Source organism: Musca autumnalis, unplaced genomic scaffold (genome assembly GCF_047663935.1).
Source record: "Musca autumnalis isolate F117 unplaced genomic scaffold, ASM4766393v1 scaffold_1, whole genome shotgun sequence".
Taxonomy (NCBI): Eukaryota; Metazoa; Arthropoda; class Insecta; order Diptera; family Muscidae; genus Musca; species Musca autumnalis.
Window position 1 is genome coordinate 53,762,383 of NW_027411644.1, and position 72,089 is coordinate 53,834,471.

The following is a 72,089-nucleotide window of genomic DNA, read 5'->3' on the forward strand; positions in this document are numbered from 1 at the left end:
TATCTATTCCATGATTTTTTTTGTCATTTATAGCAAAGATTCTATAGTCTCTGAGATTAGCTTTTTTCTTATGTTTTTAAGATCTAGATTAAGCGTTCTATTCGTACAAAATTATGAAGGTTGATTGTGAATTTTTAGTTAATAAAGAAACAATGAATTTCGAGTAAACTTAACCACTTTATCTGTTTGTGCGCTCTTGTACGTAGACATGGGTAGGTTGTAGACAGATTTTGGGGTTGCAACACCATGATCTGCATAGTAACCGGAAACAAAATGTTGCAACCTAGGTTGGGTGGGCTTTTGGGGCAACAAACCATCTCGTTGCCTGGCATCATTTGGCTTCTTTCCTGTTTCTGCCGTCATGTTGTATATTTCTCTAGCAACTTGTTGGTGTATTTTCATTTTCCTCATATACTATCTTTACTCTTTGACTTCCGTTTCCTTTCGAAACTTGTATATCCTTAATTGGTTCAATTAAAAAAAATGCACAGAAATCATTTATATTCCCTAGTGGTCAGGTGGCAAGGGAGCCATGAAGTTATTCGAACCCCCCCTCCGACGAGCAACAAGGCCGAAATAAACAGTGCATTTTCTTCGTTAGTACTCCCAACAATATCAGCCACAGATTCTTATACGTTACATGCTACAGAATATAAATTGGCGCCCAACGTGGGGCCCGAACAGGACATTATCTCTATTTTTTTAACACCCCGGCTTTTTGCCATATTCGTTCGGGTTAACTACACCAAATTTTTAATCACTCTCCATTATTTCTATCTCTATTGTTTCCGAGTTTCTTTGAAAACTTTAGGGTATTACGGACTTAGTTGGAATACTTATTGGGTCAGTTAGTCATCCCATGAAGACCACTAGTTTTGGTACTCTCTCCTTTTGTCTTATTTTTATGAATTTAGTGGTTAGGAAGTTTTGATGGAATTCAGCTTCTGGATAGTTCGTCATGCTAGATCTGACCTCGAAAACTTCTGATCATTATCTCATAACTAAAGTCATACGTCTGGAAATATGACCAATGTTTTCCATACCAGAGTATGAAATCTTCTATTATCTATATATTTCTTTTCCCTACCAAATGATGTTTCTGTTAACTACCCTGTCTTACTATACATGAGCAAGCAAACAGATAAACCACATGCAAGAATTTTGGCAATCCGTTTTTCTTCATTATACATATATTCCTATATAAACCTTTTCCTCATAGTAGCACAAGTTTTGATATCTGATTAAAGTTTGAAACCCACTTCTATATAAAATTGTTTTCCAGTTGGTAATAAGTTATATATTTTAATTCACGGATCTCCCATGTGAAGGGGTATCATATGTTGAATTTTAGGGGTTGAAAATTCGAAATTACCTGTTTAATACTTTGTTTTTGGAAAGTATAGTTTATAGGGGGGTATATTTTTTCTCATTATTGCTAGTTGTTCTTACAATATCGTTTTGAGAGTGAACTATCTGATTGGCAAAAGGTTGAGTTACCACGAAGATGCATTGAGAACTTATTTGCTTTTGAAAATCTTTCCATTTATACAATCAATATTCTAATTTTAATTAGGGAGAAAAAAGTTACCTTGATATAGCAAATTAATTGTTTCTATGCCTCAGTTTTACCAATCATTCTTATTTCTTGTTTTCCGGTGTATACTAAAGCTCTTGTGTTGATGCTTTGATTGCGTGTTTACAATAATTATCTGTTTTTATATGCTCAGCATTTATATTGCATAACTGTTAGCGATTATCTGGGCTATCTCTCTTCGGGTGTTAGTTTTTCACCTTCTGAAATCTGATTTGGATTAGATTTGTTTACCAATAAATATATATTTTTGACCATTCCATATAGTAGATAGCCTTTCATATTAGTATTCAAGCGGTCCAGCAATTTTTTTGTCAGAATGGCGTTGGAAGCTAGTGATGCATATTTGTCGCATGTCGCTTCTGAGGAAGCTACCCCAGCATGTGGAGCGTGTGCTTCACTAATAACCATTAAAGCCCAACTTGTCAAAACAAATTGTGGGCATACATTCCATAGGAATTGTTTAGCTAAGGCCGAGAAAATGCGGCCATATTGCCCTCTTTGTAATTCAAGATTGCTAAGTGAGCCATCAACCCCTAGCTCAGCTGGTGTGACAACAAGGTCTCAAGCCAAAGGAACATCTGTTCCCAATGGAAACAATCCGCAAAATGAGGAGCAGTCTCTTGGGGCTACGGCTTCCTCTTCAATTGGTAATGCTGCTGTTAGCTCTATAGCTTCAAAGCCAAACGAGCTACAAGAACTGGTCACTTCAATAGTATCTGCGCAGCAAGCCCAGCTTATAGATAGATTGGATGAACGGATAGCCAGAATGGTCCAAAGTACTGTAGAGTCGAGACTTTCTAGACTTAATTTGAATGGACAGGCTCTACCTGCTGCTGCTGCACCATCTCGGAGCCTTCCAACTCCGCCAAGGCCAATGCCTACAATGCCACCTCTAGAGGAACAAACCCTACGGGACATGCTCGGAATCCCGCCTAACAATTCCGTAAACCATGGCCAATTGAATTTGAATCGGTCAGCACAGACTGCATTAAATAATTCCATATCTTCTGATTTATCCTCCAGACCAGATAAGGTCTTACATATCATGTCCAATTGGAGGATAAAGTTTAATGGTAGTTCCACTGGCCTTAGTGTAGAAAATTTTATTTATAGAGTTGAAGCCCTCACCTCGCAGACCCTCCAGGGTGACTTCGATCTCCTTTGTAGAAATGCTAGTTCCCTTTTCGAAGGGAAAGCCGCGGATTGGTATTGGCGATACCACCGATCTGTTGTTAGTGTTGTCTGGAACGATTTATGCAGGGCATTACGGCAGCATTATAGTGATTCGCGATCCGACGTAGATATACGAGAGCTAATCAGGGATCGAAAACAGAAGCCAGGGGAGAATTTCGATAGCTTTTATGACTCTGTAGTCGAGCTGACGGACAGACTTAGGGAACCGTTGTCAAATGAGATGTTGGTTGAGATCTTAAGGCGAAATTTATTGCCAGAGATACAACATGAAATTCTCAACTTGAGAATTTCATCAATTCAAGAGCTCCGTGATATATGTAGGAAAAGAGAGTTCTTCCTACAAGATATGCGGCGGAAGCATGGCACTGGGATTGCGAAACCAAGTTTTGTTGGGAAGAAAGTATATGGCTTGGATGAAGTACTTGTAGATGACGATGCAGACTCGGCATTTCTTGAAAACGAACAGGTTTCAGCGTTAACTCTAAATTGCTGGAATTGTCGTCAGATCGGACATCGTTATCAGGATTGTGTGGCGGATAGAACCGTTTTTTGTTACGGTTGCGGGGCTCCTGATATTTACAAGCCCACATGCAAGAAGTGCAACCCAAAAAACTGCCGGTTGGGTGCACAGGCGTGTGCACCAAAGCGGAATCCGGAGATGAATTAATATTGCTGAAGAGACCTGAAATTAAGCCCATACCCGAATGTGTCGATAATGTTAATGCCAATACAACCAAATGTGACCAACAGTATATAGATGTGCCGCCTTCGAGTGCATATCACTTCAAACCCTTGCACGTACGCCTTAAAGAATATTATGCCACTCGTGATAGAATTTTCAATGAAGTTTCGAAGCCCTCAAGATCAGCTAGAAGGATCCGAGATTTCTGGAGAAATGTTAGGGATTTTAAAAATAGATGTGTTTCTTCTGTCCTAGACAGGCCTAGTGACGTAAGACCGTATGCGGAGGTAATTCTTCTTGGTGATCGAATGTTGGGTCTGATGGACACCGGCGCCTCACTGAGCTGTATCGGCGGTAGAGCGGCTAGGAACTACTTAGATTCCGGAAAACCATATAAAAAGTTGAAGTCGGTTGTCAGAACGGCTGATGGCAAAGGTCAGGATGTAGTAGGGTTCATAGAAACTACAATTATGTTTAAAGGAGTTGAAAAGGATATCATGATTTTTATTATACCAAGCTTGGACAAAGATTTGTTCCTAGGAGTAGACTTCTGGAGCATGTTTGACCTCCTTCCTCCTGGGGTAGTTCATAACCAATATCTTTCTGATACTTTGTCCGCAATTTCCGAAATATCCCATCAAGTTCAACTATCTGAAGTGCAGAAGCAACAGCTGGAGAGAGTGGTGAATTTGTTCCCATCTTTCGCTAGCCAAGGCTTAGGAAAGACGCATGTTCTGCAGCATGTAATTGATACTGGTTCGGCGAAACCAATCAAACAAAGGCATTTTCCCGTCTCTCCTGCTGTTGAAAAATTGATTTACGCTGAACTTGATAGAATGCTTGCGCTTGGGGTCATAGAGGAGTCGAATAGTGCGTGGTCGTCTCCGGTAGTGCTACATAGAAAACCAGGGAAAAACAGGCTCTGCCTAGATAGCAGGAAGTTAAATTCCGTAACTGTGGGGGATGCATATCCTTTACCCCACATTGATGGTATTCTGAGTCGGCTACCGAAGGCAGAATTTATAACAGCGTTGGATCTGAAGGATGCCTTTTGGCAGATTCCGTTGGATCAGCAATCAAGAGAAAAAACAGCATTTACCGTTCCTGGGAGACCGCTGTACCATTACACGGTAATGCCCTTCGGCTTGTGTAATGCGCCGCAAACAATGTCCCGCCTAATGGACAAGGTCATTCCACCGGCTCTCAGGACGGAAGTGTTTGTTTACCTCGACGATTTGCTGATCGTTTCGGAGTCTTTCGAGAGGCATCTTGAAGTTCTGAGGATTGTTGCTGCCAAAATCAAGGAGTCTGGCCTAACCATCAACGTGGAAAAAAGCAATTTTTGTGTAGCTGAGGTAAAGTACCTCGGTCATCTGGTGGGTGGTGGTGTTATTAAAACAGACCCAGACAAGGTATCAGCGATAACGGATTTCCCTATACCACAGTCAGTCAAACAGGTTAGAAGGTTCCTGGGAATGACCGGTTGGTACAGGAAGTTCATTAGGGACTACGCCTCGATTGCCACACCACTAACGGATCTTACCAAGACTAAACGTAAATTTATATGGAGTGATGAAGCTCAAAGATCCTTTGAGGCTTTGAAGAACCATTTGAGTAGCGCTCCAGTTCTACATAGCCCCGATTTTTCACAGCCGTTTTACATACACTGTGATGCTAGTAGAACTGGTATAGGAGGAGTATTGGTCCAGAAAGATGCGGAGGGCGAAGAGTTTCCTATTGCCTTTATGTCAAAGAAACTCAACCAAGCCCAACGCAACTATTCAGTGACCGAACAGGAATGCTTGGCAGCAATGCTGAGCATTAAAAAATTCAGAGCGTATGTGGAAGGACATGAGTTCACTGTCATCACCGACCATGCGTCGTTGAAGTGGCTCATGTCCCAAACAGACCTCAGTTCGCGGCTAGCTCGATGGGCCTTGAAGCTTCAAGGGTATAAGTTCTCGATCCAACACAGGCGTGGTAGTCAAAATGTGGTCCCTGATGCCCTCTCCAGGACCAACACGGAGGATTTATCCGCCTTGGAGGTATCCGGTTTGTCTATTTTTGAGATTAACGAGACATCAAATACTCGGACTGGTTGTGGTTTGTATGTGGATCTGGACTCAGAACATTTTAAGTCCGAAAGTTACAAGCAGTTGTTAGCAAAAGTTGAGAGAACTCGAGATACAATGCCGGACTTAAAGATAGTGGACGGGTATTTATATAGGCGTATGGAACATGCCACGGGTGAACAGGTACAAGACGATATGGCATGGAAGTTGTGGATACCTCTGGAGCTAGTTCCTGAGGTATTAGAACGCGCTCATAATGACCCGTTGGCTTCTCATGGGGGAATTAACAAAACATTGCACGCTCTCAGAAAGTTTTACTTCTGGCCGAACATGGTGGTGAACGTTAAAGAGTATGTCAACAACTGCGAGACTTGTAAGACAACTAAACATCCCAACCAGCCCCTTAGACCGCCAATGGGCGCAACATCAGAAACCCAACGTTTCTTTCAAAAGATATATGTCGACTTCTTGGGACCGTATCCCAGGTCGAAAGCAGGCAATGTAGGGATTTTTGTCGTCTTAGATCACTATTCAAAATATCCATTCCTCAAGCCCGTGAAAAAGTTCTCTTCAGAAATAGTAGTGGATTATCTTGAAAACGAACTCTTTCATACATATGGGGTACCTGAAACTCTCATTTCAGATAACGGATCCCAATTCAGGTCTAACAATTTTAGTGCCTTCCTTAAGCGATACGGCGTTAAGCATTTTTTCACTGCTGTTCATTCACCCCAAGCCAATGCATCAGAACGGGTCAACCGATCGGTTCTGGCTGCGATCAAGTGTTATATTTCCCCCGACCAGAAAAATTGGGACTTACCGTTGAGTAGCATTGCTTGTGCCTTGAGATCCTCTTACCATTCCGCGATAGGAACATCACCATACTATCTCGTGTTTGGCCAGCACATGGTGACAAATGGTGCAACTTACCCCCTATTACGGCAACTAGGTATGTTGGAAGATAGAACCGTGCGATTTACGAAAAATGATTCTCTGGCCATAATGGGAAGTAGGGCAAAGGATTGTATGCAGAGGCAATTTGTAAGAAATCAGAGAGCCTACAATTTGCGAGCCAAAGAGGTAACATATAATGTCGGTCAGGAGGTGTATCGCCGTAACTTCACCCAAAGCAATTTTACCAAAGGTTACAATCAAAAATTAGCCCCTAACTTTCTGAAATCTCGGGTACGAAAGAAGCTAGGAAATGCCACTTACGAGTTAGAAGACCTGCAAGGCAATTATATTGGAGTGTATCACGCGAAGGATATACGACAATGACCACTGCAAGCGGTATCAGCTTTGGTGGTAAAGGTGGTTGACCCCCAAAGTCTGATTTCGGCGGGGGGTGCTGAAGTGGCGCTTGCATTGGCAAATTATGTTCACAAGATTTCACAATATTTTTATATTTTTTTCTCTTCTCAGATATTCAAATTCGAAATTGTAACCGACCTTAATTAAGCGACCTCTGCCGCCAAACTAGTTAATTGTAGGAAAATTTCCTTTTGGACCGTTGTCATTCTACCCTCATTTATCTTTGCGATTTTAGCAAATTTCATGGAAAGAAAATGTTAGCTATACGCCTTCATATGGCCTCGTTATACGTACGAGGAGAAAATCTCGTCCATTTGGCTACTTCAAGTTGAACATTAGACATCAAGAATTTTAAGGAAGAAATCCAACTTTTAATTTCCCAAAGTGAAAATAGCCTTTGGTTATAAATTATATCAAACTTATTCCAAAACTTAAATTGTTAGCAACCGTTTTGCCAATTGTAAGTAGAAACTCTTTCGACTCTTTTACTCGGAAAGGTGTATGCAATCTATCATATTTATTTCAATTTAGTTGCTTTGGAGATTTGTGAATATAATTGTTGAACGTGACCAGCCACCCTACAGGGGTTCTTCAAAAAATTTTTGATTTCCATTGCTTTATTGGAGAGACAAAATAGCGATATAATTTGCATTAGGTAAATGTTTATTCTTTGAATTACGATCAAAATTGTTCTCTCATTTAATTATTTATTAATTCTGTTAGGTCGAACAGCAATTGGTTTCTGTGAGAGCACGGCTTCTTGTGCATGATCGTAAGGCACCAAACCAAGGGCTGAACAATGCACAGAATTCAGTTGACTAATAACACTCTATCTGTCCGCTGAGTGACGTAAAACCGTTGACAATGTGATGGAAAGAAGAATATGTAATATCTGCTTGGTTCGAGAAGAAAAAATAACAACTTGCTAAATATCCACCTCGCTGGTTTAAATTATAATCTGTCCACATTGATCTTTTTGATGGTGCCCAAAATCATTTTCACCTAATGTGATCCATTGAGGTAACGTGCATATAAGTAATCGCAGAAATTGTGACTAGAACGGAGTGAACAAGCCAGAATTGATCGAAGAGTTAAACAAACCGACACCCAAATATATTATGTACAAGCCTGAAATCTATTACTGTCATAATTCTCAGTGAAATTAATTTGCTTGCAACTACTACGATAAGTTTTATAAGTTCCTCGTATTATGTATTTATAAGTCATTCACGTTTCGACCATAAATCATAATTTTGAGTGCCATTTTCATTTCGGTTCAACCTAATATTCCTTCTGGTATCATAAAATAACGTTTCAAAAAAAAAAAACCAGAAATCAGACGGAGAATTTGTCTTACGGTTCGTTCTCATTGTACATAGCGTGAAGATCACCGAACACACAATCAAACACACATACATGCAGTTTTTAAAACAATGTTACATACATTCAATGATCGGTTTTTAAGCATCCTGTTAAATTGTGTTTTCGGTCATGTTCCCGCTCAATGTTACTTAGCATATAAGTGCGAACAACATACATACGTGAATTTAAAATTTCAAATATGTTGCTAAAGTTTTGTTCTGGCAACATTTCTGTCTGCTAAATTGCTGTGCTAAACTCTCTCAACATTCCCAACAGGCTACCACAACAAATAACCTGTCATCATCATTGAGCATGAAATTACATGTATTGATCACACATCAGCATCTCTTAATCTCTACTTATTGACAGCACTGCCGACATCGCTTCGTGAAAGTACTTTCAGCGAGGGACTTCAGCAGCAACCGTAAGTCAACGACCTTATATTATTTACATTATTTTTTTTGATGAAAAGAAAGTACAAAAAGGTGATCATGAAACATATGTTCTGTTATAACATTGAAAGTAACTTAATTTTTATGAAGCTTATTGAATGATGCAACTTCACTATAAACATATGGTTCTTGTTCATTGTAAGAAATAAAAAAAAGGAAAAAAAAACAAATTTAATCGTCACCTCTTTGATAATGCATGCTTAAGGGAAATGTTGACATATGAAGAACAAAATATTTGTTACAAAGAGTTCAGCACCGCGTACAAATTATATTTAAACATTAACTTTAATCTATCGACAGTTTTTTTTTGGACCTAATAAGTCTAAAAATTTAATTTATCCGTATTCAAGCAGCTTGGGCACTTCATTTAACTTATTTATAGTTATCTGGGGTAATGCTCTAAATCGCTTTTCATTATCCAATCTTGTTCTTTCTTCTTTATTATAACTTTAACCGTTAACAAACTAAATTTACCATTGAAAACTACTATTAAGATATCAATGAAAATATCGCTAAAAACTAGTAACATCCATTAGCTTTAAGGCATGCTCATGAATACCTATTTATCTATTCCATGATTTTTTTTGTCATTTATAGCAAAGATTCTATAGTCTCTGAGATTAGCTTTTTTCTTATGTTTTTAAGATCTAGATTAAGCGTTCTATTCGTACAAAATTATGAAGGTTGATTGTGAATTTTTAGTTAATAAAGAAACAATGAATTTCGAGTAAACTTAACCACTTTATCTGTTTGTGCGCTCTTGTACGTAGACATGGGTAGGTTGTAGACAGATTTTGGGGTTGCAACACCATGATCTGCATAGTAACCGGAAACAAAATGTTGCAACCTAGGTTGGGTGGGCTTTTGGGGCAACAAACCATCTCGTTGCCTGGCATCATTTGGCTTCTTTCCTGTTTCTGCCGTCATGTTGTATATTTCTCTAGCAACTTGTTGGTGTATTTTCATTTTCCTCATATACTATCTTTACTCTTTGACTTCCGTTTCCTTTCGAAACTTGTATATCCTTAATTGGTTCAATTAAAAAAAATGCACAGAAATCATTTATATTCCCTAGTGGTCAGGTGGCAAGGGAGCCATGAAGTTATTCGAACCCCCCCTCCGACGAGCAACAAGGCCGAAATAAACAGTGCATTTTCTTCGTTAGTACTCCCAACAATATCAGCCACAGATTCTTATACGTTACATGCTACAAAAGGTTACTAAAGAGCGCCCTTTCTTAGAGAAATGTTACTAAAGATCACCCTTTTGTTGGAGAAAGGTTACTAAGGAGCACCCTTTTGTTAGAGAATGGTTACTAAGGAGCACCCTTTTGTTAGAGAAAGGTTACTAAGGCGCACCCTTTCTTGGAGAAAGGTTACTAAAGAGCACCCTTTCTTTTTGAAGTGTTACTAAAGATCGCCCTTTCTTCTTGAAAATTTACTTTAAAGCACCCTTTCTTTTTGAAGTGTTACTAAAGATCGCCCTTTCTTCTTGAAAATTTACTAAAAAGCACCCTTTCTTCTTGAAAATTTACTAAAAAGCACCCTTTCTTCTTGAAAATTTACTAAAAAGCACCCTTTCTTCTTGAAAATTTACTAATAAGCACCCTTTTTTCTTGAAAGGTTACTAAAGAGCACCCTTTCTTGGAGAAAGGTTACTAAAGAGCACCCTTTCTTGGAGAAAGGTTACTAAAGAGCACCCTTTCTTGGAGAAAGGTTACTAAAGAGCACCCTTTCTTGGAGAAAGGTTACTAAAGAGCACCCTTTCTTGGAGAAAGGTTACTAAAGAGCACCCTTTCGTGGAGAAATGTCACTAAAGAGCACCATTTGTTGGAGAAAGGTTACTAAAGAGCACCCCTTCTTGAAGAAAGGTTACGAAAGAGCTCCCGTTCTTAGAGAAAGGTTATTTAAGAGCACCCCTTCTTGTAGCAAGGTTACTAAAGAGCACCCTTTTTTGGAGAAAGGTTACTAAAGAACACTCTTTCTTGGAGAAATGTTACTGAAGAGCACCATTTCTTGGAGAAAGGTTACTAAAGAGCACCATTTCTGGAAGAAAGGTTACTAAAGAGCACCCTTTCTTGAAGAAAGGTTACTAAAGAGCACCCTTTCTTGAAGAAAGGTTACTAAAGAACACCATTTCTTGGAGAAAGGTTACTAAAGGGCACCCTTTCTTGGAAAAAGGTTACTAAAGAGCACCCATTCTTGAAGAAAGGTTACTAAAGATTACCCTTTTTTGGAGAAAGGTTACTAAAGAGCACCCTTTCTTGGAGAAAGTTTACTAAATAGTACCCTTTCTTGTCGAAAGGCTACTTAAGAGCACCCTTTCATGGCGAAAGGGTACACAATCTTTGGCTTTATTTGTTTTGATTTTCAATGAAGCGTCCATTAAACCACTTAACTTTAAATCGCTTTCTTTCACTCTTCAAACGTGAATACATCTCAAATTGCTGTATTTATCAATTTGTTTGTTTTGTTTATTTATCTCATTTCCAAGTCATTTATTTTGTTTCTGTTTTTTGCACAATGATTTTTTTACGAATTGCCCGAGAAGGAGGAAAAAGGCAGATAAAACACATAAAGACATCAAAATCTACACAATGTAAAGCGAATAATACAGTGATTTATTATCTTTTCGACATTTTGCATTTGTACAAAATACAAACATACATATATCTTATATAATTTGTTCGTGCGTACAACTGTAATCTATTTTTGGCTTAACAAATACAACAACAATAGAATAGTTGTCTAGTCTACCATACCTTCCCATCCAATACAAATTAGCCTTGCCTCCCAGATATTCAATAACAAAAGGCAACTAAACAAAATATTTGCTGTCATTTTTTATTTCTTGTGAACCCTTTTTCCAGATTTTTGTTTTTCTTTTTTATCCACTTTTAAATGGGGTAGGGAGATTTCGATGCGTCTCCCTTTTCCTACCTCATTCACCTACCCACTCGCTCGTTTCATAATAATAGTCTGCCAAAAAGGGGATTTTATTTCCTTTGCAACCATATTTCTTGATTGCGAAAAAGTGGGAGTTGGAATATTACCGGAAATTGAAAGCCCGGATACTGAATGTCGGTTGGGTGTTTGCGAGCGACACAAAAGAAAATGTTGTCGTTTATTATTGTTTGAGTTATTTTTTATTTGTTTGTCGAATATTATTTATTTGTTAAAAAAACAACATCAACTTAACAACAATCATTTATAACAATAAGGTATATGGGTTTTTTTGTGATGGAGTGAGAAAATATCCAAATGATATCAAATACTTATATGGATTTGGAACTAAGAATAAAGAGAATAACGTTTAGAAGTTTTTATTCTCTTATAATAAATCCTTTAGTAACAAGTAATAAAGTATCAGTCGGCTTTGCCGACAGAGATATAGCCTCAGCCTACGTGAATTAAAACTTTCAGATCGAAAGTATTTAGGGTGTTTTTTGTAGCTCTTTTTGAACATTTGAACTTGCAGACTAAAATGTGGATTAGGGTTAAAGTTCGAAAGTGTTGCGGAGGAGGTACTTAAAGGAATGGACCGACAAAGTCCATTATGGAAATGGATCTTATTTTGGGAGTCATATCTTTTCGATAGATATCGCACCCACTAGTCATTTCAGTGGGTCTTCATATTACTTTTGGACCACTATAGCAGGAAGCCTGGACTTGTCCACGGAAAACATAATACCGCTGTAAACAGGACAACAACGAACAGCATAGGTATACATTTCGAATGGATCTTCGAACAGATCCTAAACAGCACATAGACACAAAGGCTGAAAGTTTGTGGGGGAGGTATTCTAAGGAGAGGACCATTGTGGACCATTTTAGAAGTTTATCTAAATTTGGGCAAAATATTAGAAGATCCAAAGTTTGGACCAAATTGGTTGCTCTGTTCAAAAGATATCGTGCATACCATATTAGGACATTTTTTAAATTTTTTCGTACTAAAACTAAGTTTGGGCAAAATATGACGGAGGACAAATTTTAGACCATATCGGTCGTTCAGTTCGAGAGTTATCGTGCTCTCCAGCCCCCAACACATGGTGCCATAGCGGGTTTTTATACCTTTCGGGCTGTTTTCTCAAGAAGTATGGACTTGCCCCTCAAAAAACTTTTACCGTCGTAATTGAGGCAGCGAGTGCAAGTAGCTTCAAAAAATCAAAATGATTCGAGGGCAGGTCTTAAAGTGAACTTATCCGAAACTTTGTGTGGGGGTACCAAAAAAGAGTGGAAAAATATAGTATATATTCGAACCTGATCTATATCTGGTAGATATATTAGGATGTGTAAAATATGGACCAAATCGGTCACTCCCTTCAAGAGTTATCGTGCGCACAATTTTTTCGAACATTTTTGAACTTTTGTGGGGGAAGTACCTGAAGTAGGGGACCGATATGGCTTATCTTCTAACTTAATCTAAGTTTAAATAAAATATTACGAAGGCCATATTTTGGACCGAATCGGCAGATCCGTTCGAGAGTTATCTTGCGCTTCAACCACTACACACCGTGTCATAAGGTTTTTTTTTACAACTTTCAGGCTATTTTGTCAGGAAGTATGGGCTTGCTCCTGATGAAACTTGTACCGTCGTGTGGGGGACAGTAAATACAAGTTGTTACAACAAAAATCAAAGCAAATCGAGAGCTGGTCCAAAACTGAACTATTCCGAAATTTTGTGTGGGAGGTACCTGAAGGAGTGGACCGATATTAGAACCGCATCTAATTCTGGCAGAAGTTTCACGATGTACAAATCATGGACTAAATCGGTTACTTCCTTCAAGAGTTATCGTGCGCACAAATTTTCCGAACATTTTCGAACTTTTGTGGAGGAGATACCCAAAGGAGGGGACCGATATGGCCCATCTTCGAACTTAATCTAAGCTTAGGTAAAATATGACGATACCCAAAATTTGGTTCGAATCGGTTGATCGTGCGCACCAGCCAGCCAGACAGACAGACATACTTGGGGTCTAAAACCATTATTTCGATGAGGCACATTTTGTCCGTATAAAAGTGTATATACCATCGTTAGCATAAATGCTGAGGGTATAATCATAGTGAATTTTCTTTCTCTAACCCTCATATTTCAGATAATTTTTGTCCGATCGACTCGAATTTTTTTGGAGCATATTCTATTATAGCTGCATTTTAAAAAAGGGCCAATAAAAAAATTTTCGATTTTGAAAATTTTGTAAGTGACCATAACCCCTTATATTAAGGTACCGTTCTATGGGGGCTATATAAAGCCGTTGACCTATACCGCCAAATTTCATATGGAAAGTTTCATACTCCAAATGAAGACTAAACAACAAATTTCAGCCAATTCGGTGGAATATTGAGGCAACAACCTTCAAAACACCGAAAATCGGGAGGTACTTTCTATGTGGGCTATATGAAGACGTGGGCCTATACCGATAAATTTCATATGAAATCTGTAATACCCAAATGAAGACCAAGCTCCAAACTTCAGCCATTTCGGTGGATTATTGTGGCCACAACCTTCAAAATACCGGAAATAGGGAGGTACCGTTCTATGGGGGCTATATAAAGGCGTGGACCTATACCGACAAAATTTCATATGGAACTTTAATTACCCCAAATGAAGACTAAATACCAACTTTCAGCCATTTCGGTGGCATATTAAGGCCACAACCTTCAAAACACCAAAAATCGGGAGGTACCTTTCTACGGGTGCTATATAAAGGGGTGGACCTATACCGACAAATTTCATATGGAAAGTTTTATACTCCAAATGAAGACAAAATACCAACTTTCGGCCATTTCGGTGGAATATTAAGGCCACAACCTTCTAAATACCGGAAATACGGAGGTACCTTCTATGGAGGTACCTCCGTGGACCGACAAGTTTCTGGGGGTAAATTTTATACATCCAACTAAGACTAAATACCAAATTTTAGCCATTTCTGAGGAATATTGAGGCCACAACCTTCAAAACATCGAAAATCGGGAGGTACCTTCTATGGGGGCTATATGAAGACGACGATCGATGCCGATTAATTTCATATGCAACGTTTAGAACCCCAAATGAAGACCAAATAGCAAAAGTCAGCCATTTCGGTGGATTATTGTGTCCACAACCTTCAAAATACCGAAAATCTGGAGGTACCGTTCTATGGGGGCGTGGACCTATACCGACAAATTTCTGGGGAATGTTTTTTTATCGCCAGTGAAGAATAAGTACCAAATTTCGGGGTGATAATGAGGCTAAAACCTTCAACATACCGAAAATCGGGAGGTACCGTTCTATGGGGGCTATATGAAAATGTGGACCGATATAGCCCATTTGCAATAGCAAAAATCCTAGGAGTAATATAAACTACTATACCAAATTACAAAGCTCTATCTTAAAAATTGCGAGCTGTATTTTGATTTCCACAGACAGACGGACGGAGAGACGGACAGACGGACATGGTTATGATGACGTTTCAATATGGACTCAATCGGTGGACTCCTTCGGGTACCTCCCACACAAAATTTCGGAAAAGTTCATTTTAGCATCTGCTCTTGAATCGTTTGATTTTTGTTGTAGCAACTTGTATTCACTGCCCCTATACGACGGTATAAGTTTCATCAGGGGCAAGTCCATACCTCCTGAGAAAATTGCCTGAAATGTGAAAAAACACCTTTGACACCGTGTGTAGTGGAAGAAGCGCAATATAACTCTCGAACGGATCTGCCGATTTGGTCAAATATTTGGCTTCGTAATATTTTGTCCAAACTTAGTTTAAATTCAAAGATAAGCCATATCAGTCCACTCCTTCAGGTACCTCCCCCACAAAAGTTCAAAAATGTTCGGAAAAATTGTGAGCACGATAACACTCGAAGGGAGTGACGAACTTGGTCCATACTTCCATACTCCATCTACCAGATATAGATCAAGTTCGAATATGAACTATATTTGTTCACCCGAAGGAGTGAACACAATCTTTTGGATGAGTTCACATTAAGACCTGCTGCCGAATCGCTTTGATTTTTGTTAAAGCGACTTGTATTCGCTTCCTTCAATACGACGGTAAACGTTTTTTAGGGGCATGTCCATACTTCTTGAGAAAACAGCCCTAAAGGCGTAAAAAATCCCTATGTCACTATAGGTAGCGGCCGGAGAGCACCTTGAACTGTTCAACCGATTTTGTCCAAATTTGACCTTCGCCTTTTTATACCCTCAGCCTTTAGGCTAAAGAGGGTATTTACACTTTGATAGGACCAAAAATGTGCCTCATCGAAATAATGGTTTTAGACCCCAAGTATGTTTGTACGATATCCGTTTCAGACAATTTTGAGTAGATCTAGCAATGTCCGTCCGTCTGTCTGTCTGTCTGGCAGGCTGGTGCGCACGATAACTCTCGAACGGATCAATCGATTCGTTTCAAATTTTGGGTATCGAAATATTTTGTCCAGATTCGAATTAAGTTCGAAGATGGGCCATATAGTTCCACTCCTTCAGGTACCTCCCCCACAAATGTTCAAAAATTGTCACAAAAATTTTGCGCACGATAACTCTTGTAGGGAATAACCGATTTGGTCCATACTTTGCACATTTCTACCAAACTTAGATGAGGTTCCAATATGGACTCAATCGGTCCACTCCTTCGGGTACCTCCCACACAAAATTTCGGAAAAGTACTGTTTAGGACCTGGTCTCGAATCGCTTTGATTTTTGTTTACGCAAGTTGTATTCGCTGTCCTCTATACGACGCTGTAAGTCTCATTAGGGGCAAGTCCATACTTCCTGAGAAAATGGTCTGAAAGTTACAAAAAACCCTATGACACCGTGTGTAGTGGTTGGAGCGCAAGATAACTCTCGAACTGATCTGCCGATTCGGTCCAAAATTTGGCTTTCGTAATATTTTGTCCAAACTTAGTTCAAGTTCAAAGATGGATTATAGCGGTCCACTCCTTCCGGTACCTCCCCCACAAAAGTTCGAAAATGTTCGGAAAATTTTTGCGTACGATAACTCTTGAAGGGAGTAACAGATTTGTTCCATACTCTGCACCTTATGAAATTTCTACCAGACTTAGATGAGGTTCCAATAAGGACTCAATCGGTCCACTCCTTCGAGTACCTCCCACAAAAAATTTCGGAAAAGTTGAGTTTAGGACCTGCTCTCGAATCGCCTTGGTTTTTGTTGTAACATCTTGTATTCACTGTCCCCTATACGAAGGTACAAGTTTCCTCAGGGGCAAGTCCATAATTCCTGAAAAAATAGCCTGAAAATTGAAAAACAAACCCTATGACACCATGTTTATGGGTGGAAGCGCAAGATAATTCTCGAACGGAAATGCCGATTCGGTTCAAAATTTGGCTTTCGTAATATTTTGTCCAAACTTACTTCAAGTTCAAAGATGGATTATATCGGTCCACTCCTTCCGGTACCTCCCCCACAAAAGTTCAAAAATATTCGGAAAAATTGTGCGCACGATAACTCTTGATAGAAGTGACCGATTTGGTCCATACTTAACACATTCTCATAACATCTACCAGATATAGATCAGGTTCGAATATGGACATTATTTGTCCACTCCATTCCGTACCTCCCACACAAAATTTTGGATAAGTTCACTTTAAGACCTGCTATTGAATCACTTTGATTTTTGTTGAAGCAACTTACATTCGCTGCCTCAATTACGATGGTAAAAGTTGTTTCAGGGGCAAGTCCATACTTCTTGAGAAAACAGCCCGAAGGGTGTAAAAACCCCCCATGGTCGGTCCATTCCTTTAAGTATCTTTTCCGCAAAATTTTTGAACTTTAATCCTAATCAAAATTTTTGTCCGTTCATACGACCAACATTTTGAAACCCCCTAAATACTCGTACATAAGTTTTTTGTGAAAAAAGTGTTTCAATTTTCACAGGCTGAGGGTATATCTCTGTCGGCAAAGCCGACTGATACTTTTTTACTTGTTTTGTCCAGACTTGGTTTCAGTTAGAAGATGGGCAATACCGGTCCACAACTTTTGGTACTTCTCCCCAATATTTAAAAAAATTTCACTAAATTGTATGCACGATATCTCTTGAAGGGTGCAACCAATTTTGTACAAACTTTGTATACCCTAATATTTTGTCCAAATTTATGTTAACTTCTAAAATGGCCGATATCGGTCCTCTCCTCAGTGTACCTCCCCTACAAAATTTCAACATTTGTGTCCAAGTGCAGTTTAAGGTCTGTTCGAAGATACTTTAGAAATATATACCGACCCTGTTAGTTGTGGTCCTGTTTACAGCGATATTATGTTTTACGTGGACAAGTCCATTATATAAATTTATACGATAACCCACTGATATGACTCCCGATGATCGAAAAGATTCGATTCCCTAAATAAGATCCACTTTCATAATGGACTATGTCGGTCCATTCCTTCAATTACCTCCTCCGCAAAACTTTAATCCTAATCCACATTTTTGTCTGCAAGTTCAAATGTTAGCTTTGTTCCTTTACTTTTTTAATAAAAAAGTGGTAAAAGAGAAAACTGTTAAAATTGCTCAAAATTGCTCTCTCATGACCAGAAAAGTAAAGGAACGAAAAAATGGTAGATCTGTGTAAGCATTCTGTAACTTTTAGCGATACAAAAGTTGTTAAAATTTCTTTTGTTTTTGTAACAACTACAAAACAAACAAATGAAATTGTTGTAAAATAAACAATGAACAAGTAAAAAAGTGTCAGTCGGCTTTGCCCACAGATATATACCCTCAGCCAATGTGAAGCGAAACTGTCACTTCCGGACAGATCGAATGTATTTAAGGAACTTTGTGGCCCTTTTTGGACATTTGAACTTGCCGACAAAAATGTGGATTATGAATTAACTGCACTAAGACACAAATGTTGAACTTTTGTAGGGCAGGTACCCTTAGGGAGGACCGATATGGGCCATTTTAGAAGTTAAACTAAATTTTGATAAAATATTAGGAGATCCAAAGTTTGCACCAAATTGGTTGCCCCATTCAAGTGATATCGTCGTCCTAGCATTTTAGTGACATTTTTTTTAAATATTGGGGAGAAGTACCGAAAGTTGTGGACCGGTATTGCACATGAAACTAAGTTTGGATATAATATGACGAAGACCAAATGTTGGACCAAATCGGTTGAACAGTTCGAGAGTTATCGTGCTTTCCGACAGCCACGTATGGTGACAAAGGAGTTTTTTACACCTTTCGGGCTGTTTTCCCAAGAAATATGGACTTGCCCCGGAAAAAACTTTTACCATCGTAATGGAGGTAGCGAATGCAAATCGCTTCAACAAAAATCAAAGTGATTCGAGAGCAGGTCTTAAAGTGAACATATCCGAAATTTTGTGTGAGAGGTACCAGAAGGAGTAGACAAATATAGTCCATATTCGAACCTGATCTATATCTGGTAGATATATTAGGATGTGCAAAGTATGGATTACATCGGTCACTCCCTTCAAGAGTTAACGTGCGCAAAATTTTTCCGCACATTTTTGAAGTTTTGTGGGGGAGGTACCTGAAGAAGTAGACCGATATAGCCCATCTTCGAACTTAAACTATGTTTTGATAAAATATTATGAAGGCCACATTTTGGACCGAATCGACAGATCCGTTCGAGAGTTGTCTTGCGCTCCAACCACCACACAAGGTGTCATAGGGGCTTTTTGCAACTTTCCGGCCATTTTCTCAGGAAGAATGGACTTGCCACTGATGAAACTTGTACCGTCGTATGGGGGGAAGTGAATACAAGTTGTTGCAACAAAAATCAAAGCGATTGAAGAGCAGGTCCTAAACTGAACTTATCCGAAATTTTGTGTGGGTGCAAAGTGTTGACCAAATCGGTTGCTCCCGTCAAGAGTTATCGTGCCCATAAATTTAAGAACATTTTGGAACTTTTGTGGGGGAGGTACCGGAAGGAGTGGACCGATATAGCTCATCTTCTTACTTAAACTAAGTTTGGACAAAATATTACGAAAGCCAAAATTTGAACCGAATCGGTTCATCCGTTCGGGAGTTATCGTGCGCACCAGCCAGCCAGCCAGACAGACAGACGGGCGGACATTGCTAAATCAACTCCAAATTGTCTGAAACACATTTCGTCCAAACATACTTGGGGTCTAAAACCATTATTTCGATGAGGCACATTTTGGCCGTATGAAAGTGCATATACCCTTTCTAGCCTGAAGGCTGAGGGTATAATAAAGTTGTTAAAAATTGACAGAATGGGCCTGCTGGTAGCAATGTCAAAAAGAAACATAAAAATTCAATATTCTTCTTTTATTTCACAGTTTTTATACCCTACACCATTGTGTGGGAAGGGTATTATAAGTTGGTTTTGGCCAAAAAGTTTGTAACGCATCGAAATAATGGTCGTAGACCCATACTTACATATATGTACCAAAATGAATGTCTCGACGAGCTGAATCGATCTGGCTATGTGTGTCCGTCCGTCCGTCTGTCCATCGTCACGAAATGTTGGATGTTGATGGGGGTCCCGGAGGGGAAGAAGCCTATTGATTTTGGTGATGGTCGGATAGTATTTAGGGGTCGGAATGGGCAAAAAACTTATGTGGATAAAAAGACAACGTTCTTTCCAAAGCGAATATCTCAGCTCCTATAGGGGGTATACCAAAAGCAAAACAATGAAAGTAGAAAATATCACCTATCTATTGATGTAAAATAAGTTCTCGTAGGTGATCAAACAACGAAGATATCACAATAGTCGCAATAAAACCCAAATTTTCATTTTTGCGATTTTAATTATAATTACTAATATCACAGCTTTGGTTGGGGACTTTCCAAAAGCAAAGCCTTGCTATGAAAGTAGAAGATTCCATCTTTACAATGATGCAAACTAGGTCGGCGTAGGTGACCAAATAACGGAGATATCGCAATAGTCGATAATATTTTCCTTTCCATAATATTCATCCATTTTTTTTTGTAATCAGGCTACAGGTCGTAATTTTGATCGGATCGTTACGAAATTTTGAGGGTTAATGGGGGTCTCACAGAGGAAGAAGCCTATTGATTTTGGTGATGGTCGGATAATATTTAGGGGTCGGAATGAGCAAAAAATTTATTTGTAGAAAAAGTCAACATTTTATTCCAAAGCAAATATCTCAGCGCCTACAAGGGGTATACAAAAAGCAATGAAAGTAGAAAATATCACCTTTACAACGATGTAACGTAGGTTGTTGTAGGTGGTCAAACGTCAAAGATATCGCAATAGTCGCTAATTGAACCCAACTTTTAATTTTTGCGATTTAAATAATAATGACGGTTGGGGACCTTCTAAAAGCAAAGCCTGACTAAGAAAGTAGAAAATCCTATCTTTAAAATTAGTCAAAGTAGTTTGGCACACTACAGGTCGGAATTTTCATCGGATCATCACGAAATGTTCTCACAGAGATAGAAGCATATTGATGTTGGTGATGTCGATAGTAGTCAAATATAAAATTAAATATTAATTATTTTGGTTCAGTTCGCCTTAAGTCATTTGGTATATAAGTCAGATAGGTGAAAACGTTCGTATCTCCCTAAAAGAAATGTTTTCAAGTGAAAATATTATACACAGAGGGAGTGGTGTAGGGTATCACATAGTCGGCCCCGTACCGACTATAGCCTTTTCTCACTTGTTAATTTTGTTTTGTCAGCGTTCGACTTTTTCTTTTGATTTTGCTCATTTTTTCTTTATTGTCCAATAATCGTCAAACAAATGTCGAAAAATCAGTTCTTCCATTTTTTACCTAAAGAAATTTGTCTGGTAACCTGTGGCAGATGAGAAAGGCATTTTTGGTCAAGATTCTGAAAAGACCCTAGACATATGTATATCTCTGTCGGCAAAGCGGACTGATACTTTTTTACTTTTTTTTTTAAAGAAGAATACTTTTTCTATAGAAAAACTGGCAAACTAACAACGTGGATTTTTTTTAAAGAAAACATTTCAGACACAATAACGTGGATTTTTTATACAAAAAATTTGTACCAACAACTCCGATTTTTTTAAAGCAAAAAAATCAGAACAATAACGTGGATTTTTTAAAGAAAAAAAAAAACAGTTGTTGTTGCTCGCCTATTTTTTTTTTGTTTTATTTTAATAACAGTATTTATTCCTTTATTCTTAAATTGTTTCCCATTTTCTGCTCCAATTGCAAACAAAAGCACATAAGAAAAAGTCCACAGCATTAATTTAGATTCTTAACACAATTGTGTTTAATATGCGGAACACTATTGCGGAAAATAAGCTTAAGACGACGTCAAAACTCACAACAAAACGCAAGAAAAAAATTGCAACTAAATTAAATGACAATGTCTGTTGTCGTGGTTTTTAATATTTTTTTTCTTATTTCACAACAGAAGAAGAACAACTACAACAACAAGAACTTAGAAACAAAGCTAAGATATACGCTTGAAGTAGCAACTACAACAACATAGAGAGCACTGCATCCATCATCAACAACATCATCATTAAAAACATACCTGTGGTTGGTGGTGCATCAGACTCCACAGGATGAAATGTTTAACATAACTCCAGATATGCATTGCATATGAGGATAAGTTGGAACTAAAAAATGCAAAAAAAAAAATGCATAAAAGCGTTTATTTCTTTAAAGACATGGGCGTAGTTTAAATTTTCTTGATTGGAATGTAGTGGGGGGAAATGGTGTATTTGTTGTTGCCAATAAACAATTGCATAATATGTTTTTAAATCGAATGAGGAGATGATGAGATATGCAAAAGTATCTCTAAGCTGATGGACATAGAAATATTAGACACTACAATTATTTGATTAGATCTTAAATTGGAGTATCGTAGATGGTAGTTAAGAGGGAAGTGACTAGTGGGGGAAATATATACTCGGATTATAAATAACAAATTCTAACTTTTTTTAGATTTCTTATTATTATTCGTTGGATTTGTAAGTGCTACGCCACTGCACAGAACTTAAAAAAATAGTCTCACAGATAAAGTTGTCGTTATGAGGAAAAGGAAGTCAGCCCACAATGTTGACGTTGAAAGCCTCAAAAGTAGATGTAATATGAATAGTAGGTTTTGTTGTAAATTTACAAGAAAATTCAGCTAAATGTCTTTAGCTAGAGTTGAGTTTCATTTAATGAAAGAAATTTTAAATTCCTCAACGATTTTTAATTTAGAATATTATTCAAAAATATTCTTTACAAAATTGACGATTATTAAAAAAAACATTCTTTAAAAAATCAACGATTATAAAAAATATTCTTTAAAAAACCACGATTATACAAATTATTCTTTAAAAAATCCTCGATTATAAAAAAATTTTTTAAAAAGTCCACGATTATAAAAAATAGTCTTTAAAAATTCACGCTTATAAAAAAATACACGATTATAAAAAATAAAAAATCCACAATTAAAAAAATATTCTTTAAAAAAATGCACGATCATAAAAAAATTCTTTAAAAACCACGATTATAAAAAATATTCTATAAAAAGCCCAAGATTATAAAAAAATATTCTGTAAAAAATCACCGATTTAAAAAAAAATTCTTTAAAAAAATCACGATTATAAAAAATAGTCTTTAAAAAATTCACGATTATAAAAAAATCCACGATTATAGAAAAATATTCTTAAAAAAACTCCACGACTACAAACGGCCAATCTATCAAACTTCCGAAATGGAAGGCATTACAATTCATGAAGGAAAAACAACTTCGATTGTATATGAGAAGACAAGAGACACTAGGTTGACTTGATAGTATAAAGGCTTCAAAAAATACTTCACAACTGCAAATTTGCAATAAGTTTAGTATATATACAAGTTTTCAAACTCAGGCTTTGTCTAGCACCACATCTAAATATGCCTGATGAGCTGAACTAAACCACCAGCGAAACGATCGCAGCATAGTGGTTGGATGTGTTCAGACTTCGCTAGATATAACTTTTTCAATACAAACTCCGTAGATCATGATAGCTCAATTAACCCACATAAAGCCACTGGTCGTTTAAACCCAATGTGTTCTTCCTTGGCACGGCGGTGCCGAAGTTTTTCGGCAATTTACAATTTACACCCGAATGCATAGAAAGAGCGTAAGAAAGAGCGATAATTTTTTGATTTGTTTTTGTTTTGTAGCGTGCGTTCATTAAAACACACTAACACACAGTCATAAGTTGCCAATAGCTTGACTACATTCACATTTTGATCTGATCCCATCTTGGTCACCCATGGTTTAAACGCCATAAAAAATGGTTGAAAAAATTGACTTAAAAGTCAGATATTTTCGCAAATTTTTGTGGGTTTTTTACATGTCGTTGTATCATTGTCTGTTATCTGTCATTTCATGTTTATAAAGTTTCATTTAGTCCTTGCATTTCCACGCAAGCAATTCAGAAAAATCTACTTTTTTATAATTTTCCAATTTTGATGAAAAATTTAAATATGAGATAAAAATTGAATAATAAATGTAACATTCATAAAAAGTCAGGGATTTGTTAGGAATTACTATATTCCTAACAAATCCCTGAGTATTTTCTCAATCAAAAACCAAGGGATTGGTATGTAAGAATAGACCTACATATATTACCCTTCAATGTTTTCGGCACTTTTAAAAAATATATATGTGGGTGTTTCTGAGTGAAACTGGACACTTTTTTTGCTGTGGTGATGCTGTTCATGAGCAAAACATTTTAGTATGTTTTCAGAATATTTTTGTCTAACGGTTCCAGAGATATCGCGCCTCGAAAATGTAAAATTTTGTAAAAACTATGTACTTTTATTTGGGAATTTATCTTAAACATTTTAAAAACGTAGTCATTTTCCGATTTCGAAAATGGTTTAGCTGTTATTGTACCAGCCGGACAATAAACTAACTAAATTGATGATCAACCAGTCGACACTGCCGACAGAGATATACCCTCAGCCTGTGCGGATTGAAATACTTATTTTTTCCAAAAAAAAAAACTTACGTATTTTGGGGGGTTTTCAAAACAATATGGATAGGATTAAATCGCAAAAATTTGCGGGGATATCGATAGATAGGTCTTTTTTAAACTGAGTTTCGACAATATTTAGAGTACCATTTTAGCGAATATTTTCGAACTTTTGCGAAGGAGGTATCGGAAGGTCCACTTCTTCCACCTTCGAATTTCATCTAATATTCGAAGAAATATTACGATATCCAAAGTGTGGACGAACGCAGTATTCGGTTCGAGCTCTCCAGTCACTACATATGGTGCCATAGACGGTTTTTTCAACTTTCGGGCTTTTTTCTCAAGAAGTATGGACTAGCCCTTGAAAAACCTTTTACTGTTGCTTCAACAAAAATCAAAGTGATCCGGGAGCAGGTCTTAAAGTGAATTTATCCAAAAATGGAGTGGACAAATATAGTCCATATTTGAACCTGACCTATACCTGGTAGATATATTAGCATGTGTAAAGTGTGGACCAAATCTGTCACTCCCATCAAGAGTTATCGTACGCACAATTTTACTATCATTATTATTGCGAAATTCAACAGAAAAAGTTTAGAGTGTAGTGCCCTTATTGTTGCCAACAAACAATTGCGTCACATGTGTTTGAATCGAATGTCGATATGATGAGATATACGAGAGTATCTGTAAGTATCTTGAATATAAGTTGCTACAACAAAAATCAAAGCGATTCGAGAGCAGGTCCTAATCTGAACTTATCCGAAATTTTGTGTGGGAGGTACCCGGGGGGATGGCCCCCGGTGAAAATAGTATGCATATTTTCTTGAATTTTGAAGGGGGCATATTTAAAAAAACGCCTTCTGAATAATAACAAGTGAGCCAAGGCTATAGTCGGGTCGGGGCCGACTATGTGATACCCTACACCACTACCGCTGTTCATAAGCTTTTGACTAATAAAATCCAAAATATTAAAATTGGGATAGCTTAGCGCCTTTGCTCTGAATGTCTTCATTAACACAGGTCAATTTTTTTGAAACGCATTTAAGTGCATCGACATTACAACCCAAATAAAAAATGGAAAAGTGGGATATATGCCAACCATCAATAGGCTTCTTTCTCTGTTAGACCCCCATCAACCCCCAAAATTTCGTGAGGATCCAATCAAAATTTCGTAGTGTGATTGCACAGAAATGGAAAAAGGGATGCATTACCGACTATTGCGATATTTCTGTTGTTTGACCACCTACTTCACATCGTTGTAAAGGTGATATTTTCTACTTTCCTTGCCAGGTTTTGCTTTCGATATACCTCCTACAGAAGGGAGATTTTAAGTCCCAATTTACATTAGGCGAGTTTACTTGCGGCAATTGTCAGTTTGTAGGTGAGAGAGGGTGCTGAGAGGCAAAGGGTTACCATATGCCTCACCTCTCTGTCCTACAAAATGACAATTGTCGCAAGTAAACTCGCCTAATGTAAATTGGGACTAACTTTGAAATAAAACGTTGATAATTTTTCCAATTTTTTTCACATTCTGACCCCGAATATTATCCGAATTATCAAAAACCAAGAGGTTTTTCCCTCTGTGGGACCCCCAATAACACCCAAAATTTCGTGACGATCCAATTAAAATTGCGACCTGTAGCGTGATTTCCAAAAAAGTGGAAAAATGGGATGTATTACCGACTATTGCGATATCTCGGTTATTTGGTCACATACACCGACCTAGTTTACATCATTGTAAAGATGGGATCTTCTACTTTCATAGCCAGGCTTTGCTTTTGGAAAGTCCCCCACCAAAGCTGTGATATTGGTCATTATAATTAAAATCGCAAAAATGAAAATTTGGGTTTTATTTGCGACTATTGTGATATCTTCGTTGTTTGATCACCTACGAGAACCTACTTTACATCATTAGAAAGGTGATATTTTCTACTTTTATTGTCAGGTTTTGCTTTTGGTATACCCCGTTAAGAAGCTGAGATATTCGCTTTGGAAAAAACGTTGTCTTTTTATTCATATAAGTTTTTTGCCCATTTCGACCCCTAAATATTATCCGACCATCACCAAAATTAATAGGCTTCTTTCCCTCCGGGACCCTCATCAACATCCAAAATTTCGTGACGATGCGATCAAAATAGCGACCTGTAGCGTGATTACAAGGTTTAGATGGACAGACGGACAGACGGACAGACGGACGGACGGACGGACTGACGGACGGACACACATAGCCATATCGACTCAGCTCGTCGAGACATTCATTTTGGTATATATAAGTATGGGTCTACGACCATTATTTCGATGCGTTACAAACTTTTTGGCCAAAACCAACTTATAATACCCTCCCCACATAGTGGTGTAGGGTATAAAAATCAAATGCTGTCATAACAAAACTTAGGTTTTTATGAAAAGAAAAGTTTACCACGCCCACTTTTTCCAATTTTCAATTTAAATCTTTTCTGCTAAAACTACTGAAATTGTCAGGAAATGAACAGGGATGGCACCGAAAACGGGCTACATATTTTTTTGAATTCCATGTATCGGTTTATGCATGTATCGGTTTAAAAATGTACTGATTAATCTACAATCTAGGTACTTCTTTAGGCCTAAAACCTGACCACGCCAGTTTTTTTTAAATATGTGAGGTGGGGTACCTTCCTATGCCTTTCTTTTAAACGCTATATGTATAAGCCAAAGTTATGATTATATCGGTTTCAGCATACATTTTGGTAGGCAATAAAGTTGTCAGGAAATGTACATATTTGGAGCCAAAATACCGGACCACGCCCACTTTTTTAATATGTTATATCTTGAGAACTGCTGACCACGCCCACTCTTTTCAAAACATTATTTTTCCAAAACTACTAAACCTAATTTTCAGAAAATGTTCAGGAATGTCCCATGGTCCAAAATGCTATATATTTGTAGAAGAATTTCGGGGCCTATATCGCTATATTTGCTAAACCTATGAGTGCATCGGGTTGCAAGTTAATTTTTGAAACCACGGTGGTTGCGCCCCCGATCAAGAAAAACTATATATTCACAAATTTCCTTAAATGGTAAGAGAAACGAAAGGTTACAGACCAAATCTGTTGATAAATTTAAAATCCTCCTCGGTTTGACAATGGACCGAAGAAGTAAGGTAGAAAATACCTGTTTTTGAATTGTCAAGCATAAAATCTATAAAAAGTTGTCATTAAAACTGATTACGACGGGCCAGAAACTCGGACCTGGATTTGCTAGTAAAATAAAATAAATCCACGATTATAAAATGTATAAAATCCTTATAGAATCCACGATTATAAAATAAATAATACTCTTTAAAAATCTACGATTTAAAAGAAAAAATCTTTGAAAATTCCAAGATTATAAAATAAATAATATTTCTTAAGAAATCCACGATTTTAAAAAATATTCCTTAAAAAATTCACGATTTAAAAAAAAATATTCCTAAAAAAATTCACGATGATAAAAAATATTATTTAAAAATTCCACGTTTATAAAGAATATTCTTAAAAAATCAACGATTATAAAAAGACATCCTTGAAAAAAATCCAATAAAAAAATATTCTTTGAAAAATCCAAGTTTATACAAAACTAGCGGACCCGGCGAACTTCGTCTCGCTATTAAGGAATAAAATTTCATACAAACACTCAATTTTCGATTTTTCCAATTTTCCGACTTTTCCAGAGGGATTTTCCAAAATTTTCTTCCGTAAAGACCTTCTCCTCGAAAATGCGAATAACTGACAAAAAAATTTACAGAAATCGGCCTAGCCGTTCTCATTTTATGAATTACTATACATTTTTTACACCATTTTTATATATATAGACAAGTAAAAAAGTATCAGTCGGCTTTGCCGACAGAGATATACCCTCAGCCTGCGTATATTGAAACATTTTTTCCCAAAAATACGTATGTATTTAGGTGGTTTTAAAACTTTTGGGCGTTTGAACCGACAAAAATGTTGATTAGGATTAAAGATCAAAAGTTTTGCGGAGGATATACTAAAAGGAATGGATCGACATTGACCGTTATGGAAGTGGATCTCCAGCCACAACATATGGTGCCATAGGGGGTTTTTACACTATTCGGGCTGTTTGCTCAAGAAGTATGGACTTGCCCCTAAAAAAACTTTTACCACCGTAATTGAGGTAGCGAATGCAAGTTGCTTCAACAAAAATCAAAGTGATTAGAGAGCAGGTCTTAGAGCGAACTTATCCGAAATTTTGTGTGGGAGGTACCGGATGGAGTTGACAAATATAGTCCATATTTGAACCTGATCTATATCTGGTACATATATTAGGATGTGTAAAGTGTAAACCAATTCGGCCACTCCCTTCAAGAGTTACCGTACGAACAATTTTTCCGAACATTTTTGAACTTTTGTGGGGGAGGTACCTGAAGGAGTGGACCGATATGGCTTATCTTCAAACTTAAACTATATTTGGACAAAATATTACTAAGGCCATATTTTGGACCGAATCGGCAGATCCGTTCACGAGTTATCTTGCGCTCCAACCACCTTACACGGTGTCATAGGGGTTTTTTGCAACTTTCATGCTATTTCCTCAGGAAGTACGGACTTGCCCTTGATGAAATTTGTACCGTCGTATAGAGGACAGTGAATACAAGTTGTTAAAACAAAAATCAAAGCTATTCAAAAGATGGCCCTAAACTGAACTTCTCCGAAATTTTGTGTGGCAGGTACCCGACGGAGTGGAACTATTGAGACCATATTGGAACCTCATATTACTCTGGTAGAAAGTTTACGCTATACAAAGTATGGACCAAATCGGTCACTCCCTTCAAGAGTAATCGTGCGCACAAACTTTCCGAACATTTTCGAACTTTTGTGGGGGAGCTACCGGAAGGAGTGGACCGATGTAGCTCATATTCGAACTTAAACTAAGTTTTGGCAAAATATTACGAAAGCCAAAATTTGGACCGAATCGGTTCATCCGTTCGACAGTTATCGTGCGCTCCAGCCAGCAGGACAGACAGACAGACGGACGGACATGGCTAGATCGACTCCAAATTGTCTGAAACACATTTCGTCCAAACATACTTGGGGTCTAAAACCATTATTTAGCCTAAAGGCTGAGGGTATAAATATTCTTTAAAAATTCAGGATTATAAAAATATTCTAAAAAAAAATCTCGATAATAAAAAAGGATTTTTTAAAAATCCATGATTATAAAAAAATATTCTTAAAAAATCGACGATTATAAAAAAAAACTTTAAAAATTCAGAATTATAAAAAGAATATTCTTAAAAAAATCACGATTATAAAAAAATATTCTTTAAAAATTCAGAATTATAAAAAAAATATTCTTAAGAAAATCACGATTATAAAAAAATATTCTTTAAAAAATCCACGATTTAAAAAAAAAATATTCTTTAAAAATTTACGATTATTAAATAATATTCTTAAAAAAACACGATAATAAAAAAGTATTCTTTAAAAAATCCAAGTCTAACCTAGTATACCGTATAAATTGCAAGGGTGACAAGTCCAACATATGCCAGAAGGTATATGTTGGCACTACTAAAACGAAATTAAAGACAAGGATATCCGCACATAAATCTGACCATAAAGCACAGAATAAACCTATAGAGCAAAAGACGGCATTGGCTGCTCATTGTACATTGACGGGGCATACCCCTGATTTTAATGATGTCAAAGTTCTCACGCAAGAGAACAACTACCAAAAACGATTCACTCTTGAGATGCTACACATAATTAACACTCCTACCAATATAAGACTTAACTACAAAACTGATACTGACAACTGTGCTCATATTTACAGACACATAGTTAACAAATACAAATCTGACAAACATTAGTTAAAGTAAGTTCGCTGACAATTACACAACGTTAACTCTCTTTAAGTAAGTTTGCAATTGGTATTTTTTGTAAAACTCTTTGCTGATATATGTATACATTCGTAGTTCCCTGATGATGATTGGAGATTCCAATCGAAATATTGGAAATAAAAGAAATCATTAAAAATCACAACATCGATTTTTATTTATAAAAAGCCTATAGCCAAACGATAACAAAAGCATCAAAATCCACGATTATAAAAAAAACTTACAAAAAATCACGAATATAAAAAATATTCTTAAAAAAATTCACGATTATAAAAAAATATTCTTTAAAAAATCCACGATTATAAAAAAATATTCTTAAAAAATTCACGATTATAAAAAAACATTCTTTAAAAAATCCAATATTACAAGAAATATTTTTTTTAAAAAATCTACGACTATAAGTACTCTTTAAAATATTCTTAAAAAGATCCACGATTATAATAAATATTCTTTAAAAAATGCAGTTCTGCATATAAAACACACAGACATATCAAAGCTTCGTTTTTTTTTTCATTAAAATCTGATTTCAATTATCCATTATAAATTTCACATTATGTAATGACATAATTATATTGGTGTTGTTGTTTTAGTTTTCTTTGTTGCAATTTCATACATTTAATTATCTCTCCGACTAATTAATTATGTCAAACACCTTCCACAACTGTCACCTGGTTATAATACCGTGAAATAATAAAAATCTATACACAAACAGATTGTTCCTGACACACAAACACACATACAACTACTCACTTGTCAGTTATGGCCAGAACAACAAATGCATAACATGAATGTCCGTCATTTAATTAAAACCGTGTCACCATTGATTTCATGATGATGTTGATGAAGACAGTGATACAGGTGATGATGTGGTTACGACGAGAATTGTGCTTAAACGTCATCTGATATTGGCGGGCGGGCGATCAGGTGAATGGGATTAATCGGCAAATTGGTATTTGTGAGATGTGAAATAAGTACTCAATTACAATTGATTGAATAATCTTTATTGAAGGAGAGCCAAGTTTAAATGGGGGATTTTAAAGTGATTTTCAGAATAAGCACAATAAGACCTATTTTCGAAGAGTATATTGACTTCTAAATGCATTCTACAGATACTGAGTTGATTGCGAACAAATTTAAATTCACCACAACATTAACAAATAAATAAATCATTTAACAACCAAACATGTGTATACCTTTTATATCCATAGCTTTGCACCCATACGCATCTCCCTAACCCTCCCCCTCTTTAACTTCAATGCCATTGTAATTTCTTTGCATTGCAGCAAATCTATTTGCCATCAATCTTTTCGATGTATGCTATGCATATACGTATATTAACAACCTTCGTTTGTGTACAAAGTCATTTTTAGGATAACCTGCTAAAAGGGAATAATAAATCCTTTCTCACCCTCCAACAAATGTTTGGATTGCGTATCTCTCGAAATTCGAGTGGTTGAGCTTTATCAAATTGACAAAGAGTTATTCATCAAAGTCAGTTGGGAGTTCGGAGCATTGGATGCAACTTGTGGTTGCTTGCATTGTCGAATTCCATTGAAATCCGTTTTCACAATTCAAAGTGCTTAAGAGATGGGCGAACAATCTCAATCTCAATCGTAAATAATTTAGGAAGCGTTTTCATGCGCTATTTGCAACCAAAGAGGGATAGAGAGATTGAAACATATTGCAATCGTTCAATACTTGCGGTTGGAATTTGAGACACAATGAGTACTTTTTGGGGCAGAAGTTTCGATGTTTTCTGTGATTTATTGCTGTTTACCCAAGAAGATAAATAAAGGATGATAAACTCTTCCGCGCTACTTGACATACATATGTAGATATGATGAAAGGTATACGTAGAGTGACATATGTAAATATTATTAATTAAAACAGGCAATATTTTTTTATTTAGGAATTTAAAGTTTAAAAAAATCAAGTATTATTAGAAAAATGTGTTTTTTAAACAAAATAAGAATTTTTGAAAAAGTTATCTTAACCCCAATTTTTGATTAAAAAAAATTAAAATACAAGATTTTTGGAAAAATAATTTAAAAAATACTTCAAGTTTTAAGTTAATATTCTGAAAATTACTTTAAAATTTTTGGAAAAATAATTTTTGGATTTTTTTAAAAATCCATTACTAAAAAAGGACATCATTTCAAAAAGCTGAAAAGCCAATTGATAACTCCCTTGGCCGGGATGAAATCATGATCTTGGTAGAGATCAGTGAAATTTTGCAACACTTTTTAAAAATCCACGATATGTATAAATATATATAATTTTTAAAAAATCCATGATTTGTATAAAAACATTTTGTAAGAAATTTAAGATTTGTATAAAAATATTTTTTTTTAAAAATCCACGTTTATTGAAAAAATATTTTTAAAAAATCCACGTTTATTGAAAAAATATTTTTAAAAAATCCACGTTTATTGAAAAAATATTTTTTAAAAAATCCACGTTTATTGAAAAAATATTTTTAAAAAATCCACGTTTATTGAAAAAATATTTTTAAAAAATCCACGTTTATTGAAAAAATATTTTTAAAAAATCCACGTTTATTGAAAAAATATTTTTAAAAAATCCACGTTTATTGAAAAAATATTTTTAAAAAATCCACGTTTATTGAAAAAATATTTTTAAAAAATCCACGTTTATTGAAAAAATATTTTTAAAAAATCCACGTTTATTGAAAAAATATTTCTAAAAAATCCACGTTTATTGAAAAAATATTTTTAAAAAATCCACGTTTATTGAAAAAATATTTTTAAAAAATCCACGTTTATTGAAAAAATATTTTTAAAAAATCCACGTTTATTGAAAAAATATTTTTAAAAAATCCACGTTTATTGAAAAAATATTTTTAAAAAATCCACGTTTATTGAAAAAATATTTTTAAAAAATCCACGTTTATTGAAAAAATATTTTTAAAAAAATCCACGTTTATTGAAAAAATATTTTTAAAAAAACCAAATTTTTTTAATCCACGATTTGTATGAAAATATTTTATAAAAAATTCACGATTTGTATAAAAAATATTTTAAAAAATTCACGATTTATATTAAAAAGTTCACGAATTCTATAAAAATATTTTTTAAAAAAATTCACGATTTGTATAAAATTATTTTTTAAAGTCACTATTTATATGAAAATATTTTATAAAAAATTCACGATTTGTATAAAAAAATATTTTAAAAAATTCACGATTAATATAAAAATTCTTGATAAAAATTCCCGAATATTCACAAATATTTTTTTTTAAATTCACGATTTGTATAAAAATAGTGTTTAAAAAAATCCAGGATTTGTATAAAAATATTTTTTTAAAAAATGCACGATTTGAATAAAAATATGTTTTAACAAATCCACGAATTGTATAAAAATACGTTTTAAAAAATTCACGATTTGTATAAAAATATTATATAAAAAATTCACGATTTGAATAAAAAATATTTTAAAAAATTCACGATTAATATACAAGTTCTTTTTAAAAAATTCACGAATTGTATAAAAATATTTTTTAAAAAATTCACGATTTGTATAAAATTAAAAATATTTGTTAAAAAATCAACGATTTGTATAAAAATAAAAATATTTGTCAAAAAATATTTTTGAATAAAAAAATATTTTTTTTTTTTAAATCCACGATTTGTGTATAAAAATATTTTTTAAGAAATTCACGATTTGTATAAAAATATTTTTTTTTAAAAAAAACACGATTATTGAAAAAATATTTTTAAAAAATCCAAAATTTTTTTTAATCCACGATTTTTGAAAAATTATTCTTTTAATAAATCCACAACTTTTGATTTTTTTTTAAATCCATTATTATTGAAATTATATTTAAAAAAAAAAAAAAAACACTATTATTGAGAAAATATTTTTTATACCCTCAGCATTTATGCTAACGAGGGTATATACACTTTCATACGGGCAAAATGTGCCTCATCGACATACTGGTTTTAGACCCCAAGTATGTTTGGACGAAATGTGTTTCAAACAATTTGGAGTTGATTGAGCAATGTCCGTCCGTCTGTCTGGCTGACTGGAGCGCACGATAACTCTCGAACGGATCCACCGATTCGGTCCAAAATTTATCTTTTGTAATATTTTGTCCAAACTTAGTTTAAGTTCGAAGATGGGTTATATCGGTCCACTCCTTCCGGTACCTCCCCCACAAAAGTTCAAAAATGTTCGGAAAATTTGTACGTACGATAATTCTTGAAGGAAGCAACCAATTTGGTCCATGATTTGCAGCTCGTGAAATGTCTACCAGTCTTAGATGAGGTTTCAATATGGACTCAATCGGTCCACTCCTTCGGGTACCTCCCACACAAAATTTCGGAACAGTTCAGTTTAGGACCATCTCTCGAATCGCTTTGATTTTTGTTTTAGCAACTTGTATTCACTGCCCTCCATACGATGGTACAAGTTTCATCAGGGGCAAGTCCATACTTCCTGAGAAAATAGCCTGAAAGGAGCAGAAAACTCCTATGACACCGTGTGTAGTGGTTGGAGCGTAAGATAACTCTCGAACGGATCTGCCAATTGGGTCCAAAATTTGGTCTTAGTAATATTTTGTCCAAACATAGTTTAAGTTCGAAGATAAGCCATATTGGTTCACTCCTTCAGATACCTCACCCACAAAATTTCAAAAATGTTCGGAAAAATTTTTCGTACGGTAACTTTTGAAGGAAGTGGCCGAATTTACACATCCTAATATATCTAGCAGATATAGATCAGGTTCAAATATGGACTATATTTGTCCACTTCATCCAGTACCTCCCAAACAAAATCGAATCAATTTGATTTTTGTTGAAGCAACTTGAATTCGCTGCCTCAATTACGAAGGTAAAGTTTTTTTTCAGGGGCATATCGACACTTCTTGAGCAAACAGCCCGAAGGGTGTAAAAACGCCATCTGGCACCATATGTAGTGGCTGGAGATCCACTTCCATAATGGTCAATGTCGATCCACTCCTTTAAGTATTTTCTCTTCAAAACGTTTGCTCTTTAATCCTAATCAACATTTTTGTCGTTTCATGCGCCCAAAATTTGTAAACCCCTCTACATACATACGTTTTTTGGAATAAAATTGTTTCAATATACACAGGCTGAGGGTATATCTCTGTCGGCCAAGCGACTGATACTTTTTTACTTCTTTAATCCAAGATTATTGAGAAAATATGTTTTTAAAAAAAATCCACCATTTGTTAAAAAAAATACTTTTTTAAAAATTGCGATTATTGAAAAAAGATTTTTAGAAATATACGATTAGTGGAAAATAATCTTAAAAAAATGCACGACGTAGTGAAAACATTTTTTTTTAATCCAGGATTTATAAAAAATGCACATTTTTTTGGAAAATATTTAAAAAAAATGCAGCATTTTTAAAAAATCATGATTTGTGGAAAAATATTTTTGAAGATATCCGCGATTTGCTAATTTTGTTTAATTAACTTTTTGTAAAAAATATTTTTTTAAGTCCACGTTATAAAAAATATTCATTAAAAATCCTATTTACAAATTTAACTCTCATTGTCTTAAAACAATTTTTGTCGATCTCCTTTGTTTCTTGAAAACAAAATACCCTCTTATATTTTTAGCCTCAAAAATACATGTGTATGTCCTTCGAATGAACGTTTTTTGCACTTTAGTTACATCTTCCTTCCTTTTGGCAAACATTTATCATGAATAATTAATGTAATCCGTTTTAAGACACAATAGCCCTTAATTTATGTATAGCTGGTTGGAATGGAAGTTGGTTGCATGGTTGCCTGTATGTCTATCCATTTATTCATCAAGAAGTCAATCGAAGTAATGTAAACGAAAAATAAATATTGAACAACGATTCTGCAGATAACGAAAACGACAGTCACACATGAAATGCTTTCGTTTGAACCTGTTCTCTTATGTGATAAGCCTCTGTAAAGTTTGTCTATGATATCTTTTACACACAAGAAATCCAATGGGCCAATGAGTCAGTGTACTGTAATTCTGATAAAACCAAATATCAATATTGACAACTGTTTTAACATAGTTAAGGGCGCAACAGCGCATCAAAGAGAAAATCGAAAAAGGAAATGGCATTTTGTTTGTGTGCTCAATTAATTGAACAGGGGGAATAATTGTTGAGATTAACTGAAACGGGTATTTGAAATATTTTTGGTAAGCGTTTATCCTTCATACCTCTTCCAACAATGTTTGAATACAAGCGTATATGAATATCCTTATATTTAATTTTCATTTAATTCGTAAATTTCTTAATAAATTAACAAAACAATGTATTTAAATTACTTTTGGAATCTTTACTATTTTCTCTCTCTTCCTTCCTTCCATGCTCCACTAAATTCACTGCTTAGAATAATGGGTATTGTGGCAGCGAATTCCCACAAAGCAAGGTAAAACAAACCCTTAAACACTATTTAGCAGCCATGATCTGGGAACAGGTAAAGCGCAGCCATGTTATGGCGTAGAGCATAAAATAAAGCGGAAAGTAAATTAAGAAAAAGTTCTTCATTGAAATTTATAGTTGATGATGTAGATGTTATAAAAACTTTAGTGGATTTACTTCGGCAAACTATTAAATTCATTAACAAACAAGTAAAAAACCGTTAAGTTCGGCCGGGCCGAACTTTATATACCCTCCACCATAAAATAGTCTTAATTAGAATGAAATAATTAGTTTCCTTTCACAATTTCAGCTGGAAAAATTGTTCGACCATGAATACCCCAAATGCCTAAATTATCTAATCTAAACAAGTAAAAAAGTATCAGTCGGCTTTGCCGACAGAGATATACCCTCAGCCTGTGTGGATTGAAATACTTTTTTTCCCAAAAAAGGTTTATGTATTTAGAGGGGTTTTCAAAAAATTTGCGGGGATATCGATAGATAGGGCTTTTTTTATCACACTAGCCTACGAAAAACATAATATCATTGTAAACAGGGCCACTAGGAAAACCTTCGGTAAAAATGTCCAAAGGATCCTCGAACCACACAAAAATGTTAAACATTTGTATGGGTGGTACCACAAGGATTGGACAGATAGGGCCCTAATTTGAACATAAACCAAGTTTCGACAATATTTAGAGATCCAAAGTTTCGACCAAATCGGTTGCTACGTCTATTGGAAATCGCGCGTACCATTTTAGCAAATATTTTCGGACTTTTGTGGGGGAGGTACCGGAAGGAGTGGACCTATAAGCACCCCTTTCGAATTTCATCTAATATTCGAAGAAATATTACAATATCCAAAGTGTGGACGAACACAGTATTCGGTTCGAGCTCTCCAGCCACTACTCGTACATATGGTGCCATAGGGGTTTTTTACAACTTTCGGGCTGTTTTCAGAAGAAGTATTGACTTCCCCCTGAAAAAACTTTTACTGCCGTAATTGAGGCAGCGAATGCAAGTTGCTTCAACAAAAATCAAAGTGATTCGAGAGCAGGTCTTAAAATGAATTTATCCAAAATTGTGTGTGAGAGGTACACGAAAGAGTGGACAAAAATAGTCCATATTCGAATCTGATCTATGTCTGGTAAATATATTAGGATGTGTAAAGTATGGACCAAATCGGTCACTCCCATCAAAAGTTATCATGCGCACAATTTTTCCGAACATTTTTGAAGTTTTGTGGGGGAGGTACCTGAAGGAGTGGACCGATATGGCTTATCTTCGAACTTAAACTATGTTTGCACAAAATATTACGAAGGCCACATTTTGGACCGAATCGGCAGAACCGTTCGAGAGTTATCTGGCGCTCCAATCACTACACACGGTGTTATAGGTTTTTTTTACTTTTAGGCTATTTTCTCAGGTAGTATGGACTTGCCCCTGATGAAACTTATACCGTCGTATTGGACAGTGAATACAAGTTGCTACAGCAAAAATTAAACCGATTCGAGAGCAGGTCCTAAACTGAATTTTTCCGAAATTTTGTGTGGAAGGTACCCGAAGGAGCGGACCGATTGAGTCCATAGTAGAAGGTACCGCAAGGAGTGGACCGATATAATCCATCTTCGAACTTAAACTAAGTTTGACCGAATCAGTTGATCAGTTCGAAAGTTATCGTGCGCTCCAGCCAGCCAGACAGACAGAAGGACGGACATGGCTAAATGAACTCCATATTGTCTGAAACACATTTCGTCCAAACATACTTGGGGTCTAAAACCACTATTTTCCTCGTTAGCATAAATGCTGAGGGTATAAAAATGTGTTCGGACAGACGGAAGGACGGACATGGCTAAATGAACTCCATATTGTCTGAAACACATTTCGTCCAAACATACTTGGGGTCTTAAACCACTATTTTCCTCGTTAGCATAAATGCTGAGGGTATAAAAATGTGTTCAGCCAGGTGAAATGTACCGCCTAACTATCTTTACAATTTTTTGTGGAAAAGTTTTATAACTGCATTATAAAAAATACCGAAAATCGGGAGGTACCGTTATATGGGGGCTATACCAAAACATGGACCTCTGTTGACAATTTTTTGAGGAAATGTTTTGTGATCACTGGGAACCTGAACTGTCAAATTACAGTAGTTCGGTTAAAAATTTTAGCTAAAATCTTCAAAATGCCGAAAATTGGGAGGTACCGTTATATGGGGGCTATATGGACCTATGTTGACGGTTTTTAGTGGAGATGTTTTGTGACAACTGTGAACCTTAAATATTAAATTAGTGGTAGTTTGGTCAAAAATGTAGCCATAATCCTCAAAATACCGTAAATCGGGAGGTACCGTTATATGGCGGCTATTCCAAAACGTGGATCTATCTTAAAAATTTTGGTGTAAAAGTTTTATAAATGCAGTGAACCTCAAAAGTCAAATTACGGGTAGTTACTAAGCTAAGACCCCCAAAAAAACCGAAAATCGGGAGTTACTGAAATAGGGGGGCTACACCAAAACATGGACCTATGTTGACGATTTTTGGTGGAGAAGTTTCGTGGCCACTGAGAACCTTAAATGCCAAATTATTGATATTTTGGTTAAAAATTGTAGCTAAAATCCTCAAAATGCCGAAAATCGGGAGGTAAAGTTATATAGGGGCTATACCAAAACATGAACCTATGTTGACAATTTTTAGAGGAAATGTTTTGTGATCACTGGGAACCTGAATTGTCAAATTACAGGTAGTTCGGTTAAAAATTGTAGCTAAAATCCTCAAAATGCCGAAAATCGGGAGGTACCGTTATATGGGGCTATACCAAAACATGGACCTATGTTGACGGTTGTTGGTGGAGATGTTTTGTGACCACTGTGAACCTTAAGTAATAAATTACTGGTAGTTTGGTCAAAAAATGTAGCCAAAATCCTCAAAATACCGTAAATCGGGAGGTACCGTTTTATGGGGGCTATTCCTAAACATGGACCTACCTTAAACATTTTTGGTGGAAAAGTTTTCTAACTGCAGGGAACCTCAAAAGTCAAATTACGGGTAGTTACGTCAAAAATTGTAGTTAATATCCTTAAAATACCGATAATCGGGAGGTACAGTTATATGGGGTCTAGGTACAGTTATATGGGGGCTATACCAAAATAATCACGCTAGAGTGATTACAACAGACAGGCTGACATGGCTATCGTCTAAGAATTTTATCCTGATCAATAATATATATACTTTATATGGCCGAAAATGATTAGTTCGATTTGTACTTACTTACTTACTTAACTGGCCCATTACATAACATTTGTTCCATAGACCGAACTAAGAAAAGATCTCCAATTCTCTCTGTTTAGTGCTTCGCTTTCTGGAATACCGCGTCTTGTCATCTCTTCATCCACTTGTTAGCGCCATCTATTCTTTGGCCTGCCAATTCTGAGTGCACCGCCATGTGGTTCGAATTTATACGCCTTTTTAGCGGGTTCATCATCGCTCATTCTTATTATATGGCCTAGCCAACGCAATCGCTGCATCTCGATACGTTTAACTATATTGATGTCGTTGTATATCAGATAGAGCTCGTGGTTCATACGACGTCGATATTCACCGTCAACGCAGATTGGTCCGTAAATCTTTCGAAGAATTTTTCTCTTAAACACGCCAAGCACTGCCTTATCTGCTTGCGCAAGTACCCAGGCTTCGGAACCATATACAGCACGGGTAGTATCAGAGTTTTGTAAAGCGTTATTTTTGTTTGACGAGTTCTGACTTTGTTTTTAAAGTGCTTACTTAAGCCAAAGTAGCATCTGTTGGCCAATACAATTCTTCTTTTTATTTCACAACTGATGTCGTTTGTTGTGTTTACGGCGGTGCCGAAGTATACGAAGTCTTTTACTACCTCAAAATTGTAGGAACCAACTTCAACAGTTGGTCCGATCTCAAAGGACGCCTTGCGCGTCGACATCATCATCTTGGTCTTCTCGCCGTTTACCGCCAGACCCACTTTAGCAGATTCTCCTTCGACCTTCATAAAGGTATCGGTTACTTCTTTTACTGATCGTCCCATGATGTCTATATCATCAGCATAAGCAAGTAACATGTGGCTATTGGTGTAGATTGTGCCACCTTTTTTGACGTTTGTCTCTCGTATAACCTTTTCTCCTCTCTTCGGAGAGGTTCTACCCTATTTTAACTGAAGATCTTGTGTCAGTTAGAGTCATTTTACTAAGCCGAATTAGCTTTGCGGGGATACCAAATTCAAACATGGCTTGGAATACCTTTGAACGTAGCGGGCTGTCGAAGGCTGCTTTATAATCGACAAAAAGGTGGTAGGTGTCGATCTGCATCTCTTGGGTCGTCTCCAGGATTTGCCGCAGGGTAAATATCTGGTCAATGGTGGACCTGCCAGGTCTAAGGCCGCATTGGTATTGTCCAATTATTTCGTTGACCATGGGCTTATATCCCTGACACTATCATGTAGGCGATAGGGAGAAGACTTATGCCCCTATAGTTGGAGCATAAAGTCTTATCTCCTTTCTTCTGGACGGGACACAGAATGCTCAGGTTCCAATCGACGGGTACGCGTTCTTCCTGCCAGATGGTGCTAACTAGCTGATGAATACACTTTATCAGCGTGTCGCCTCCGGTTTTAAACAGCTCGACTGGTAGGCCAGTAGCTCCTGCTGCCTTATTATTCTTCAGCCGTTTTATTGCTGTCTTTACCCCATCTTGGCCGGGTGGTATACATTCAATACCATCTTCTGGGATTGGATCTGTGGTATCTTCGTCGACTTCGCTACTATTGATACCAACAGTTTGGTATCAGTTACCAAATTACCTTGCTGTTCTCTACAGGAGGACGTGCCAGTTCCAAAGCCATCAGTTTGATGTTTCACTCTTTGGTAGAGTTTTCGGACTTCATTCTATCTCCTGTACATCTCGATTTGTTCACACTCCCGCTTATTCATCTTTCTCTCTCTTTTTCCTGTGGAATAGACGTTTCTCCTCTCTCCGTTTCTCCCGATACCTCTCTCGTGCGCTACGCGTTGCTACTGATTGTAAAGTAGTCCTATATGCCGCATTTTTCTCTTCAGTAGCAGCACGACTCTCCTGGTCATACCATGGATACCTTGGTGGAGGTCTCTGGTATCCGAGTACTGATTTTGCGGCTGTTTGCATGGAGTGGGCAATGTTTTGCCATTGTCCTGATATGTTATCGGGACGAGAATTGCTTTGATTAAGCAATTGGGCTAGTTGAGTGGAATATGCTGTGGCTATTTGTTGTGATTGCAGCTTACCGATGTCCAACTTCCGTGTTGTGTCTGTTCGCACTTTGTTTGCTACGTTTAATCAGGTACGTAGCTTTGCTGCAACCGACACGCTCGATGCATGTCTTCCATCTGTCACAACGTGATCAATTTGATTTCTTGTTATTTTATCTGGCGACAGCCAGGTGCCCTTATGAATATCGAGATGCTTAAATCCGGTACTGCTAACCACCATTTTTTTGCAGCTGCAAAGTCTATCAGCCTCATACAATTGTCAGATGTTTCGCTGTGGAGACTGAATTTCCTGACTGTTGGGCCAAAGATATTCTCCTTTTCAATTTTGGCATTAAAATCGCCTAGAATAATTTTAATGTCATGGACAGGACAACGGTCATAAGTTTCTTCTAACCGCTCGTAAAATATATCTTTGGTTTGTTCGTCCTTGTCTTCAGTGGGAGCATGAGAGCAAATAAAGCTGATATTAAAGAATTTTGCTTTTAATCGAATTGCAGCGTGTCTTTCATTCACTGGGGTGAAGCTGGAGACCAGATGTTTTAACCTCCGACCAACTACAAATCCGCAACCCAACTCATGCTTTGTGTCATGGCATCTATAATACAGTGCGTCACTTTTAAGTGTAGTTATGACGCCTTTCCCGTTTCATCGTATTTCCATTATGGCAGTAATATCGGCCTTGTACTTTTCAAGTAAACTGCACCTTCTCTATAAAAAGTGCGAACATTCCAGGTGCAGATTCGCAGATCATGGTCCTTAAAACGTTTGCGGGGTTCGTCAACTTTAGAGGGTTTTGTTTTTTTTTCTTTCGCTTTGTGAAATATAAGCAACGTTGGTTCTCGTTTTGCTATAGCTCCATTATGAGGGGTCCCCCATTTTAGATGTTTTGAAGGTGTTAGGTAATTAGTTTAGTTTACTTGAAAATGTCTATTCGTTGAATAGAAAATGTCCTTATAAAACAATTTAAAGCATAGATCCTTTCTTTGCCCTAACCGCCCTTCCCCAAAACATCGACAAACATTAACAAATAAAAATCAAAAAAATATATTTTGAGATTTTTTATTTTTAGTATAGTGTCATTGATACAACATACATTTTACAAATTGAGAGTTTCTATTGAGGATATGTTTATCTTATCACACGATAAGAAAAATATCCTACCTCTCAGAAAATGTTCGATTTATTCTGCAACTCACTGAAACACATTTAAAAACCTCCAAAAAATAAAAATAAAAAATTTAGTAGACTTTTAAAAAAGCACATTTTTGGGAAACGAATTGCAAGAACTCTATAAACGCCAAATAATTCAAAAATTATCAAGAATTATAATAGCGACAAAAATCTATAATCAACTAACTTACCATTTGGTTGTATCACTCTATTGCTTATGCAAAACTAGAAGCAATTTTTTAAACAAATAAATATTGTAAAACATAAGTGCATTTCTATTTGCAAACTGAATATAAGGAATTATTCATGGGATACTTAGCAACGGAATTCAACAAGAATCTCATTAGTTCTATGTACTTTAATTTTTGAGTAAAGTTCCACTAAAGTTCCCATATTTCGCACTGTGCACCGGTGGAAAACAGACCTTTTTTCTTGGAGAAAAAAATTCTACGAAGTTGTTGTTAACAATGGTTAACAACATACAAACACATTTTATAATAAAAATTAAGCGAAAATACTCAAAAGTTTATTGTAAAGTTGTTTTACATCTAGTCTTGCATAAAGGTAAATCATTATTCCCGACCATACCTTACCATACCCGGCCTCTCTTACCCTTAACTGAAAACCCATTTTCCCTTTGCACATAGAAAGAAATTACTTGTAAAGTAGTTGTCGAATATTAATCGCTTTTATACACGTTCAGGTACATGTACAGCCCTTTTCTCCACAACACCATGACCCATTTCACAGTTGCTCCTATAATTTAGCTTACATTAAACTTCCAACTCCATTTTCATTGGCAGCAGGAAATGTTAAGTTATATAAGTGAAGGTGTTAACCATACATATGTATGTACATATGTACATAGTTTATGTAAAATTATAACGATAATACATATGCACGTTTATTGCGGTTTGGTGTTCCCCCGCATATAAAACTCTTTCGCACATAACTCTTTTCGTTAACTCTTTCCGGTAGTAAATATTTCATAACTTTGCACCTATTTTAAAGTTGAAAAAAAAACTTTGTTTGGAACATATTTACATGTGAACGTTTGAGAGTCATACCTCCAGAATTAAATGGGATGTAATTTTTATGGGAGATGAAAGATGGACGCAGGGGATAAATTTATGAAGCAAAGGTTCTGATCGGCTTTAACGTGAAAAAGGCTTATGTTAATGCATAAGCAACTGGGTGAACCCGGAATTGAGTACTTGACAAGCGTCTGCACCCATATTGTTCCGGGAGTCTGAAAAATGCCCAGGGTGTCACCGCTACTGAAGGCAGTCAAGGATGCCAGTTTCGGATTGACCCGAACCCATAGAGTTCCGGCCAGCGGTTGCCAACCCAGCATCAAACCTATGCTTCTACGTTTGTTTCATGCTGCTACAACAACAAAAACAAAGGATGCCAGTAGAGGCAAATCGTACAGGCCGATTTCTCTTCTGTAGGCAGTAGCGAATATTCTAGAGGCAAAACTTCTTCTTATGATGAGAAGCTACATATTTAGTAGATTAAAAATCTACATTCTAGATTGCTAACAGTCTGTTTCTGTATGTCGAAACGAAACTGTGTGCGAGTGAAACACGCCCAAACTTTTGCGTGTTTTTCAAAATTTGTTTTTGGTTTTGAAGCAAAAACAAAGGTAAAAACATACAGAAAACTAGAATTTGGGCGTGTTTCATTGGCATACATTTTCGTTTCGACATACAGAAATAGGCGGTTAGTATAGATCTTCCATCGGAGAAATATGAAAACGGACGGCGTAGATTCCGACCACCAATTATCCCAAGCTCGTTTAAGTCCACCGCGCAAGCTTCTACTATTTGCGATAACATTAGAAAGGGAAACAAGTTCCTTAGGTCGCTGGTCTGCAACACTTTTGGTGCTTACAAAGAAACTTTGTTGACATCTTATGATGCAGCTGGCTAGTTCGGTAAGCTATGGGGTGCCAATGTGGCATTCAAATATTAACGCAATTAAAGAATATAGAGAATGCCGTTCCGAAGACTGCAATTGCCTGTTGAATACCTATAAAGGTCTTTTTTGTCTACAGTGTCCTCAAGGACCCAAGGAGCCTTAGGCCACAAAACGTGGATTTTTAAAGAATATTTTTTCAATGACATTTAGGAAACAAAACGTGGATTTTTAAAGAATATTTTTTCAATGACATTTAGGCCACAAAACGTGGATTTTTAAAGAATATTTTTTCAATGACATTTAGGCCACAAAACATGGATTTTTAAAGAATATTTTTTCAATGACATTTAGGCCACAAAACATGGATTTTTAAAGAATATTTTTTCAATGACATTTAGGCCACAAAACGTGGATTTTTAAAGAATATTTTTATACCCTCAGCCTTTAGGCTAAAGAGGGTATTTACACTTTGATACGACCAAAAATGTGCCTCATCGAAATAATGGTTTTAGACCCCAAGTATGTTTGTACGATATCCGTTTCAGACAATTTTGAGTAGATCTAGCAATGTCCGTCCGTCTGTCTGTCTGTCCGTCTGTCTGTCTGTCTGGCTGGCTGGTGCGCACGATAACTCTCGAACGGATCAATCGATTCTGTTCAAATTTTGGGTATCGAAATATTTTGTTCAGATTCGATTTAAGTTCGAAGATGGGCCATATAGGTCCACTCCTTTAGGTACCTCCCCCACAAATGTTCAAAAATCGTCGCAAAACTTGTGCGCACGATAACTCTTGTAGGGAATAACCGATTTGGTCCATACTTTGCACATCGTGTAATTTCTACCAAACTTAGATGAGGTTCCAATATGGACTCAATCGGTCCACTCCTTCGGGTACCTCCCACACAAAATTTCAGAAAAGTTCAGTTTAGGACCTGGTCTCGAATAGCTTTGATTTTTGTTTACTCAAGTTGTATTCGCTGTCCTCTATACGACGCTGTAAGTTTCATTAGGGGCAAGTCCATACTTCCTCAGAAAATAGCCTGAAAGTTACAAAAAACCCTATGACACCGTGCGTAGTGGTTGGAGCGCATGATAACTCTCGAACGGACCTGCCGATTCGGTCCAAAATTTGGCTTTCGTAATATTTTGTCCAAACTTAGTTCAAGTTTAAAGATGGATTATATCGGTCCACTCCTTCCGGTACCTCCCCCACATAAGTTCGAAAATGTTCGGAAAATTTGTGCGTGCGATAACTCTTGAAGGACGTAACCGATTTGGTCCATACATTGCACATTATGAAATTTCTACCAGACTTAGATGAGGTTCCAATATGGACTCAAGCGGTAAACTCCTTCGAGTACCTCCCACACAAAATTTCGGAAAAGTTCAGTTTAGGACCTGCTCTCGAATCGCCTTGGTTTTTGTTGTAATATTTTGTATTCACTGTCCCCTATACGAAGGTACAAGTTTCTACAGGGGCAAGCCCATACTTCCTGAAAAAATAGCCTGAAAGTTGAAAAACAAACCCTATGACACCGTGTTTATGGGTGGAAGCGCAAGATAATTCTCGAACGAAAATGCCGATTCCGGCTAAAATTTGGCCTTCGTAATATTGTTTCCAAACTTAGTTTAAGTTCGTAGATAAGCCATATCGGTCCACTCCTTCAGGTACCTACCCCACAAAAGTTCAAAAATATTCGGAAAAATAACTCTTGATGGGAGTGACCGATTTGGTCCATACTTTACACATTCTCATAATATCTACCAGATATAGATCAGGTTCGAATATGGAGTGGACAAATATCCACTCCATCCCGTCCCTCCCACACAAAATTTTGGAAAAGTTCACTTTAAGACCTGCTATTAAACCACTTTGATTTTTGTTGAAGCAACTTATATTCGCTGCCTCAATTACGATGGTAAAAGTTGTTTCAGGGGCAAGTCCATACTTCTTGAGAAAACAGTCCAAAGGGTGTAAAAACCCCCTATGGCACCCCCATGGTCTATGTCGGTCCATTCCTTTAAGTACCTATTCCGCAAAATTTTTGAACTTTAATCCTAATCAACATTTTTTTCGGTTCATACGACCAAAATTTTGAAACCCCCTAAATACATAAGTTTTTTTTTGTGAAAAAAGTGTTTCAATTTGCACAGGCTGAGGGTATATCTCTGTCGGCAAAGCCGACTGATACTTTATAACTTGTTTCAAGGAGCCTTAGGCCAAAAAACGTGGATTTGTAAAGAATATTTTTTCAAGGAGCCTTAGGCCAAAAACGTGGATTTTTAAAGAATATTTTTTCAAGGAGCCTTAGGCCAAAAAACGTGGATTTTTAAAGAATATTTTTTCAAGGAGCCTTAGGCTACAAAACGTGGATTTTTAAAGAATATTTTTTCAGGGAGCCTTAGGCCACAAAACGTGGATTTTTAAAGAATATTTTTGCAAGGAGCCTTAGGCCACAAAACGTGGATTTTTAAAGAATATTTTTGCAAGGAGCATTAGGCCACAAAACGTGGATTTTTAAAGAATATTTTTTCAAGGAGCCTTAGGCCACAAAACGTGGATTTTTAAAGAATATTTTTTCAAGGAGCCTTAGGCCACAAAACGTGGATTTTTAAAGAATATTTTTTCAAGGAGCCTTAGGCCACAAAACGTGGATTTTTAAAGAATATTTTTTCAAGGAGCCTTAGGCCACAAAACGTGGATTTTTAAAGAATATTTTTTCAAGGAGCCTTAGGCCACAAAACGTGGATTTTTAAAGAATATTTTTTCAAGGAGCCTTAGGCCACAAAACGTGGATTTTTAAAGAATATTTTTTCAAGGAGCCTTAGGCCACAAAACGTGGATTTTTAAAGAATATTTTTTCAAGGAGCCTTAGGCCACAAAACGTGGATTTTTAAAGAATATTTTTTCAATGACCTTTAGGCCACAAAACCTGGATTTTTAAAGAATATTTTTTCAATCACCTTTAGGCCACAAAACGTGGATTTTTAAAGAATATTTTTTCAATCACCTTTAGGCCACAAAACGTGGATTTTTAAAGAATATTTTTTCAATCACCTTTAGGCCACAAAACGTGGATTTTTAAAGAATATTTTTTCAATCACCTTTAGGCCACAAAACGTGGATTTTTAAAGAATATTTTTTCAATCACCTTTAGGCCACAAAACGTGGATTTTTAAAGAATATTTTTTCAATCACCTTTAGGCCACAAAACGTGGATTTTTAAAGAATATTTTTTCAATCACCTTTAGGCCACAAAACGTGGATTTTTAAAGAATATTTTTTCAATCACCTTTAGGCCACAAAACGTGGATTTTTAAAGAATATTTTTTCAATCACCTTTAGGCCACAAAACGTATCTTAGGAAGATTTCAATAGGTCTTCTGTAGTCTAAGATAGACTTGAAAAAGTTTTCTGTTGCTTAGGAAAGACTTAAAGAGGTCTTCAGTTGTCTATAGATGGCCTCAAGAAGTCTCATGTTGTTTACAAAGACCTTAGTTAGTTTCTTTGAAGAAGTTAAAAGGTATTCTGTTGTCTATGGAAAACCCCAGAGGTTTTCTGTTGTCTAAGCAAAGACCTCAAAAGGTCTTCTGTTGTCTAAAAATAACCTCAAAAGAAACAAAACCGCAGGGGACTTTTGTTTCTTTGAAAAAGTTAAAAGGCATTCTGTTGCCCATGGAAAATTTCAGAGGTCTGCTGTTTTCTAAGGAAGGCCTCACAAGGTCTTCACTTATCAATGGAAGACTTCAAGAGGTCTTCTATGCCTATGGAAAACCTCAAGAGGTTTTCTGTCGTCTAAGGAAGGCCTCGAAAGGTCTTCTGTTTTCTTTAGGAAACCCCAATTGGTCTTCCTTTGTTAATGGAAAACCTTAAAAGGTCTCCTGCTGTCTATGGAAGAAGACAAGAAGTCTTCTGTTGCCTATGGTAGACCTCAAAATGTCTTCTGTTTTCTAAGGAAATATCTTCTTTTGTCTAAGGAAGGAAGGGGTTTACTGATGCCTTTATAAGACCTCTAGAGACATTCTGTCTGTTATATATAGAAGTGTTAAAGAGGTCCCTTATATATAGAAGACTTCAATAAGTCTTCTGTCTATATAGGACCTCCTGAGGTCTTTTGTTGTCAATGGAAGATCTCAAGAGAACTTCTGTTGTCTAGGCGCGATCTCAAGAGGTCCATTGCAGACTTCAAAAGATCATCTGTTGTTTATAAAAGACCTCAGGGGGTCTTCTGTTGCTTATGGAATACCTAAAGGAGACCTATGTTGTCAAGAGGTCTTCTGCTTATACAAGAATTCAAATGGTATGGTATAGCAGATATCTTGGTATAGGAGATATCTTAAGGTCTCAAGTGGTCGTCTTTCTACATACGAGCACAGGTGGTCTTCTGTCTCGTATTCTCTCACAAAATTTCAAAATTTTCGCTAAGGTGCAGTTTAAGGTGCATTCGAGTACCCTTTTGAAAGTGTTACTGAAGGTAGTCCTTTGGTTCCTGATATTATAACCCAAAAGCTTCATAAATATTCTACAAGACCAACAAAAATAACTTGGGGGTATTATAACTGGAGGCTGGAGGGTATAATATGTGTCAATAGACTCCCATGACAGACATGATTCCCAAACGTAGATTAATTTCTCAAAACGGACTAGGCCATTTACTTTAAGTATCTCATTAAAAAGAGATATCTCATTAAAAAGAGATCAACACATTGTTCAAATCCAGCTTAAGGCCTACACTCGAATCCTGTTGAACCTTTAGAGAAAAATTTCCTAATATTTTGGGTTACATCTTCATATTCCACCCATACAAAAGTAGAGTTTGGATGGTCTTAACTAACCTATCTCGAAATAGTCCCGATAGTTCCAAATAATCTCCAGATATTATTCTTGTATTATATGAAGGATTGTGAAATTTACTCGTGTATATTGTGTTGATGGGATCTATCAAAGACCATAAATTTATGCTGGAACGTGCAAAACATCTTTTGTCACCTACGAAGATTCAATTTATTAAGAAGGGATCTGTTCATGTGGATCCTCCTCTGTGCAGTCAAAGGCTGAGGGTTTATCCAAAAAACTTTTCACAAGACTAGAAATGCATATGCATAACCAGTGGGTCATCTTAGGATTGAGATATCATTTTACGCCTATTAAATTTTCGGAATTTTTATCCTGTACCTCATAGTGCTGACAACATTAAATTGGCACTGGTCCAATTTAACACCGCTACTTCTTAATTTATTTAAATTTATTTTCCGATTACCTATCACTTGTAGAACACATTGTAAATGTTTTTAATTGGATTGGCAAAGGCATACCTCTGTTCGCTCGCCATCCATCCACACGTTTGTACACAGTCGTCCTGTGTACTTACGTTTGTATGGACGTGCCGCTTTATAATGGAGTGAAATGTTGAACGAAGCAACAAACCTGAATGCATATCTGCTCTGGTTGCCTGTCAATGTTTAATGCCAAAATCCATGGCACAGTATAAGAAGAACGACCAACGAACGAACAATGAATGACTTGTGACTTGCGGCACCCAACCAAACTACAATTTCTGTGGAAATGCGCGAAAGTACATTTCAAAAGAAATTCATTGTTATGTGCGTGTGCAAACACCCACATACGTTCCCGTATGCCCACTCTCACTCCCTCTCTATTACTCGGTTACAACTTATAATACCGACAAGCAACACCAAATGCCTGTATTAATCGTGTACGTGATCCTCCGTTTATAAAGTTTTGGGGTTTTATCTCGAACGTCCTCGTCAAGGCTTTATTATTTTTGTCGGCGGCTCACAGCTGTATTCATGGTCTGATGCTACGTAAATTCACAACGACTATAAGGGGCGATAGCGAGAGAGGGGTGTTAAGTGATTTCGGTATATATGCACATATTGTTATTTGGGAATATGTGAATATGTTAGCAACACCATTAAACAAGGCAGTTTTAAAGTGTAAGTCAATAACACACTTTTTCAGTAATATAACATTTTAAGGATATTTAAAAAAAAAAAATCATATACAGTCGAACTTCTCTATATCGAAATTCCCTATAACAAATACTTCTCTATAAGGAAGTGTTTTTATTGCACAAGTGGCAATACTCACACAAAAGAACCCCCCTACAACGAACTTTTGTCAAACTTTATCTAATTGATGTTTACAGGATATAAATGAGAGACAAAACGCATTCCTAACGATCTTTTCATTGAAGTGCACACTAAAAAGAGAAGCAAAACTCCTTTATCAGAGCTTTTAGAATGAATATTGCTTCAAAATAAGTTCCTTTTTGATAGAGCTTGCGGTTTCCAAGCAAAATCGTGAAAACCCTAAAAAACCCTAAAAATGTGAAATTTGGTCGCGATTTACTTAAAAAGCGCTCCGGCGATTTTTTTGTTTTTTAATTTTTTCTCATCTATGAACATTGTAGTTTCAGAATTCGCAAAAACTTCATAGGTGTAAGCTCCTTTCATTTAAAGTTGGTTTAAGGGCACCGTGAGCTGCTGATATTGAAGAAAATAATATTTCTTAAATTAAAAACAAATGAAAATCACTTCTTATTTCACTTCTAAGTACAAATTCAATTTATGTTTATACATATACACACGTTGGTTTCGGTGCCTAGACAAAACTCCCACGGACATAACTCCCAAAATGATTTTGGGTAAAAATCGCTTAATTTTTTTCAAAAAACGAATATTCATTAAAAGGTTTTTTTCGATTTCCAACGATCTTAACGGCTACTAAAAACAAAAAATAGATACCCATCCGGAAGCCAATATTTTGCTGAAATGTTCAATATCACTTTAGTTCGATTTTCAAACAAAGCAGCTGTATCTCACCCTTACAAATCAACAGCGAGACCAACAGTGCAAGCCAATGCTCACCCTAATTTCAAAAAAATCAGATTCCAGCTCTGTCCCTACATCCAACAACAAATTGAGTACCAATAAGTAATTTTCGTATACTTATGGTACGTATTTCGACAACGACATATGTATCTCAACCCTATACTGATATTAATACAAAATGCCAAACTTACCCATAAGTACGAATTTTCAAACTTTCTCAAACGAACAGGCCTACAGTAATCTTAATTCCAAATTTCAGGATTCCTGCGCTATTCGTTCACCTGAATCTAAATTGCATCAAACTTAGTGCCATTTAGTACTTTCCAAATTGTACCAAACTTAGTACTTTCCGTACTCATAAGTATGCATTTTCAAAACTTCCTCAATCCTACACTCAAACAGTAATCTTAATTCACAATTTCAAAATTCCAGCTCTACCACTAAAATCTAAATTGTACAAATTTAGTACTTTCCTTACCCATACGTACGAATTTTTAAAACTTCAATCCTACACTCCAGCAAACAAAATTAATTCCACATTTCAGGATTGCAGCTCTATCCTTTCACCCAAATCCCAATTGTACCAACTTAAGTACCGTTTAGTACTTTTCGCACCCATAAGTGCGAATTTCCAAAAATTTTAGTACCATTTAGTACTTCCAGGTATATCTGTTCACCCAAATCTAAATTGAACCAAATTTAGTACCATTTAGTACTTTTCGTACACATATGTACGATTTTCCAAAACTACTCCCATATTTCAATCATACACTTCAACCGTAACACAGTGGATCCACTTGTATGGAGAAAGTGGCCAAAAATATTTAGAGTGTAAAAATCAAGCAAATGCGCCGGTTACAGCTTTGTGCTGCTGCGAAGAGTGTTTTACGAAACCACGAGCGTAACATTCTCCCCCCTTTCCGATCTGGAGGGGGTATACGGTAGGAATTGTTTTATGCTGTTAATACAAAATGACCTGAGCAAAGGTCCCGATTATCTTATGATGCAAAAATAGGCTTGGGGAAACAAAATAATCTCCAAAACAACATAAAATCCAACCAATTTAGCGGATTAAAAAAATCCAAATTTTTGTCTGAAAATTGGTAAAATTTTTAATATAGATCTTATAGCGTTCTTCCTGGAAGGCGCGTACGGCCAACGTAAGACAAATTTGGAAGAAGATTTCTTCATCTTGCCACTGATGCCAATTATGTTAATGTACGTGGTCAGATAACATAGTTATACGCTAATATATTCAAAGAAACCCTATTCTAGGGCAGCTTTAGTCAGCGGCCCACCATTTATAGTCTGGCACTAGATGGCAGCTGATTTTAATACTGAATAATCTTAAACCCATGACCTACTTTGGACAATTATTCCCGAGGTGGGCACTGGTGGGCATCATGACTAAAACCTTAGGTCAAATTTAATTATATGATCGAATTGGCATTACAAAATACACAAAGAAAATATGCAGCTTACTAGAATTCCACAACACGCTAAAACACTATTTTTTAATAAAAATTAAGCTAATATCTCCTTCTTCAAAATCCACTATAATATTTTGCTATACGTATTAGTTTCGCGATATTTTGAATATATTTACTTGCACTTAAAATATAGGTTATACTCACAACAAAAATAGTAGTCACATGTTCCTACTTTTGAAGCTATTCTTAAGAAGATCGCGTTCGAATGAAACAAAAACTAATATATATTTAAAAAGGTCCATGTCATAGCTGTCAGAGTTGCCAGATGTTGTACCAAAATTTTGACATTAATTTTTTTATTTTTGGCCAATGGGTGGATCCACTGTGCGTAATCTTAATTCAAAATTTCAAGTTTCCAGCTGCATTCGTTCACCCAAATCCAAATTTAGTACTATTTAGTACTTTTCGTACACATAAGTACGAATTTCCAAAACTACACCCATATATCAATCCTACACTTCAACAGTAATCTTGATTCCAAATATCAGGTTTCGAGCTCTATCCATTCACCCAAATCCAAATTGTACCAAATTTAGTACCGTTTACTACTTTTCGTACACATAAGTACGAATTTCCAAAGCAACCTCTGTCCTATACTTTTTCTTTTCTGTGTACTTTTCGTACACATAAGTACGAATTTCCAAAACCACCCTCATATCTCAATCCTACTCTTCAACAGTAATCTTAATTCCAAAATTCAAGTTTGCAGCTCTATCCATTCACCTAAATCCAAATTGTATCAAATTTAGTACCATTTAGTACTTTTCGTACACATGAGTACGAATTTCTTAAACCATTTCCTTTCATAAACACCAATTCCCAACATTGATTTCCATACCAAATTTCAAGATTCTAGCTATAGCCGTTCAAAGTATACAATTGGTACTGACTAATACAAAGGGTACCATATTTAGTACCTTTTAGTACTTTCGTACCCTTCCAGTTCGAATTTCCAAAAACTCAGCCTTATCTCACCCCTACACACTATCAGCAAACCACACTCAAAATTTCAACCTTCTAGCTTCAGCCGTTTCGTCTGGGCGATGATCTGACAATCAGTCTTATAAATATATTTCCACATCGTCGCGTATAATACAGCTATTTACGAAAAGCTGATATGTAGGAATAAGGTACTTAAGTTCCTGCCCAGCAGTACTAACGGTGCTAACAAAGACACGTTGTGACCACCTACAAAGCCAATCTGCGGAAAGCTATGCGGCGTATACAAATGTAAACGCTGCGCAGGGGAACACTGGGAATAGTAACATGTCATCAGTGAATTATCTACAGAAGGAGACGAAGATTCTTCCTGGACAGCAATTCAATGACAAGCTCTCGTTGCAGTTCTTGTTCGGGTGTTCCCGTGTGAATCGTTAGGGATGATTACTCTACAATGGTATGTCGGGAGAAATTTTCATGTTCTAGACAGAGAGGTCCAACGTTATAAGACAGAACCCCTAGATCAGCTACCCTACCAACATTCACACAGATGCAGTTGCAACCGACGTAACCAGAGGGGGGGGGGGAGGGGGGGCAGAGGCACCGTCCTCGCAGTTCATCGCAGGTAAAGAACGTTAGCTGCTACAATATAGTAGTAGCTTTGGATCAACTACATTCAACTATAGGACTCGCATGGACGATTAAGCCAGGAGGCATGCCCTTGCGCACGGAAAACCTTATATCGCTCTGAACAAGACCACAATGAGTGCCTTCGATGGAACAAAACAATCCTCGAACGGCTCTTAAATATCGCTGAAAACAGGACCACCGGGAGTACCTTCGGTAATAATTTCAAAGCAATAATTAAACTATCCTCAAACTGCACATATGGGAAATGTGAGGGAGGTATCCGAAGATGTTGTTCGATATAGACTATCTGGTAGGTTGAAGTACATTGGGAAGACATTTTTATAATTTTTTGTCCATTATCTCATGAATTATGAACTATAACGCGCACCTATTGTCGGGTGCGATACAGTCAATGCATTGTCCCAATTTGAACTTCTATATCTCAATAACGGTAAAATCTATGAAATTATCATGAAGGTCAATTTTCTAGAAATTTTCATAGCTACAACATTTCCTTTAGTCAGATTTCGATAGGACTTGCGGTTTCCAAGCAAAATTGTGAAAAAAACCCCTAAAAATGTCAACTTGAATCGCGATTTATTTAAAAAGCGCTCCGGCGATTTTTTTTTTGTTTTTTGATTTTTCTCAACTATGAACGTTGAAGTTTCAGAATCCGCAAAAACTTTCTAGGTGTAAGCACTTTCCATTTAAAGTCGCTTCAAGAGCACCAAGTGCACAACAATAAAAAAACCACTTATATGTCAGGCAGTAGTTCAGTTATTTAACCGCTATATTCATTTTGGTTTTCAAGTTTATTTTCGTAGATTGCCAAAATAGGTCTCCTAGAAATAAAATATAGACAAAAAATTGAATTTGAATATTTTTCCCACAAAAGTTCACCCGCTAAGAACTATCCGCTCATTATCCAAAATTGTTGGCATCTTCCTTGACCATAATTCTCATGCAAAAATTTGTCAGTATTAAACTATAACTGCGAACTGTAGCGTGGTTATGGTTACTGTACACACAATTAAAACTGTGGAATTTCTGTATATACTCTGTTATCTGAGCACGTACATCAACATCATAAGCATCTTTGGAAAATAACTCACGTGGGCGGAATTTGTCTACCAGGAATAAAGATATAAGATATATCGTCGGTGTCATGCTTAAATGTCCCATACGCGATTTTTGACATTTTGAGATAAAGGTAACTTACAAGGTTTTGAGACTTGCTCTTTCAGATTTTTAGTCGGTTTTTCTCTATCTCTTATAAATTCTGAGATATTCAGATGCCAATATGTTACATATCCGCCTTGCGACACCGAAAAATTTATCATTTTGTTCCACAAAACAGCTTTGAAATCTTTAGTTCCATATCCATGTCGTTTGGCGTATGGAACAAAAAGAGACAAAAACGAATTGTTCCGCACCAAAAACGATGGCGTTTTCAACAAAAAATTACCCAATTCTTTTAAGTTGCGAATAATGTGGCGTATGGAATAAATTGTTTTAAAGGACTTGGTTTAAAAACTGAAGAATAATATTTAATTTAAATTTAAATCTTAATATTTTTAAATATTGTACTGTTATATGAAACTACATTTACTACATCTACGCCTCCTCCTAACACAAAACATATAAGATAAACTAAACAAAAAATCGCGATTCTTCAAAGTGACAAGTGGCAACCCCTCAAATAAATTTAAAGGAAACATTTAAAAATGGTATATAATGCATTTCTTTCTCATACCACTGTTTTATTTAACCCTCTGAATTTCCGGTTCTCAGTAGGACTTTACGTAGGGGAGGTGGAACACAATTGACATGGCATATCAATAGATGACAATGGGGGTCGGGGTATAAACACATTGGACTGCCAGTCTGACCATTTAGCCATAGAAATGAAAATTCTTGGTGTAGAACCTGAGCGTCGAGAAAATAGAACCTTCTACGACTTCAGTAAGATAGATAAGCGAAGGCTTAACAGGATCCTGTCTGATGAATTACCATCATGTAGTCTCCCTATAGACCGAAATGTCTCTACATCTGAAATCCAGGCACATATGGCACTCTCAGGGCCGAGATAAATAACCTGGACATGGAGCCATTGCTCAACACGAGAGTGAGCAATGGAAACAATTCCTGAATAATATAGAGATTAATAGCCCCAGCTGCTGCGGGAATAAAACGCACGTCTATACCCGACCTAAAGGATGCAAATGGTACCCTTATATCCCTTGAGAATGATAAGGCAGACATTATTGCTGACACCATCCAAGGTAGGGAAATACCTTATGTACAAGACGATAATGTCATCAATAACATTGAGCTCGAGTACAATAATATGTCTCCGCTGGTTCAATTTTCTCCGAATTTTCCAGCGGATGGTACGAATGCGGGTCTATTGGAACAATTCAGACCTATATCTTATGAGGATATAGACTCTGCAGTTAAGAGAAGACCAAATCGCAAATCTAGCGGCCCTGATGGTGTCCCGGAGATTGTCTTAAGGGCCACTGATAGGTCGACCTGGAAGATTATTGCGGTTATTTTTAACCATTGCATTAATCTGGGATATTTTCCAAATGCTTGGAAAATTGCCAATACTGTCCCAGTATTAAAGCCTGGAAAGGATCCTACCCATAGGGATAGTTATAGGCCCACTAGCCTTCTTTCTGCCTTCGGAAAGCTCTTGGAATATTTCATCGTGAGAAATATTTCAAACTTGCTTGAGGATGGGGAGCTACTCTCTAATAGCCAGTTTGGTTTCAGGAGGGGCCTATCAACATCTCATGCGCACACCGTGCTTGGTGACCATGTAGCTAGGGCGCTTAACAACCGCCAGATTACTATCGGGGTCAGCCTGGACTTTTCCAAAGCTTTTGATAGTGTATGGCATAATGCCATCATTTGTAAAATGACTGAAATGAACTTCAGTCATAACATTTGCCGACTAGTGACAGACTTCCTCAGTTTAAGGAGATTTAGGGTTAAAATTGGGGACTCGTTTTCTACTGTTAGGAGTATTTATACAGGTGTCCCACAGGGTTCCCTTTTAGGGCCAGTATTATTTAATGTCTTCCCAGCAGATATCCCCCATCCCCCAGAGGTCGATTTACTCCTCATTTATGCTGATGACATCTTTGTCGCGGCATCCGGAGCTCATGCCATAAACGCAAACGCACGTTTGAATGAATACCTGGAGGTCCTCTCCAGGTATTTTGATAAGTGGAAAATGTGCCTTAACATCGGCAAGTGTGAAGGTATTGTTTTCCAAGGGCTGAAAAAATACTTATTCCCTAGCTCCAGGGGATTCGAAGCTAGCCCCCATATTGGGGGTCAGTTAATTAGCATGTCTGACAGACTTAAATACTTGGGAGTAGTTTTTTCTTCTAACTTTCAGTTTGTCAGGCATGTTGACTACATACTTGGTAAGGCCAAGAAAGTTTTCTGGGCCTACCAAAGGAAAATTTGCAGATCTGGCGGCTTAACCCTCCCGGTTAAGTTGTTGATCTATAAGCAAATTATTAGACCGACTTTAGCATATGCCTTTCCTGTATGGTTCGGAATCTCCTCCAGTCAAATGGAGAGAGTTCGTAGCTGGGAGAGGGGGGTTTTACGGTCTTGTTTAGATTTAAAGCTAGTGCAGGGTGACGATGGGATATGGCGATTACCGCCTAATTCTCAAGTCTACCATGATACTCCCTTTGATAGGATTGATCTATTTCTTATGAAGGGTGCTCTTGGCTTTATGGAAAAGTTTTCATTTTCTGAAAATGCCCTTGTCATTGACAGCTTAAATGAAGCATTCGACAACATAGACAGCCTTATGGAGGCCAATTATCATCCTCCAAACAGTCTTGTCATGCTTAATAGAGAAGGTCTCGTATACGATGATGACCTGCTGTTGTTCTATCACCGTCGGTATAGAACTTTCGACCTGCATAATACCCAGTAGCCGATGTAGCGTCCTTGTACATACATATGTATATAGTTTTTATTTAGTTTTTAAGTAGAATATAAGCAATATAATAAAAAATGAAGATAAAGGACTCCCTTTTTACGATTATTTTCGGGAGAATAAGAAACCTAGTTTCTTGTATAAAGATATTTAAAATAAATTTAAATTATTATAATTTAAATTTAAATAATAGTGAAATGTAGCTTACATGATGCAACTTATGTAAATATTACATGTATTATTTAGATAAACTTAGATACATAACTTATGCTAAGTAATTATAAGAGCTATTGTTAGACTTAAGTCTTATTTCAAATGTTTAAGGATGAAATCTAAATAAATTGAATTGAATTGAGCACAATTGACAAAAAGTTGGTTTGGTGAAATGTGACATAACGTGTGCCATGTGAAGCAAACAGCCAAAAACACGAAAAAAGAACCCATGGAACAAATCAGCAACTTCTTGCAATTGTAAAAATTGGCCATAACTTCTAGAGTGTAACAGATATCTGACTAAAATCAACTTCTGATATATTCTTTGAGTTTAGTTAATTAGAATTGTGCTTTTAAAGTATTGAATATTTGCACCACTTTTAGACTGTATAGACTCAAACATTAACTTGGGTTTTTCTCGTATTAGACACTTAAGCACGACACCGACGATATATTAATTTTTTTCCAATTTTTACACAAAAGTTTCGGTCCATTTCACCCGCTAAACACTATCTGATCATCATGTAAAATTGCAAGCTTATTTTCAGTCATAAGCTCACACCTTTTTTAAAATTTCGAGCTGATCGGACTATGATTGCGACCCACAGAGCAGATACAAATTCGGATAAAAATTTTATTTTTCGTTCATTTTGGTCCAATAGCTCTTCTGATGTGAATCTGACCTCCATACTAAATTTCGTGACGATCGGTCCATAATTGCGGCCTGGAGTTTGATTACAATTTATAATGGACAGACGGACACAAGGACGGACGGACACACATCGCTTTATCTCGTCAAGATATGTAAAATGTTATATAACATTGGTGGTCTACGACGAATATTTCGCGGTGTTACATGAATTTTTAGCAAAACAAACTTATAATACCCTTCCCACATTGTGGAGTACGGTATAAAAACCATAAAATATTAATTTAATTTTTAGAAATATTTTGCCACAACTAAAAATAGGAAATATGTATTAAAAACAATTTTTAAGTACATTACGAGCACAGAAAATTATTTCGGGGGCCACTAAACCATGCAAAATATTGGAAGCAAAATGTTTAAAAAATTCTCAGTTCGGTACGACCTTACTTTATTATTTATTATATCGTCTGCTCCGTCGGAAAAGGTCGTAAGTCCCTCTCAATAAATTTTTCAGGAGGAAGAAAAAACATTCCAGCGCTTTCTGTACTAAAGATTTTATTATGGTGGTAAAGGCAGTATTTTTCGGTTATTTATTCCGCTTCAATACCTGTACTTTGTTTCATAAAATTCCGTCGCGTCTGGGAGATAATTGGATGTCTTTGGACTTACGACCTTTTCCTTGTACAGTTTTGTATTTTTGTAGGGACTTACGACCTTTTCCTACAATTTACGGACGTTTTTAAAATAAAATATTTATACTTCACAAAACAATGTGGAAAGGGTATTATAAGTTTGTTTTGTCCGTGTAACATCGCGAAGTATTCGTCGTAGACCACCTCCCCTTGCCATTTTTTCATATCTTGACGAGATAAAGCGATCTAGCTATGTGTGTCTGTCCATCCATTAACAATTGTAATAAAACCACAGGCCTCAATTTTGGACCGATCGTCACGAAATTTTGTGGAGAGGTCGAGTTCCGACCAGAAGTGACCCCATTAGATGTTGGTTATGATCGAAAGATTTGAAATGGACCAAACCCCAACTTTGTAGCTGTCCTGTAGATTACAGTAATATTCCGATCGGAGCGAAATTTTAAGAATGATTTGAGTTTAAGACAAAGAATAAGCTTGCAATTTAACATGGTGATGAGATAATTATTAGCGGGTTTAATGGACCACATCTTTTGTGTGAAATCTTATATATAGAAGACAATGTTTGTATGTTCCGCATAGACTCAAAAACGGCTGAACCGATTTTTTTGAAAATTTCAGAGAATATACAAGGAACAACCGACGTGAAAATAGGCTTTATATTTTTTGAATTTCGGAGGGGGCGGGGGCTGGCCCTATTTTTTAAAAAACGCTTTTTTGCAAAAGTTATGGAAGTATCGGTCAGAAAATTAATTTGCGAGCAACGGTTGTAGAATCTCCGACCCTAACATGGGAATAAGTACCATGTAATTTTCAGATTATGCACAGTCCTTTGGTGGAAGTAGGCTATATATTTTGTTGAATTTCGGAGGAGCGGGTTACACCTGTGCCCTATTTTTTAAATGCGCTATATATAAAACTTACGAACGATTCCACTTCCCCAATCCTGGGTACATATTTTAGCAATAAGACCAGACCAGAATAAAATTCTAAGTAGGTATAAAAATGACCGTCTGTCCGTCTTTTGAAATTAAGATACAGCTCGCAATTTTTAAGATAGATCTTCGTGATTTGGTATAGAAGTTTCTATTACTTCTAGGATGTTTGGTATTGACGCCTTCATATAGCCCCCATAGAACGGTGCCTCCCGAATTTCAGTATTTTGAAGGTTAGCCACATTGTTTTACCGAAAATGCTGAAATTTGGTATTTAGTCTACTTCATAAACGAAAGGAAACTAATTGAAGTAAAATTCAATACAACTCATGGTGGAGGGTATGACAAGTTCGGCCTGGCCGAATTTAACGACGTTCTTACTTGTTATTGAGTTACAGAGAAATTTAATTGACATAAGAAAAGGTAACATAAACTGTTTCAAGGGCCAGCCACGTGGACCGGTTCGGCTAATATTTAATACAAAACTTGAAACGTACTTACGACCTTGTATTTTTGCCTTACGACCTTTTCCTTCAATTAAATTTCATGATTAATTCCGTTAATGTACGTGGTTTCTTAGCTACTTTGTATTCCCAAAGAGTGTCCTTTTATTCTTCCCAAGTATTTTTGCCTCAACTAACTGCATCTTTTGTTTTTGTCTGCAAACGATGTAGAATCTTCAGCATGTAATGACTTCCTGCGTCTAGAAAGTTTATCATCTGAGCTTTCAGAATCACCGTGAAAACCATAGGGAACTAGACCCATGACACCATCGTCTAATTCCATTCCAAATTCATACTGTTCTTTGTTAGCAAAAACCATGATGTCTTCTTAGTTTAATAACATTTCAATCAATTATTATTTTATAATCATTTAATAATATAAAGATTGCACTTACCCGTCCGTTAGAAGGTATTACTTTATTGAATTCAGAATACAAACTAATCTCGTTATGTGAATAAATGTCCCTAGAGAAACCACAAATTACCAGTTAATAAAGTTAAGTAAGATATACGACAGAAAAACAGTAAAAATTTTGATTTTTTACAAATTTTTCAATACATGAGGTATTTGAACACATACAGCATCCAAATTTGTATCAATGAAAAGGCCAGAAGTCCATCTTTCATAATCAGTTCGCTTATAAGGGAAAATAGATTTCAAATTTAAATTTTCGTTGCAATATAAAAATTATCACATTTTTGTTCAAAAGTTTGGTCCACAGGCTCCGCCAAATACCATACGATTATCATCCAAAGATGTAGGCTAGTTCTTTACATTGTTCCCCACCCATGGATGACGTTAAACATTATATCTGAACTACATTAGCTGTAGTATTATTTTAAAGTATTAATTTTCCTGTGGACTTACGACCTTTTCGTACTCAAATTTGTACGTTTTGTGGACTTACGACCTTTTCCGACAAGGGCTAAACGTATAGAAAAACGCGACATACTACCATTTTCTTCGTACCATTCGACGTGTTTTGACTTGTACTATCATTCTGTAACAAAAACGCGATTTCCAAAAAAAGTGGACTTACGACCTTTTCCGACGGAGCAGACGATATGTTATATGTATATTATTTATTATGATCTTACTTACTTGTGGCTTGTGATTTAAACTAATATGGATATTTTACAGCTTTTAACTATAAGGTTTACTATAACGTACATATATTATACAGATAAGTTATGTGACGTAGTGGTAAAAATTCTTAAAAGTATATTATTCAATATATGTATCTATTGTTTGTATCTCTGTTTTTGCATTTGTTATAATTTTTCAAGTTCAAGGGATTACGTAAACATTCCAAGTAGTTGCAAAACTCCAACGCACAGCAACTCCAACAAGAAAAATATGTTTAAAGTTCAAAACTATAAGCAGTGCAAAATGTGTAAAGCGCAGCATAGACAGAATGGCAGACAAAGTGGCCGCGAAAAGATTGAACGATTGAACGACCTTCTTTAAGAAGACCTGGAGGTCTTCTATAAGAAGTTCTGGAGGTCTTCTATAAGAAGACCTAGAGGTCTTCTATAAGAAGACCAGGAGGTCTTCTATAAGAAGATCTGGAGGTCTTCTATAAGAAGATCTGGAGGTCTTCTATAAGAAGATCTGGAGGTCTTCTATAAGAAGATCTGGAGGTCTTCTATAAGAAGGCCTGGAGGTCTTCTATAAGAAGATCTGGAGGTCTTCTATAAGAAGATCTGGAGGTCTTCTATAAGAAGACCTGGAGGTCTTCTATAAGAAGACCTGGAGGTCTGCTATAAGAAGACCTGGAGGTCTGCTATAAGAAGGCCTGGAGGTCTTCTATAAGAAGACCTGGAGGTCTTCTATAAGAAGACCTGGATGTCTTCTATAAGAAGACCTGGAGGTCTTCTATAAGAAGGCCTGGAGGTCTTCTATAAGAAGTTCTGGAGGTCTTCTATAAGAAGACCTGGAGGTCTTCTATAAGAGGGCCAGGAGGTCTTCTATAAGAGGGCCAGGAGGTCTTCTATAAGAAGATCTGGAGGTCTTCTATAAGAAGGCCTGGAGGTCTTCTATAAGAAGGCCTGGAGGTCTTCTATAAGAAGGCCTGGAGGTCTTCTATAAGGAGATCTGGAGGTCTTCTATAAGAAGACCTGGAGGTCTGCTATAAGAAGACCTGGAGGTCTTCTATAAGAAGACCTGGAGGTCTTCTATAAGAAGGCCTGGAAGTCTTATATAAGAAGACATGGAGGTCTTCTATAAGAAGGCCTTCAAGTCTTATATAAGAAGAGCTGGAGGTCTTCTATAAGAAGGCCTGGAAGTCTTATATAAGAAGATCTGGAGGACTTCTATAAGAAGGCCTGGAAGTCTTATATAAGAAAACATGGAGGTGTTCTATAAGAAGACATGGAGGTCTTCTATAAGAAGACCTGGAGGTCTTCTATAAGAAGACCTGGAGGTCTTCTATAAGAAGACCTGGAGGTCTTCTATAAGAAGACCTGGAGGTCTTCTATAAGAAGACCTGGAGGTCTTCTATAAGAAGACCTGGAGGTCTTCTATAAGAAGACCTGGAGGTCTTCTATAAGAAGACCTGGAGGTCTTCTATAAGAAGATCTGGAGGTCTTCTATAAGAATGCTTGGAAGTCTTATATAAGAAGATCTGGAGAACTTCTATAAGAAGGCCTGGAAGTCTTATATAAGAAGACATGGAGGTCTTCTATAAGAAGACCTGGAGGTCTTCTATAAGAAGACCTGGAGGTCTTCTATAAGAAGACCTGGAGGTCTTCTATAAGAAGGCCTGGAGGTCTTCTATAAGAAGATCTGGAGGTCTTCTATAAGAAGATCTGGAGGTCTTCTATAAGAAGACCTGGAGGTCTTCTATAAGAAGGCCTGGAAGTCTTCTATAAGAAGATCTGGAGGTCTTCTATAAGAAGATCTGGAGGTCTTCTATAAGAAGATCTGGAGGTCTTCTATAAGAAGGCCTGGAGGTCTTCTATAAGAAGGCCTGGAAGTCTTATATAAGAAGATCTGGAGGACTTCTATAAGAAGGCCTGGAAGTCTTATATAAGAAGACATGGAGGTCTTCTATAAGAAGACATGGAGGTCTTCTATAAGAAGACCTGGAGGTCTTCTATAAGAAGATCTGGAGGTCTTCTATAAGAAGATCTGGAGGTCTTCTATAAGAAGACCTGGAGGTCTTCTATAAGAAGGCCTGGAGGTCTTCTATAAGAAGATCTGGAGATCTTCTATAAGAAGATCTGGAGGTCTTCTATAAGAAGATCTGGAGGTCTTCTATAAGAAGACGTGGAGGTCTTCTATAAGAAGATCTGGAGGTCTTCTATAAGAAGTCCTGGAGGTCTTTTATAAGAAGACCTGGAGGGTTTCTATAAGAAGACCTGGAGGTCTGCTATAAGAAGACCTGGAGGTCTGCTATAAGAAGACCTGGAGGTCTTCTTTAAGAAGATCTGGAGGTCTTCTATAAGAAGATCTGGAGGTCTTCTACAAGAAGATCTGGAGGTCCTCTATAAGAAGACCTAAAGTTCTTCTATAAGAAGGCCTGGAGGTCTTCTATAAGAAGATCTGGAGGTCTTCTATAAGAAGGTCTGGAGGTCTTCTACAAGAAGGCCTGGAGGTCTTCTATAAGAAGATCTGGAGGTCTTCTATAAGAAGACCTGGAGGTCTTCTATAAAAAGGCCTGGAGGTCTTATATAAGATCTGGAGGTCATCTATAAGAAGATCTGGAGGTCTTCTATAAGAAGACCTGGATGTCTTCTATAAGACACGGAGTTTTTCTAAAAGAGGGTCATAATATTTTCTATAAAAAGTCCTTAAGGTCTGCTATAAGAGGACCAGGTGGTTTTCTTCTATAGGAAGAACTGCAGAATTTATATAACAAGACATTGAGGTCTTCTTTTAAAAGACCGGAAGATGTACTATAAAAGACTTGCAAGAAAACCTGGAGGTCTTCTATAAGAAGGCCAGAAGGTTTTCTATAAGAATACTTGTATGTCTTCCAAAAGAAGACCCGGTGGTTTTCAATGAGAAGACCTGAAAGTTTCTAAAACAGACCTGGATATCTTCTATACGAACAACTGGAAGTTTTCTATAAGATCCGGAGGTTTTCTACAATATTCTACCAAAAGTCCACAAAGATTACATATAGATGATTCGAACACCGACGTAGCCAGGGCCCCCCGGGCCCCCCCCGAAATGATTTTAGTTCCCATAGGATATTAGCTTATGTTACATTTTTTTTAATTTTTGAGTAAAATTTTAAGCTGTTTTAAATTGTTCAAGAAATATGTAAAGTAGTTGGAAGCATTACAGTGAATTATTTAACTACATTGGTATACTTATTGTTCAAAATATTTGAAAATAATGAACAAGTTAGGCTTTTTGAGCAATTTTATGCATAGTTCTTGTTAAGTTTTAAGGTGTTGTTTAAGCGTTTAATAGGAATTTTAGGTTGACCGTATTACTGAGTTCAGAACAATACGTTTATTTGTATTTATTGAACGTTTGTTTGTAGTTCGAATACTTTGGCTTGGCAACATCCAGAAAAAAAATTTTGCGACATTTTGTTTTTGAAATTTTTTATAAGAGCAATTCAACAATAAAATGTAAATTTGTTGCTTAATCTTTGTGGTTTTAATTGTTTGTATATTTTCTCTAACACGTTTGTTTTTATAATGAACTATTTTGAAATTCATAACAATTACAAATTCTTTATTATGTTTGAAATTTGCAATAACTCTGTATATCAACCATTTTTTATGATATAATTTCTGTTCCACCGCAGTGTCGTAAATGTCTATTGGACAAAAGGATTTTTCTGTCGAATTTTTATGTTTTGTTCGACCTTTCGAATGTTAATAAAATCAAGATTATTGAGCTTGAGGTCAATTTTTATATTTTATTAGCTGACCCTGGTGCGCTTCGCTACCCCGAATAAGGTAAAATATATTTTGACAAATTTATTTGTAGGCCAATTTTCGTCACTCATTGCAACTTTCATTAAAATCGGGTATATAAAGCGTGTTTGGTGCATCAAATACGAAAATATATATGGGAGCTATATCCAAATCTGAACCGATTTCAATATAATTTGAAAATGTTATTTCTAGACCCAATTCCGTCACACATTCCAAATTTCATTGATATTGGACATACATAGCGTGTTTAATGCATAAAATACATGAAATCGGCTGAAAATATATATAGGCACTATATCCAAATCTGAACCGATTTCAATTCTAGACCATTTTAGACCGATTTATTTCTAGACCAAATTCCTGCACATATCCAAAATTGGGAGACATTATCTGTTACCGTTCTATATATATTTGCATAAAAAATCTAAATTTTTTGGAGGTACCTCCGATTCTGATGCTATATCTCCGGATCAACGCTGAATTTCAGAAATTTTTATAGCCTATGTTACTTTCAGGCCATATAGTGATATACGAGTACTCTGAAAATTTCAGGAAGATCAGTTCAGCGGCTTTTGAGTCCATAAACTTCAAACAAACACACGTACACACATTTTTCTACTTTATCTAATATATAAAAGGCAATGTGTGTATGTTAGTATGTTTGTTTGTTTGTATGTTCCGAATAGACTCAAAAACGGCTGAATAGATTTTCTTGAAAATTTCAGATAATGTACTGGGAACACCGGTGGTGAAAATAGGCTATATATTTTCTTGAATGGTCGTCGCGGAAGTGAAATATCGCGGTCATCCTAGATTATTCAAAAATGTACTATTTCAGATAGTATACTAAATTTTAGTAAGCGTGACTATAAAACCGCTATAACACTGGCTTCTATATGTGGGATAACGCGGTCAACGCCATATTTTGGAATACAGTAAAATCCCGATAACTTGAGATGTCACGATATAGCAATACCGAAAAATCGATTGGGAAATCTTATAGAATTTTGTATGTGGAGTTTTTAGGTCTCAGAATAGGTCGTAGTCTATTTATTTAACCCGCTAAGTGTAGTGACCGGTGGTCCTCCCCACAATTTTTTTAAGAAAACCGCGAAATTCAAGATGCTTTTTAATATATTGTTTACAAATTGTTTGCAATGCTATGGTAATTACTGTCTTGACCCTGAATGGTCGTCGCGGAAGTGAAATAACGCGGTCATCCCAAAATGTTCAAAAATGTATTATTTCAATTAATTAGAACGGTCGTAAGCTGTTTTTATACGACGTGGTCCTCCCCTACAATGTTTTTAATAAAATCTGAAATCGCGGTCATCACAAAGTTTTCAAAAATGTATTATTTCAATTAATATACATAATTTTAGTAAGCGTGACACAAAAATGATATAAACATTAGGATGAACAAGTGGGATAGCGCGGCTGTGAGCTATTTTAATACGGCTAAGTGTAGTGACCGGAGGTTCTCCTTCAAAATTTTTTTTTAAATCTGAAATCCATTATATTTTTGAACGTATTGTTTACAGATTGTTTGCAATACTATTGTAATTACTGTCTTGACCCTGAATGGTCTTCGCGGAAGTGAAATATCATGGTCATCACAAAATTTTCAAACATTTATTATTTCAGATAATATACATAATTTTGTAAGTGTGCCTAAAAAACGCTACAAACGCTGAACACTAAACAATAAGTGGGACAGCGCGATCAACTCCACATTTTGGAATACAGTAAAATCCAGATAACTTGAGATGTCACAAGATCGAAATTCCAGAAAGATCCATTGGAAATCAGACAAAGTTATTGATATACGATACAATATCATCATTAGAATCAGAATACCGCGATAGTGTCCGATTTTTGAAAATATTACAATTACGGATAAAATCTCAAAATGGGGAAGTGAAACTTCATGAGCATTGATTTCAATCCTTGGAATAGCTAGATAAAGATACATTTTTTAAATACAGCAAAATCTCGATAATAACTACTACAGTTTATAGAAGTAATTTTTTTATGAATTATATAAATGGTGCCATACATGTACCGAAGGAACATACATTTCGCTGAGGGGTATTTTACCACTATTGCATTTAGAGCGCGAAGAAAAAAGGCGTTACGTTCGATCGGGCTGAATGAGGTTAAATCCACCAAAAATAGCTAAAATCAGGCGCCACCGTTCTATGGGACCTATATCAAAACGAGGACGTATACTGAAAATTCTCTGCAAGACTGTTTACGACCCCCAACAGTGGCTATATCTCTGAACTATCGAAAATCGGGAGGTACTGTTTTATGGGAGATATATCAAAACGTGAACCTATAACTGTTGCATACCGACCGCAAATAAAAAGGCGTGTCTTTCGGTCGATCCGAATATTTATGCTCCCCTCTTTAAATTATATTAAAACAAGATTGCAGCCATTTCGGTGTGATAATGATGTTAAATCCTAAAAATAGTGAAAATCAGCCGGTACCGTTCTATGAGAGCTATATAAAAACCGAGACCAACAATCCAATATATAGCAATGTTAATTGACGTGCACCGACCATTATATGTGGGTCACAAAGCGCTTTAAACTGTCCATTTATGGTGAAGGGTAAATAAAAGAGATTTTATATCTTAAATCTGGGGGATACCATTACATGGAATTTATGTCAAAACATTGATTTATATTATGGAGTTTCTAGAGGGATGCCTAATTATGGCTGTATCAATACTGGACAGATAACTAAAGTTTACACGGAGAACCCAAACAACGGGCCAGCAACGCGGACCGGGTCAGCTAGTATGTATATATATTGATTTACTACATATTATTTCCAATATTTCAAAATTACAATGAATTTCACCTTCAGAATTTTCTGTCGATTACTCTTTGAATAAAACCAGAAGAAAACGTCATAGAAACCCACAGCAATCGTATTTTAGGAAGTACTTTCAATGGATGCACATTTCCAGAAATGTTAATTTTTCCTGCTTCGGTAAAGGACCTTGTGACGACAAACGAAATCTAAAAACTGATCGGAAACAGGTTCTTCTTCGTCAACATCTCAACAAGTACCACTCGATTTTGCGGACAGGAATATACCCAGAGCCTGTGTGAATTGAAACTTTCATCTGTAGACAGATCGAATAGCCACTACACAGCCAAAATCCTTAAACCCAAAAACTAAGCATTAGGAGCTTTTCAGAAATTTGTAGCCATTTCGGACGTATGAACTTGCAAACAAAATAGGGGTTTGTATCATTGATCACAAATGTTGCGGAGGAGGTATGGAGAAATGGACCGGATAGACATAGTTCATTTTTGGAGTAGATCTTATTTTGGGAGTCATTCCTTTTAAAAGATATAGCGCCCACCAGTCATTTCAGTTCGTCACCGTATAATTTTCAACTTTTGACTCTTATGTCAGGAAATATGGACTTGCCCACGAAAAACTTAATACCGCTCTAAACTGCACTTAAACAACTATTTTGAAGGTTTGTGAGGAAGGTACCATGGTCCATTTTCGAGCAAAAACTAAGTTTGGAAACAATATTACTAAATCCAAAGTTTGGACCAAATCTGTTGCTCCGTTCAAGAAAACTCACGCATACCACTTTAGATAAAATTCTTGAAATTTGGGGGGAAAATACCAGAAGAAGTAGACCGAAAAGCACCATCTTCGAATTTTGTATATATAAGGCTTGCTGAAATATTGCGATAAGCAAAGTTTGGACCAACGCAGTATCCGGTTCGAAAGTTGTCGTGTGCACTAGCCACTACACATGATTACCTTAGGTGTTCTTTACAGCTTTCGGGCCATTTCCCCTGGAAGTATAGACTTGCCTCTGAAAAACGTGTACGGTAGTAATAGGAGCCCCGAGAACATGTGTTGCAAAAAAGCAAAGCGTTTCCAGAGAGTTTATTTTATATTTACTTATAACTAATTATTAGCATAAAGGAAGTGAAGCCATGACCACTGAAGTCTTAAGCTTACACAGCTTATCCATAGAGGTCTTAAAATGCACTTCGCTGAAAATTTTTGAAATACTCTGCGGAAGTTTGCCGAAAGAGTAGATAGATCAAAATATCACGAAGGCCAAATTATGGACCGAATCGGTTGATCTGTTTGAGAATTATCATGCTCCCCAGGCGGCTACCCAGACGAACGGACATAGCTAAGTCGACTCGAAGTTTTCTGAAACAGATTTCTTCCAAACACCTTATGGCCCTAAATCCACATCCGATGAGGCACATTTTGGCTAAAGGCTGAGAGTATAAAAAATGTAGATTGGGAAAAATTATGTTTATGGATTTTTGCTAAAAGAATGTATACATGTATAGACCTTGGATTGGGCGACATAATTTCATTTTAAACGAAGTTAAGACTGGATTCCAGAGATTCCCTTGTTCCGGATAAATTTATGAGAAGATCCAGAATTTCTATAAGTGAAGTCCGACGATTGGACGCCAAAATTAGTCTATTGACAGATGTACGATTTGGCGACAGAATTTGTCATTTACATAACCGCTATAAGGTGCTAGAATTTCTTGATGGATAGATTAACTATTGCTCAGCATTAGTTCTCGGCCTTCAGAAATTCTTTGCGATATGTAGACATCGGAATTTTGCATATTTTTGAAAATTGTAATGTTAAGATATTTGAAATTTAAATGTTATGATATTTCTAAGGTTTTCCATTGTATTCGCTTTCTTTTGGCCTTACCGAAGTGATATCACTGAATTTCATAATATTCACTGTAGTTGTGAATTATTTGATAAATGATCCGCCGAAAAATATATGGGATTTTTAATATATTCATTGTTTTGACCATATATTAACTGTGACATATTGTCAAAAAAGTTCTAAAAGATAAAATTGGCCAAGAAGTCTTGCGCCATATGAACTGAAAAATATTATTGAAAATTATTTCATCAGTAGAATAAGTCTAAAATAAGGTATGCATCTTTGCTAAATATGACATTTTCGCTAACATGAACTTTCAAAATTTTGTTCAGGTGGGCCCCCCCCCGAAATGAAATCCTGGCTACGTCCCTGGATTCGAATATATTCGATAAAAACACCTTGTGATTTTGCTATAAGAAGAACTTGTGGTCTATCAACAAAAATTATTTGTTTCGTCCATTTAGTATATTTTTTGTGCGTAAACATTTCACGTTTAATCTGAACAAAATA